At 41.0% G+C, this 72089-nt stretch overlaps 3 protein-coding genes and 1 long non-coding RNA gene across 5 annotated transcripts; 3 read left to right on the top strand and 1 right to left on the bottom strand.

Annotated features, from left to right (window-relative positions):
* Nucleotides 1–30962: 30962 nt before the first annotated feature.
* On the bottom strand, nt 30963–38818 carry LOC111843652 (uncharacterized). The gene is made up of 5 exons (XM_023811385.2): nt 38615–38818; nt 33188–33511; nt 31839–32000; nt 31633–31673; nt 30963–31526 (listed from the first exon to the last, which is right to left on the bottom strand). The coding sequence occupies exons 1-5, from the start codon at nt 38688–38690 to the stop codon at nt 31161–31163; spliced, it is 969 nt and encodes a 322-aa protein (XP_023667153.2). The 5' UTR covers nt 38691–38818; the 3' UTR covers nt 30963–31160.
* Nucleotides 38819–42174: 3356 nt separating this feature from the next.
* Nucleotides 42175–51311, top strand: LOC111843679 (uncharacterized). The gene is made up of 5 exons (XR_002838228.2): nt 42175–42342; nt 43209–43296; nt 47923–47972; nt 48221–48319; nt 49084–51311. It is a non-coding gene; the product is annotated as an uncharacterized lncRNA (long non-coding RNA).
* Nucleotides 51312–52155: 844 nt separating this feature from the next.
* On the top strand, nt 52156–63108 carry LOC111843683 (cystathionine beta-synthase-like protein). 2 transcript variants are annotated; one of them, XM_023811459.1, is made up of 15 exons: nt 52156–52308; nt 54410–54661; nt 54876–54982; nt 56916–57050; nt 58252–58331; nt 58805–59009; nt 59272–59363; nt 59627–59752; nt 60014–60098; nt 60353–60458; nt 60729–60806; nt 61047–61181; nt 61624–61732; nt 62239–62323; nt 62676–63108. In XM_023811459.1, the coding sequence occupies exons 1-15, from the start codon at nt 52298–52300 to the stop codon at nt 62804–62806; spliced, it is 1737 nt and encodes a 578-aa protein (XP_023667227.1). In that variant the 5' UTR covers nt 52156–52297; the 3' UTR covers nt 62807–63108. The 2 variants fall into 2 exon arrangements, with proteins under 2 accessions (XP_023667227.1, XP_023667226.1); XM_023811458.1 differs by having other exon boundaries at nt 62673–63108.
* Nucleotides 63109–63230: 122 nt separating this feature from the next.
* Nucleotides 63231–71660, top strand: LOC111843684 (alpha-crystallin A chain-like). Its single transcript, XM_072700460.1, has 3 exons — nt 63231–67087; nt 68377–68499; nt 70883–71660. Exons 1-3 carry the CDS (start codon nt 66902–66904, stop codon nt 71132–71134), a joined length of 561 nt encoding a protein of 186 aa, XP_072556561.1. The 5' UTR covers nt 63231–66901; the 3' UTR covers nt 71135–71660.
* The last annotated feature ends 429 nt before the right edge of the window (nt 71661–72089 follow it).

Below are 72089 nucleotides of genomic sequence, written 5' to 3'. Positions count from 1 at the left end.
ATGCCATAACAGCTTCACAGGTACATACCTCATACCATCTGCATTAATTGATTAAACAATTCATTGTTTTATCTATGTGACTCATTCACATCAGTATGGGATACAGGTGTTTTGGGTTGCACCTCAACAGATGTTACACTTTGTGCAGATATTACATCAAATATTCATAATACAAACAGCACATCTTATCCATAGATAGGCGTGGCCGTTAGTTTGTGGTAATAACAATATAAGTTGCACATCTGGAAACAACATATTTTGTTTGGTGTGGCTTATGCCAATTCATCTTCTCCAGAATGGATAAGATACACCTAAATTCAGTTCTTTTAACATAGCATGGTAGAAACAAAGAAACTTGGTAACCGTCCACCAAGATCAGATAAAGACCACAAAGCAATGTTGGAAGAGAAGGGGGGGTTTTTAACAAAGCAGACTCTGTAAAAGTTAGGACACATTGGTTACACTCACTTTCCAGATTCTTCTGATATACCATGAGAACATACATACAATGGTAGCTATACCTATCTTTATTTAAATTTATATGTGTTCAAGTACAAAGGGGTAAAATAGGTGATACTCTGTGAACATGGTTATAAGGGTGGCACACAAAACACTAAGATTGTCTAAGGACACATACAAACATAACGTATCTGTATATTGAGACTAGTAGTCGTGAGTAAAACAATATACAGGGTATACAAAAGCCAAACTTAACCTCTTGGGGCCTGAGGCCTTTTTTCCACTTTCGAGGTAGTCTGACATGCCTTGACATTTTAAAATATTTCACCTATCAAAAACATTTATCCCAAAGTGATACATTTGCTTTTATTGAGCACAAACTCAGCACCAATAATCTGAGACCTCTTAGAATGTTATTCTATTTTTTGTTAAAATCAACTTTAAACATATACTTTTCAAAAACCTATTTTCAGACATGCTGAGAAATTGTAAAAAATCACATTATAGACATTTCTAGGTAAGACTTTTGAGCTCTGAAGCTTATAGACACAGGGGTTGGCTACACATAGGTGAAAGTGACATTCTGAAATTTTATGTAGTTTGATTACTAAAGTGTTAGAACTTTGGAGTGACACTATTTTTCTCAAAGTCAGTGGTCTTCACAATGAATATTGATGAGATAGGTGTCCTCACACCTGTAGTAGTTTGCATACTGTCAATGGCCCATCAGTCTGGAATGTCAATGCACCCCACACCCATCACTTTGGAAAGGCAGTTTGAAACGCAAGAAAAGTAGCAACAATAAAATCCCTTTCAGTTTATTGATAGATGGAATGAAAAATGAAAAACTGAGACTATATAAATATAGAAAGCGATAAATATGATGCAGTGACTATTAGACGCTCTGGGGACGAGGGCATAATCGACCGCATATCTTGTGTATTTCAGTTTATATCTCGCTGAAATCATTATGTAGAATCATGAAAAAAACACTGACTAAATCCGTTATCTGTCTTCTTTTCAAAACTTCCATTGTCAGAAGTATTAACGTTTTTAAAATTAGGTTAAATAGGCAAAAAAGCAAATCGTGTCATCTTTCTTTGTTTTACTTGCGTCGGGAGCATGTAGGACCGCTCTCAGCGGAAGATCGCTATTCACGTTCTAAATACGCTGCGTTTGAATCGGCGACCACGTGATTGCAGGCACACAGGCTTAGCCCACTGAGCTATGAACACAGGTATGAGCTTCGCTGCTGAAAGTGGCAACACTGGCGCAAAGCTTCAGCAGCAGAGACGTATCCGTGTGCTATATTGTAGCCGATCAGTGTAAACACTACCCAGACATGTGCTCTTGTTTATTTCGGTCACAATGGGCGTATTCACATATTTCTTTACCTAATACAAACTGTCGGATTATCATGTTATCATGCGAATAGCGCGATTTGCAAGTGGGTGGGCGATCAGAGCCGCTTCGAGATGCAGACGCTTAAGTCAGTCACTCTTGTTCTTTCAATTCGTATCACGAAGCTGTAAAAATATATTTAGTTTCTACCTATATATATTTGAAAAGTAAACCGTCCAAGGTTTCTGAGAGTATTTTTAAAATGTGTATATGACAAAAACTCGCGGAGTTATTTAAACGGTTTTGCGAAATTTCTGTCAGATCCCGCCGGCGGGATCGCCGGTCCCAAGGGGTTAAATGAAACTTCCTTTAGGGTGTTAGTCTGTTGGGTGAATGATATCTAAGGCAGAATGTATGGGGAGGGGGTTGTGTGCCAAGTCGAGGGACCCCTGTCCGTGAAGTCCACTCTGCTTGTCTATAGGTCCCTAAATCTTTGGGCAATAAAAGTTGGAGTGCTGGCCTCCCTTGATATCTGTGTGTGTGTGTTTATGTGTGTAACCCCCCTTTGGTGCCTCTCATACCAGGCTCGGCCTTGTCTCAGGCCACCTGGAATTTAGGCCCTGTGATATGTGCATGTGTGATCCTACACAAGTTTAATATGTTGTTTGGTTTGGCATAACATATTTAGTTGGACTAGCAATAAATTTTACCTCTATGCATGACAGTTCTGGAGAAATAGGCAAGTTAGGCCAAGTTCTGGAGAAATAGGCAAGTTAGGCCAAGGCATGGCCAAGTTATAGCAGTCAGACCAAAACGGGCCAAATTTGGGCATTGTTTGGCCATGGCTAATGGCCGTATGATAGAGAAATTTCTATAACTATTGATCAGCTCATAGTTCTGATTCATTTGACACCTCATTTGTCTGATTTGGTAGGACAAGCTAGGACAGGAGATATCGACCAAAACGTGTTGTGGGGCGCTACAGCGTCCCCCTCTGGCAGAGTCAGACGCGTCGGACAAGCTGAGTAGTGGGTAGGAATTGCAATCATCGTACCGAGTTTGGTCTGCCTAGGACTTACGGTTTAGGCTGGGCATTAAGTTTTAGGGAAGAAAAATAATAATAAAGATAACTGCAAGCAAACGGGTCCAAAGCTAATGGACAGAAGCAATGGAGAGGAATGCAGTGAATGGCATAAAATTATAAGTTCACTAATTATCGGAAATGAAGTACAGACTGTAACTGATGGGCAACGCATTTAAATAGTCAGAAAATAGGAAATATTACTATGATATGATGAGACCTCGGGGTCTTGTTCTCGAGTGAGGGTAGGCGAGATCGGGAGCTGGATAGACGGATCGGAGCTGGATTTGGCTAAGAAAGAACTGAGCCAAAAAGCCAAGCTCTCGATCTATTGGTCCATCTTTGTCCCTACCCTCACCTATGGTCATGAGTTATGGGTAATGACCGAAAGAACGAGATCGCAAATACAAGCGGCCGAAATGAGGTTTCTCCGCAGGGTGTCTGGGCTCTCCCTTAGAGATAGGGTGAGAAGTTCGGATATCCGGGAGGGCCTCAGAGTAGAACCGCTGCTTCTTCACGTCGAAAGGAGCCAGTTCAGGTGGTTTGGACATCTGGTGCGGATGCCTCCTGGGCGGCTACCCGGAGAGGTTTTCCGTGCATGTCCTACAGGGAGGAGGCCCCGGGGCAGGCCCAGGACTCGCTGGAGGGATTATATCTCTCGGCTGGCCTGGGAACGCCTCGGTGTACCCCCCGAGGAGCTGGTGGGGTTAGCTGGGGAGAGGGAGGTCTGGGTGCCTCTACTGAAGCTGCTACCCCCGCGACCCGAACCCCGGACAAGCGGCAGATGATGGATGGATGGATGATGAGACCTGACATTTGGACATTACAGTAAAAATGTTCATCAAGGTAGGATAAAGGGAAAAGGGTAGATGAGAAACAGAAGGGAAATGTGGTGACTAGCTGTTGGAAGAAATTGCAATTGCTGCAGTGTACACAGCCTGAAGTATCACTGAAGTTTGTTACATTTCTAAAAGTCAAATGGCAGGAAAATGAAAGCAATTCAATAATATGGACTGAGATGAAGGGAAAGGTGATTAATCTTTTAATATTTGATGAGAAATAAGGTCATTTCAGTTGAATTAGCCAAGGTGGGTCTTAGACATATTTAGACAGTGGCCGTAGTGCCCCCATTTGACCAATCAGAACGAAAGGTCAGAACGAGGGTCTGTGGGCCAGTGATAAATCAGTAGGTCAAATTTTTAGAGGACTGGATGAAGCATGCCAGAGATATAACTGTTTGATTGAAATGGGCATGGAAATGGTGTGGCCAGCAGGTGGAGTCAGTGCTCCATTTTAGAAATGCTATTTAATACTTTCAGGCCTTCTCATGTGTAAATGAAGTCTGATAATTTTGTATGAGACAAATGGGTGGAAAATGAAAGGAAATTAAAAATATGGACTGAAGGGAAAGGTAAGAATTCTTTGAAGGTTTTATGAGAAAGAAGGATATTTCAGCTGAATTTGCTAAGGTGGGTCTTAGACATATATGGACAGTGGCTGTAGCGTCCCCATTTCACCGATCGGCACCAAATTTGGAGGTTCTGTTTGCGGTTCAGTGCTACATTAGAGGGTCAAATTTGGTGAGGATTGGATGAAGTATGCATCAGATTTAGCTGTTTGATTGAAATGAGCATGGAAATGGTGCAGGTTCGGTGTAGCTGGTGGCCATAGCATACAGGTAGGTCAAGTTATTTTTATGAATTATCCATAAGGGCAGTGTCCTGATTGATCTACTACCAGAATGACCTACTTGGGCTGGACATTGTAGTAGTTATAAGAACATAAGAACTATATAAACGAGAGGCCATTCGGCCCATCAAGCTCGCTTGGGGAGAACTTAACTAATAGCTCAGAGTTGTTAAAATCTTATCTAGCTTATCTTATCTTATCACGCTGTGTAAAAAAGTGCTTCCTTAAATCCAATTTGAAATGTTCTTCCGCTAATTTCCACCTATGGCCACGAGTTCTTGTATTTGAACTAATGCTGAAGTAACTATTTGGTTGAACAGCATCCAAACCTGTTAAAATCTTATAGACCTGGATCATGTCCCCCCTCAGTCTCCTTTGCTTGAGGCTGAACAGATTCAGCTCAACTAACCTTTCCTCGTATGACATTGCTCTAAGACCAGGAATCATTCTTGTGGCCCTACGCTGCACCTTTTCTAAGGCTGCAATGTCCTTTTTAAGATATGGTGACCAAACCTGCACACAATATTCTAGGTGAGGTCTCACAAAGGAATTGTATAATCTTAGCATTACCTCCCTTGACTTAAACTCCACACACCTGGAGATATACCCCAACATCCTATTGGTCTTCTTTATTGCTTCCCTGCACTGGCGAGAATGAGACATGGAAGCATCAACATACACACCAAGGTCTTTCTCATAATCAGTTACCTTTATTTCAGTAGGTCCCATAAAATACCTGTACTTTATATTTCTGCTCCCTACATGGAGTACCTTACATTTGTCTATGTTAAATTTCATCTGCCAGGTATCAGCCCAGTCACTAATTAAATCAAGATCCCGCTGTAGCTGCTGAGCCGCTAGTTCAGTATACACCACCCACATTTCACCAGTTTACTGTATATATTGTTGTCTATATCATTTATGTAAATTAGGAACAATAGTGGTCCTAAAATTGAACCCTGCGGTACCCCACTATGAACGCAGGCCCACTGAGACATTGTGCCTCTTATAACTACTCGCTGCTTCCTATCTGTTAACTAGCTATCAATCCAGGTCGCTACAGTTCCTAAAATACCTGTCGCTTTAAGTTTAAGTAAGAGCCTCTTGTGGGGGACAACATCAAAAGCCTTTTGGAAATCTAAGTAGATGACATCATAGGCCTTCTTATTAACTTCCTGAGTAGCTTCCTCAAAAAACTGCAACAGATTTGTTAAACAGCATCTACCTCTCCTAAATCCATACTGGCTACCCCTCAAATTGTTATTTGAGTCCAGGTAATCTACCATTTTCTCTTTGATTATAGCCTCCATAACTTTACCAGTTATACAAGTTAGACTGATTGGCCTATAGTTTGACAAATTACTTCTATCCCCTTTTTTGAAAATGGGCATTATGTTGGCATGCTTCCAATCAGAAGGTACCACACCTTCAGATAAGGATTTTTGAAACAGTAAAGTTAAGGGTCGACAAATAATATCCCTCATCTCTTTTAACACTATAGGTAAGATGCCATCAGGGCCCTGTGATTTATTTATTTTGAGCTTAGCTAGGCTTTGCAAAACATCAGCTTCAGTTATATATATATATTAGTTATAGACGATGCTGGATTAGTAATAAGAACTCGTAAGTTACTATAGTCCTCAACAGTGAATACCCGTGCAAAACTATCATTGAACTCATTTACTATATCAAATGTCGTTTTCAATTATAACACCCTTACTATCTTGCAGATTAGTAATTTCAGCTTTTACAGCTCTTTTAAAGTTAAAATACTGTAAGAAACTTTTAACGTCATCCTTAGCCTCCAATGCAATCTTCCTTTCGACACTTCTTTTAGCTCGTCTAATGTCATTTTTTAACTCAGCCTGTAGATTTAGATACTCTTGCTTTATTATGTCATCATCAGTTATTTTCCATTTCTGGAACAAATACCTTTTCCTCCTTACTTTATACTTTATTTCCCTAGTAAACCACCTAGGTTGAAATTTCCTAGATTTATTCTTGCTGGAAACAGGTATGAAGTCCTCTTGCACTTGCAATAATGTGCTTTTTATAGGAATATGTTATTTATTAAGTTTATGAACATCACAAGGGAATGCAAATGACTGTCATTGGGCATTACATATATCTTGATTTGGCATGACTCACAGAACTTGCAGTACAAAAGATTTTAACCAGTAATATGTCACTGGAACAGAAATGAGAAAAATGTAAGTTGAACTGATTTTCCAGGTTAATACAGACATGTTATATTGCTGTAGTGCCCCCATTTGACCGATCGGCACAAAATTTGGAGGGCCCTTCCCCAGTACTGTCCTACAGGATATATTGAAGTTTGGTGATGATTGGCTGAGGCAGGCCTGAGATATAGCTGTCTTATTAAAATGGGTGTGGCACCAGTATGGTTCGGGTGTGGCCGTACCTCATGAAAAGTTTAAGATTTTTAAAATAATTTTATATATGTACTGTCTTGATTTTAATGATAGCAGATTTATGTAGGTTTGGTGAAAATCCTAGGAGGTTAACGAAAAGTACTGTTACAAAAAGACTTACAAAAATTGAAAGAGGTACGATGAAGTGCTATATGGCATTGAATTTGACATGCGCCAGTACATTGGCTTTGTAACAAATCTCAATTTTATCATTAACTCTTTCATTGTCGCCGCCTAGTGGTTCGGACGCATACGTTCAAATTTTCAATAACAAAACAAAATGACGTTCAATAAAAGAAACAAATGTATCAAATCAACCAAAAACGGCTTGTTACACTACAAAAAACCTTTCAGATAATATCTGTAGAAAGTTGCGCAATTTTTGTGCCATGGTTTTTTTGTAACAAATAAAAATAAAATGACCATGGTAGCCATCTTTAAACGGGTCGAGTGTCCGGAAGTGAAATATAAGTGTTAATAAAATAAAAACTAAGCACTTCAAACTATTTCTTTCACGACCAATAATTCATAAACCGTCACAGTATCAAGACAAAACAGAAATTTTTCCATAAATATTACTGTCATGCTCTGAAATAGCTTGCTCACTCCTCGCGGAAAAATATCAGTCGGCATTCTGTACATTCGTGCAATGTTTTTTATCTTTTGAGTTTTAGAAGAAAACCAATGAATAAAATGACAAAGTCACCCTCATTTGAAAGCTTGATCTCTTATGTACATAAATCAATCACTGTAATCCTTCATTGTCAAGTATTTTTTCAAATATATGCTCTGCTTCCCTGCTAGCATATTATTTTTTACGCACTGAACCTTTGTCCATGGTTATGTTTCACCATAATAAACTTTTTGTATGAACATCAACTTACAGTGTCATCTGCTTCATCCAATAGAGGTGCGTCTAAGGTTTGCAAAATGGTATGGGGTGTGCTGATTGGGCATTGTTTTTCGCACTGGGGACATAAATGTGCAAATTATTCTCTGCCGGTGCAGTAGTTGTGGGAGTGTCTCGATTACGCATTGCGCAGACAATCTCCGTGACTTTACGCAGTAATTTTAGGACAACCACTTTTTTGACCGAAGGGAAAAATGGCTCGGAAGACGTTCACTGCTGAGGAGGCACAGAGTATGATTTTGGAGAGTGATTCGGGGGAAGAAAGTGAGGCATCCATCGCTGACTCCGTCGAATCGATGGAGGAGGACGCTTTTTTGCGAGGAGAGGATGTAATCCTCGACATGTAAGTACATTTATTTACATTTTACTATTGTATAGGTTTTTATAATTCCGTAATTCAAATTATAATTAACATTCCCTTTGGTAACAATTGTATTGTGGTACATCGGGAAAAGTTCCGCATCGCCTTTGTCAAGCTTTTCGCTGTTACTTGTCAGGCTTTGCACAAGGTTACGCGGGGCTTTCTTTGCGCAAAGTTATGCAGGGCACTTCTTCGGCTTTCTTATGTCCGGGGCACTTGTCGGCTTTGTTTGTTTGGGCAGAGTAGAGTTATGTCCGGGGCACATATTTTTGTTGCTTAGAATGTTACCCGGGGCTTTTTGGGCAGAGTTATGTCCGGGGCACTTGTCGGCTTTGTTTGGCAGAGTAGAGTTATGTCCGGGGCACATATTTTTGTTGCTTAGAATGTTACCCGGGGCTTTTTGGGCAGAGTTATGTCCGGGGCACTTGTCGGCTTTGTCTGCTTGGGCAGCGTTATGTCCGGGGCACTTGTCGGCTTTGTTTGGGCAGAGTAGAGTTATGTCCGGGGCACATATTTTTGTTGCTTAGAATGTTACCCGGGGCTTTTTGGGCAGAGTTATGTCCGGGGCACTTGTCGGCTTTGTCTGCTTGGGCAGAGTTATGTCCGGGGCACTTGTCGGCTTTGTCTGCTTGGGCAGCGTTATGTCCGGGGCACTTGTCGGCTTTGTTTGGGCAGAGTAGAGTTATGTCCGGGGCACATATTTTTGTTGCTTAGAATGTTACCCGGGGCTTTTTGGGCAGAGTTATGTCCGGGGCACTTGTCGGCTTTGTCTGCTTGGGCAGAGTTATGTCCGGGGCACTTGTCTGCTTTGTCTGCTTGGGCAGCGTTATGTCCGGGGCACTTGTCGGCTTTGTTTGGGCAGAGTAGAGTTATGTCCGGGGCACATATTTTTGTTGCTTAGAATGTTACCCGGGGCTTTTTGGGCAGAGTTATGTCCGGGGCACTTGTCGGCTTTGTCTGCTTGGGCAGCGTTATGTCCGGGGCACTTGTCGGCTTTGTTTGGGCAGAGTAGAGTTATGTCCGGGGCACATATTTTTGTTGCTTAGAATGTTACCCGGGGCTTTTTTGGGCAGCGTTATGTCCGGGGCACTTGTCGGCTTTGTCTGTTTGGGCAGAGTTATGTCCGGGGCACTTGTCGGCTTTGTCTGTTTGGGCAGAGTTATGTCCGGGGCACTTGTCGGCTTTGTTTGGGCAGAGTAGAGTTATGTCCGGGGCACATATTTTTGTTGCTTAGAATGTTACCCGGGGCTTTTTTGGGCAGCGTTATGTCCGGGGCACTTGTCGGCTTTGTCTGTTTGGGCAGAGTTATGTCCGGGGCACTTGTCGGCTTTGTCTGTTTGGGCAGAGTTATGTCCGGGGCACTTGTCGGCTTTGTCTGCTTGGGCAGCGTTATGTCCGGGGCACTTGTCGGCTTTGTTTGGGCAGAGTAGAGTTATGTCCGGGGCACATATTTTTGTTGCTTAGAATGTTACCCGGGGCTTTTTTGGGCAGCGTTATGTCCGGGGCACTTGTCGGCTTTGTCTGTTTGGGCAGAGTTATGTCCGGGGCACTTGTCGGCTTTGTTATGCATACAGCGATTGTACATATTTTTGTTGCTTGTATCCTAAATATTTTTCTTTTTTCTTTCTTTTAGCCCCCAGAGGCCAGCATCTCCACCGGCTTCTCCACCTGCACGTCAGACGCAGTCTACTCGTGCGAAGAGGAGAAAGGTTAGCCACCCCAGCTCTTCTGGCCCAGAAAGCGAGGGTGGATGGCGCAAGGTGGAGACTTATGATGAGGAGCATCAGCCATTCATGTTCTGCCCGAGGAGGTATCCTGAAGTTCAGCTGGACCTACATCAAGAATATAGCCCTCTTGATGTTTTCCGGCTGTTCTTCACGAAGGCTGTGCTGGCAACTCTGTGCCTGCATACTAACAAGTATGCAAGGCATAAGCACAGCCAGGGATCCAAGACGACTTGGAAGAACATTGACCCAGATGAATTGCTGAGGTATCTTGGTCTCAGCATTTACATGGGTTTGGTAAGGTTTGCGCACATCACGGACATGTGGAGGACTGATAATCTGCATCGCCACCCTTTCCCATCTTCTGTTATGTCTTGCAACAGGTTCAAGGCCATCTCTTCGTTCCTGCACATGAGTGATCCAGAAGCTGATGTCACCAACGACAGGCTGAAAGGTACTCCCGGCTACGACCCCCTGTTCAGACTGAAGCCCCTGCATGATGACATCATCATATGCTGCAAGGCATACTACCACCCACATCAGAACATCACCATTGATGAGCGCATGGTTGCTTCTAAAGGTAGGCACAGGATGAAGCAGTACATGAAGGATAAGCCAACAAAATGGGGCTTCAAGCTGTTTGTCCTGGCAGACAGCCTGACGGGGTACACATTCAACTTCAGTGTGTACCAGGGCAAACAGCTTGCACCTAGTGGGAAAGGGCTGAGTTTTGATTCTGTGGTCAACCTTCTTCCTGTGTCTTTTCTTGGAACTGGATATAGACTTTATGTGGATAATTTCTATACCAGCACTGCTCTCTTCACCCATCTGTATTCTCAAAACATTGCGGCCTGTGGCACAATCAGGCAAAATAGGATTGGCTTCCCTAAAACCAAGGTGAATGATCTGCCAAAGAAAGCTACACGAGGGGACATCAGGTGGATTAGGGAAGGTCCCCTCCTGTATGTGAAATGGAAGGACACAAGGGAAGTTACCATGTGTTCTTCCATCCACAAGGCTTTCACTGGAAATCAGGTTTCTCGCCGTGTGAAGGCAGCTGATGGGTGGAGACAGCAGCGTGTGCCAGTGCCTGATGTAGTGTTGGATTATAATAAATACATGGGGGGTGTGGACTTATCTGACGCCCTCATCAAGCACTACACTGTGGCCAAGAAGACCACGAAGTGGTATAAGAAGTTCTTCTACCACTTCGTGGATATTGCGGTTGTGAACTGTTTTATCATCCACACAGCAATCGCCAGGGAGAAGGAGCAGAGGCCTCTCACACAGAAACGCTTTCGAGAGATTCTGTGTGAGCAGTTGTCTGCCTGTGGACACACTGAGCAGGACGTGGCAGCAGAGGTGCCAGTGCCACAGCCACAGAAGCAGATGTGCGTTCCAGTGGCTATTACTGACACTTCTGCTGTCGACTCCAGGCTGAAGGCCACACAGGGCCGGAAGTACTGTGTGCACTGCCACTCCAAGAAGCTAAGTAATAAGACAATTTACAAATGCTTAGCATGTGATGTGCCACTCTGCATAGTTGCAGACCGCATCTGTTTTGCAGAGTGGCATTTGCAGAAAAACGCATAGATGGGCAGTGCACACAGGGGCACACTGTCTTGGTTAGGTTTGGCATAAGTTGTGTAGTAATGTGACTAAATGTTTCTTGTGTTTTGCGTGCAAATAAAATGCAGTTTTTTTCCAGCATGTGTGGTCATATTGTGTGAAATCATTTTTCTTGAGTTATTTTGGACATGTTTGGCACAATTTGCATGAATAAAATATAGTTTTCCTTCAACATGTGTGGTGGTGTGTGATAATGTTTCTTATGACTCATAAGTGGTAATGCATTTAGAGAGAGAGATGCTATCCCAAAAAACACTGCTAGTTACACTGTGGCCATTTGGATAGGTTTTGGATAGGTCTCGGACATGTTTGGCACAATTTGCATGAATAAAATATAGTTTTCCTTCAACATGTGTGGTGGTGTGTGATAATGTTTCTTATGACTCATAAGTGGTAATGCATTTAGAGAGAGAGATGCTATCCCAAAAAACACTGCTAGTTACACTGTGGCCATTTGGATAGGTTTTGGATAGGTCTCGGACATGTTTGGCACAATTTGCATGAATAAAATAGTTTTCCTTCCACATGTGTGGTGGTGATGTGTGATAATGTTTCTTATGACTCATAAGTGGTAATGCATTTAGAGAGAGAGATGCTATCCCAAAAAACACTGCTAGTTACACTGTGGCCATGTGGCCATTTGGATAGGTTTCAGATTTCATCAGGTTTTGGATAGAAAAGGCTCCCAGTTGCACCATTTGTTCTTTCCTCCGTAAAACCTGTTGGGCTGCATCAAATGATATGAAATTGGGCACACATGTAGAAAACAAGTTTGGGAACCAGATTTTTAAAATTGAACCTAATCCATCATGTAGTTTTTGAAATATTTACAAAAATCCAAGACACAAAGACAGGTTTTTGTATTTTTCCAGCTGTTTTTGTTATATTCGCATGTCCATAAATTATACACAGGTTATTCATTTCGTTATTGAACTTCCTACAATCAATTGTAAAGGGGTCAACTTTGATTTTAGGTATCAGGCATGTGTCTGTGACTTTTATATCTGAAGTTATAAGGTAATTATTCCAAAGAGGGAAGAAATGCCCCCCCATGCAAGGGGCCCCTGGTGCACTCCATACGGTTAAGAACACATCAGGGGGAAAGGACTTGACTTCATGTGTTTGACAGAAACCTGGCACCAGTCAGAGGTTTACTCTGCCCTAAATGAAGCCTGTCCACCTGGCTACAGTTACCTGGAGGCAGCTTGCAGCACTGGGCGTGGTGGTGGCCTAGCTATCATCCACCGTCAGGACCTGGGGTTGTCCCCTATCTCGATATCTGCAATATCTTCCTGCGAGTGCCTTGCATTTAAATGTAAGCCCCCTTGTCCCATAACTGTTATCTTTATCTACCGACCTCCAAAACCCAACTCTGCCTTCCTCCCGGAAATGTCTGATCTTCTCTCAACACTTTGTGCTACCTCTGCTAACATCATAATCCTAGGAGATATAAATATTCATGTTGACAATCCCAACACATTACAGGGGTCACACACTGACTTGGTCATTTCAAACTCTGCCCCTATCAGTAACCTACAGGTATATGATCTTGGTATTTCAGACCGCAAAGTAGTGTCGATGGAGCTGCCCTTTCTCTCCCCCCGTACCAAACCAACAAGACAGATCCATTTCAGAAATCTGAAGAACATCAATGCGGATTCCCTGGCCCTGGACCTTAAACTTCCCTCCTCTGACCATACCAGCTCCCTCTCTGTTGCTGACCTAGTGGATTTCTATAACCAGTCCCTGAGCAGTCTTCTGGACTTTCACGCCCCCTTAACATCCAGGTCTGTCTCATTCTCGTGCTCAGCACCTTGGTATACCTGCAAGCTGCGAAAAATGAAGGCGGCTGGGCATGTCCTTGAGAGGTAGCTCAAGGCTTCTGGGCTGACTGTCCACAAACAGGCTTACAGGAAGCACAAGAGGGCATATGCAGAAGCTCTGAAGGTTGCACGGTCCAGGTTCTATTACAACATCATCAGCAACAGTTCCAGGAACTACAAAAAACTTTTTTCAACTATAAATCACCTTCTAAAACCTCCTTCACCTGCCCACTTCGAGGCTACCAAGGAGAGGTGCGACATGTACATCAATTTCTTCAAACAAAAAGTTAACATCCGCTCACACCTCTCCACCATGGATATCCTGCCTCCTCCAACTATCGACCCACTGTCTCACTGTCCAGCCCCTTTGCTCCTTCTCTGCTACCACATGGGAAGAGGTGGAGGGACATCATCAGGAAAATGAAACCGTCAACCAGTTCCCAAGACCATTTCCCCTCAGCCCTGTTGAAGGCTAACATCTCTGCTGTCTCTCCACTCATCACCAGGATCATAAGCCACTCCCTCCTGGCTGGCCATATTCCTTCTGCATTAGAAACTGCTGTCATCAGACCTCTACTGAAAAAACCCACCGTAGATCTTTAAGTTCTCTCTAACTATAGGCCCATCTCCAATCTTACATTTCTCTTTAAAGTTCTGGAAACTGTTGCAGCACAACTTCATAATCACCTCACCTCACCTCACCTTTTGAGAAATCTGGCTAAAATAAAATCTATTCTCCCTAGGGATCTTTTTGAGACAGTAATTCACGCCTTTGTCACCAATCGAATTGATTATTGCAATGCACTCTATGTAGGGGTTAATGGTTCCTATATTGCTCAACTTCAGTGGGTACAAAATGCTGCAGCACGTCTGTTAACAGGCACTGGGAAGTTTGAGCACATTTCCCCAGTATTGGCCTCACTTCACTGGCTGCCTATATATTTGAGGATTCATTTTAAAATTCTTTTGTTTACTTTTAAAGCATTAAATGGTCTGGCCCCGACCTACCTGTCTGAGCTACTTCGTCCGTATTCGCCATCCCGTTCTCTTAGGTCAGCTGATCAGCTGTTCCTGTGTGTGCCGAAAACTAAGCGTAAGCTTAGAGGGGATCGGGCTTTTGCTGTTGCAGCCCCAACGATGTGGAATAAATTGCCTTTACACATTAGACAGGCTTCTTCTGTTGCTGTTTTTAAATCTCTTCTTAAAACCCATTATTTTTCTATGGCATTTGATGACTTGCAACTTGTTGGCAGATGATTATTTGACTATTTTGCGTCATTTGTTCATATTCTATAGTGCTTGTTCTAATTTTGTTTTATGTCTTTGTTTATTACTGTTATATGTGCTATTAGCTTTTTATTTGTTTCTTTTTTTTGGATTCTGTACAGCACTTTGGCCCAGACTGGGTTTGTAAAGAGCTCTATAAATAAAGTTGGTATGGTATGGTATGGTATGGTATGGTAAATAACCTGTTTGAAAAGTTTCAGTCTGGTTTTCGCCCTGGCCATAGCACTGAAACAGCCCTGGTCAGGGTCACCAATGACCTTCTGATGACAGCAAATACTGGTTCCCCTTCTCTACTCATCCTCCTTGACCTGACAGCTGCTTTTGACACAATAGACCACAACATCCTCCTTCACCGCCTGCAATACACCATTGGATTGTAAGGAAATGATCACAACTGGTTCATATCATACCTGACTGGCAGAACTGAGCATGTCGCCCTGGGCAATGTAAAATCTCACACCTACAACGTCACCTGTGGTGTCCCACAGGGCTCTGTGCTAGGCCCCATCCTTTTCACCATCTACATGCTCCCCCTTGGAAATGTCATTAGCAGACATGGTTTAACTTTTCATTGCTATACCGATGACATTCAGCTTTACCTCAGGACTACCCCCACCTCCTCTACTGCTCTTCTCCCAACATCCACACTGACTACCTGTCTGGAGGAGATAGAGGCGTGGATGAGACTCAACTTCCTTAAGCTGAACAGATCGAAAAAAGAAGCCATCTTAGTTGGCACACCACACCATCTCCACTCTTCTACCATCACCAGTATCACTTTCTCTGGCCAGAACATCCTCCTTTCCACATCTGTCACCAATTTTTGTGTTAAAATGGACCCTCAACTCACCTTTGACACCCACATCAAACACCTCTGTAAGTCATCATTCTACCACCTCAAGAACATCGCCAAACTCCGCCCAACACTCAGCCTGGCAGATGCAGAGAAGCTCGTCCATGCCTTTGTCTCCTCCAGGCTGGATTACTGTAATGCACTCCTCATTGGGATTACTGGCAAAAATATTCAGAGACTACAGTATATTCAGAACAGCGCTGCCAGGATCCTGATGAGGGTGCGAAAGCATGACCACATCACCCCAAGGTGATGGGACAAGGTCTCGCTCCTCACCCATCAATGCATCTATGGACATGCCCCCCTTCACTTACAAGAACTCCTCACCCCCCATACCTCCTCACGCACCTTCCGCTCTGTGCACACTAACACCCTCCAAGTCCCCAGAACCAAGCTCCGCAGCATGGGTGATAGGGCTTTTTCATCTGTGGCGCCGAGGCTGTGGAACGCCCTCCCTGACTACCTGACAGCCCCACAGTCGACTGATGCTTTAAAACAAAATCTTTTTATAAACACATTTTCTAAATATTTTTTATAGATTTTCCTGTTTTATTTCTTTATTTTTACTACGTAGCACTTTGAGATTGCTAAAATATAAAGTGCAACACAAATAAAATTTATTATTATTAGATATCATCCAGGTATCGAAGGTACAGACTAGGGAGGTGTTTACTTTTAGAGAACAACGTCTCCTCCCAATCAGCCATATAGATGTTCGCGTAGGCTGCGGCGAACATTTTCCCCATCGCTGTTCGCCGTATCTGGAGATATCTGTGGCCGTTAAATTTAAAATCATTCCGTGTCAAATTAAGTTCCAGTAATTACATAATCTGCTGATCTGGTCTTAATGGATCCGGATACCTAAGAAACGCTTTTTTAACTGCTACCAATCCTAAAGATGTATATACACTCACCTAAAGGATTATTAGGAACACCATACTAATACGGTGTTTGACCCCATTTCGCCTTCAGAACTGCCTTAATTCTACGTGGCATTGATTCAACAAGGTGCTGAAAGCATTCTTTAGAAATGTTGGCCCATATTGATAGGATAGCATCTTGCAGTTGATGGAGATTTGTGGGATGCACATCCAGGGCACGAAGCTCCCGTTCCACCACATCCCAAAGATGCTCAATTGGGTTGAGATCTGGGGCCTCATGTATAAACGGTGCTTACGCACAAAAATGTTGCGCACGCCCGTTTCCACGCTCACGTCGAGATGTATAAAAACTAAACTTGGCGTACCGCCATGCACATTCTCACGGCAACCCTAGACAAGGCGTACGCAAGTTTCTGCTCGATTTGGCAAAATGGAGGCACCTACTGGCAAAAGAGTGCTACTGCAGTTTCACTGTGTCACACTCGCATTCATGACGCGGTCTGCATGAAATACACCGAAATTAATTGGCCATCGGTCACCTGATCGTAATCAATCTGTGACAATAAAACGGTGCAGGGAAAGACAAAAAATATTCCAACCATGGCTGCTCTTGCATTGTTAGAGGACATAGCAAATGGAAGAGTCAGAAGAGAGCGCGTATTCAGGGATCACAGTGATTTCTTGGCTCATGATGACTGGTTAATAAGTCGATTCAGATTTCCAAGAGCTATCCTCTTGGAGCTGTGTGCTGAACTGGAGCCAGCTTTACGGAGGAAGACTGCAAGAAATTGCGCCTTACCGGTACCTGTACAAGTTCTCTCCAGCCTCGGATTTTTAGCCACAGGTGCTTTTTAGCGTGAACTTGCGGACCGATCAGGCATTTCTCAGTCATCACTGAGTCGTGCCATGCCAGCTGTATGGGATGGCATAATCCGCTTGTCATCGAGATATATAAATTTTCCCTACACTGGGTGAACAGGCAAACATTAAAGCGCAATTCGCAGCGATGTCCGGTTTTCCAAATGTAGTCGAATTATCGACTGCGCGCACATTGCTATAAAGTCACCTTCAGAGAACGAATTTGCTTATGCTTATGTAAATAGAAAGCACTCTCACTTTATTAATGTACTCTATTAATGCACTGGGGGCACCTCTTGTACTATTGTCTGTAAGAATAAACAAAGAGAATAAACTAAAGTAACACCGCATCTGCGCCCTACGTGTTATTCATAAACATGCAAGTAATTCAAACAAGTATGGTACGAGAAAAACTCACCTGCGCTGACATCGGCGTCCCCCTCACCCGATAAAAGTGTGTCCCCAATCATCGCAGCAACTAGTTGCTCAAAGGGTGTGATACCGGGAATTCCGCAACCTCCGCCTGTGCTTTTAAGACTTACAGTGAGCGGCCGCTCGTTTTTTCACGTCGATTTTAATGTCCGACCACTTCTTTTTAATTTTGGCCACCGTGCCATTTTCAGAACCAACACTTTTAACTGACTCTGCCACGCTGTGCCACTCCGTCAACTTTCGTTTATTGCTGATGCCACTTATACCACCAAATAATATCACTTTTCTTTTCTCGATTTCTGTTAACATGACCTCCACTTCGCACTCACTGAAATACTTCTTTTTCCCACGTGGTTTATTCATTGTTGTTTAAGAAAAACATAGAACAAAGCGGGCATTTATACAGATTTACATATGCAAATATTCATAATTATGGGCGGGTCGGGGGGGTGGCTGTGGGCTCGTTCACGTACGTTAAATTTCACGCTCATTGGGATTTATAAAGGGAATGTGCGTAGATCTGTGCTTACGCACAGTTTTATGCATCTGGATTTTTTCTTGCTTACGCACATTCCTAGTTTTGTCCGTACGCCTTGTTTTAGTGTGAATTCTACGCTCGTCGTTATACATGAGGCCCCTGGTGACTGTGGGGGCCATTTTAGTACAGTGAACTCATTGTCATGTTCAAGAAACCAATTTGAAATGATTCGAGCTTTGTGAAATGGTGCATTATCCTGCTGGAAGTAGCCATCAGAGGATGGGTACATGGTGGTCATAAAGGGATGGACATGGTCAGAAACAATGCTCAGGTAGGCCGTGGCATTTAAACGATGCCCAGTTGGCACTAAGGGGCCTAAAGTGTACCAAGAAAACATCCCCCACACCATTACACCACCACCACCAACCTGCACAGTGGTAACAAGGCATGATGGATCCATGTTCTCATTCTGTTTACGTCAAATTCTGACTCTACCATTTGTATGTCTCAACAGAAATCGAGACTCATCAGACCAGGCAACATTTTTCCAGTCTTCAACTGTCCAATTTTGGTGAGCTTGTGCAAATTGTAGCCTCTTTTTCCTATTTGTAGTGGAGATGAGTGGTACCCGGTGGGGTCTTCTGCTGTTGTAGCCCATCCGCCTCAAGGTTGTGCGTGTTGTGGCTTCACAAATGCCTTGCTGCATACCTCGGTTGTAACGAGTGGTTATTTCAGTCAAAGTTGCTCTTCTATCAGCTTGAATCAGTCGGCCCATTCTCCTCTGACCTCTAGCATCAACAAGGCATTTCCGGCCACAGGACTGCCGCATACTGGATGTTTTTCCCTTTGCACACCATTCTTTGTAAACCCTAGAAATGGTTGTGCGTGAAAATCCCAGTAACTGAGCAGATTGTGAGACCGGCCCGTCTGGCACCAACAACCATGCCACGCTCAAAATTGCTTAAATCACCTTTCTTTCCCATTCTGACATTCAGTTTGGAGTTCAGGAGATTGTCTTGACCAGGACCACACCCCTAAATGCATTGAAGCAACTGCCATGTGATTGGTTGATTAGATAATTGCATTAATGAGAAATTGAATAGGTGTTCCTAATAATCCTTTAGGTGAGTGTATATTAGTGTATAGGCTATTGATGTCAACTGTGAAGAGGAAGGCCCCTTCAGGTATTGTAACCTGTTGTAATTTATTAATAAAATCATGTGTCCTGCAAATAACTATTATGTCGTTGTGAAATTGGATTTAAAAAATAATCAATATATTGTGCAGTATGATAGGTATTACTACCACAATCAGAAACTATGGGTCTACCTTTAAGGATTTCATCTGGGACGGTCCATAGAGTCCGGTCCATATGAATTTTGGGCAACAGATAAAAACCCTGGGGCGGGGATTATCTGGACCCATCAGAAAGTGCTTTTGTTTTAAAGTAATGAAATGTTTGCAATATAAGTCATTTATGATGCTATTAACCAATTTAGCTGTCTCCTGATCTAATGAATTGGTCAATGAGATGTAATAGTTTTTATCATCTAATTGTCTTAATGCTTCCAATTTATATTGTTTTGCATCCATAATGACAATCCCGGATCATTTATCTGCTGGTTTAATTATGATGTCTTTATTATTGCGTAAGGTTTTAATGGCCTTCCTCTGTTGTGCTGTGACATTGAACTTTTGAATATATTGATGCATTAATGTTTTAAATCTAGTATTGTTAAGTTTAATTAATTGTTTTATACCTGTAGATACCTGCTGTATTTTAGGTTCCCATTTAGAAGGAGCTGTGAATGAAGTTTTATTGTACTGTTGTTTATAATTAAAGTAATTTAATATTTCTAATTTCCTGTTGTAATGATGAACGTCTCTAGCCAATTCTGCATTGTCTGTCTGTTTAGTAGTATGGATAAAGGTAAGTCCCTTCTCTAGGAGGTCCCTCTCATCCAAGGTAAGTATAAATGTTTTTGATAAATTAAAAATGCTGCTATGGTGTTGTGCTTTAGACTGGCACATCTCCACCCTTAATAATTTAACTGCTCATTCCAGAATTTGAAGATTTGGACCGCTGTGTCCCTAGTCCAGTGGACCGGATCCCTAGGGTCCACTTTGAAACATAGTCGATTTAACTTAAGTAATGGTAAGCCATTCAGAGTGGGCCAAGGCAATGGGAGTATACCCCTTCTGCTGCCCGCGCATCATTTTATCCCCCCTTGGGTGTATTTGATCCTCCAGAGTGTTACCTTCTGTGGTACAGGGACCTATAAAAGAAGAATCCTGGAGATGAGTACGAGGGATCAGGATATGGTTGGGGCTAATGGTCAGAGCTGCATTCACATTCTGCGGAATGTGGTGTATTTCGGCCTGAATTTTGATCCGTTTAGGGCGGCAACTGGGGCCTAATTAGTGGTGTGGCTTTAATTGTTCAGGTTCATTATCAATATTCTGTGGTTCTGCATAGTGAATCTGTGTGGAGGTGGGGGAAGAGGTAGCTTTCATAGGGCCAAGTCTATCACTATTGGTGACTCTGGGGGAGGATTTTTGTGTATCTAATTTAGTTCTGATAATTTGTTCGGTAAGCTTTAAGGTATCAGGCCTCAGTTTATTTTTATACCTATTTTTTGCCCATTTCAGGGCCACTTCCCATTCACTCTCTCTCCATCTATCCAATCTGGGCAATAAGGCTGCTCTGCCCTGTTTATAATGTTCCAGGAAGATATTCATATTAGTATCCATCCAAGAGATAATGTTTTCCATTAACCTATTGCAAGTGATCTATGTGGGCATGGCTGGTTTTATAAACTGAGCCAGTTTTGTTGCCTGTTTAAGCATTCCCGGTGGAAACACATTAGTTTTAAGTGTCTGTTACATAAGAAACATAAGAAATTTACAAACGAGAGGAGGCCATTCGGCCCATCAAGCTCGTTTGGGGAGAACTTAACTAATAGCTCAGAGTTGTTAAAATCTTATCTAGCTCTGATTTAAAGGAACCCAGGGTTTTAGCTTCCACTACACTAGCAGGAAGACTATTCCATACTCTAACTACATGCTGTGTAAAGAAGTGCTTCCTCAAATTTGTTTTCAAATGTTCTCCCGCTAATTTCCACTTATGGCCACGAGTTCTAGTATTTAGACTAATATTGAAATAGTAATTTGGCTGAACAGCATCCAGACCCGTTAGAATCTTATAGACCTGAATCATATCCCCCCTTAGTCTCCTTTGCTCAAGGCTAAACAGATTCAGTTCCGCTAACCTCTCCTCATAAGACATTCCTCTAAGACCAGGAATCATTCTCGTAGCTCTTCGTTGCACCTTTTCCAAGGCAGCAATGTCCTTCTTGAGGTATGGTGACCAAACCTGCACTCAGTATTCTAGGTGGGGTCTTACCAAGGAATTATATAAGTGTAACATCACCTCCCTTGACTTAAACTCCACACATCTAGAGATATAACCCAACATTCTGTTCGCCTTTTTTATTGCTTCCCCACACTGGCGGGAGGGGGACATGGAAGCATCAACATACATACCGAGATCTTTCTCGTAATCAGCTACCTTTATTTCAGTGGAACCCATAAAATATCTGTACTTTATATTTCTGCTCCCTGCATGGATTACCTTACATTTATCTGTGTTAAATTTCATCTGCCATGTATCAGCCCATTCGCTAATTAAATCCAGATCCCGTTGAAGCCTCTCTGCTGCTAGATTAGTATCTGCTACCCCGCCCACCTTTGTGTCGTCTGCAAATTTAACCAGTTTACTGTATGTATTTGTGTCAATATCATTAATGTAAATTAGGAACAATAGAGGTCCTAAAATTGAACCCTGCGGTACCCCACTATGAACGGAGGCCCACTGTGACATTGTGCCTCTAATAACTACTCGCTGCTTCCTGTCAGTTAGCCAGTTTTTGATCCAAGTTGCCACAGTTCCTAAAATCCCTGCAGCTTTAAGCTTTAGCAAGAGACGTTTGTGGGGGACAACATCAAAGGCCTTCTGGAAATCTAAGTAAATCACATCATAGGCCTTTTTGTGATCAATTTCACTTGTAGCTTCCTCAAAGAACTCAAGTAGATTCGTTAAGCAGGATCTACCTCTCCTAAATCCATGTTGGCTATCCTTTATGATGTTATTTGCATCTAGGTAATCTACCATTTTCACTTGAATTATAGCTTCCATTATTTTTCCAGTAATGCTAGTTAAACCGATTGGCCTATAGTTTGCTGGATTACTTCTATCCCCTTTTTTGAATATGGGTGTTATATTAGCATGCTTCCAATCTGATGGTACCACACCCGCAGATAACGATTTCTGGAATATTAAAGTTAAAGGTTGGCTAATAATATCCCTCATCTTTTTTAAGACTATTGGTAAGATGCCATCAGGCCCCTGCGATTTATTTATTTTGAGTTTAGCTAGGCTTAGTATCACATCAACCTCAGTTATACATATATTGGTCATAGACGATGCTGTATTCGTATTAATTGGTGGTAAGTTACTTGTGTTCTCTATTGTGAACACCCTTGAAAAATAATCATTAAACTCATTTACCATATCAATTTCATTATCAATTATAAGTCCCTTACTATCCTGCAAATTAGTGATTTCAGCTTTTAGTGCTCTCTTGGAGTTAAAATATTGGAAGAAACCTTTACTGTCATGCTTAGCCTCCAATGCAATTTTTCTTTCTACATCCCTCTTGGATAGCCTAATGTCATTTTTTAACTGTAGACTTAGATACTCCTGCTTAATTTTGAAATCATTAGTTATTTTCCATTTTTGGAACAGAGCCCTTTTCCTCCTGACTTTATTCTTAATTTCCTTAGTAAACCACCTTGTTTGTCGTTTCCTAGATTTAGTTTTGCTGGAAACAGGTATGAAGTCCTCTTGCACTTGCAACAATGTGCTTTTGAAAAATTCCCATGCCTCTTCTACTGTTTTGCTATTTAACTCTGTCCAGTTTACAGTTTCTAATTTCCGTCTCATACCATTAAAGTTAGCCTTCCTAACATTGTATACTTTTAATTTCGACTTTGCTCTTCGGACACTAAAATTAACCTAGAATTTAACCATGTTATGATCACTACCGTACAATGGGTCTAAAACCTCTAATTTTCCAATCCTATCCTGGTTATTACAGAAAACCAGATCAAGAAGGGCTTCTCCCCTGGTAGGAGTATTAACAAACTGAGTAAAAAAACAATCCTGTACTAATTCCACCATCTCAAGTTCATTTACAGAAGAGCCAGAGATTGTGTCCCACTGTATCCCAGGTAAATTAAAATCACCCATAACCACCACATCATTTTTATTACTCATAATCCTGATATCATCATATAATATTCTGCTTTCCTCTACAGCTACATTAGGTGCTCTATAACAAACCCCGACAATTAGGCCATTTGAATCTTTAGCATCAAGTTTTATCCATACAGCTTCTGAATTTTTATTTTTATCAGTGAGATCCCTTGCCTGCAAGTTTTCTTTTACGTATACTGCAACACCACCTCCCTTCTTGCCTATCCGGTCTCTACGGAACAACGTATAACCATCCATATTATATTCATCACCATCATTGTCACTCATCCATGTTTCAGTTATTCCTTTAATGTCATAATTGTCTGAAGAAATTAAAGCCTCTAAGTCAGTAATTTTGTTTCTAATACTCCTAGCATTCAAATACAGACCACTAATGGTAGGCCTTTTACAGTGTCTACTTTTAATATTTATTTGGGCATTCCGTCTCTCCCCACATAAATTCTTAGCTGACCTCCCTGCCCCCCCAGTCCCTAGTTTAAACATTCCTCAACTATTCTGCACATACGCCTCCCCAATACACTGGTTCCCCTATGGTTCAGGTGTAACCCGTCCGGCTTGAACAGGTCCCACCTGTTCCAGAAGGTCTGCCAGTGCCCCATAAACCTGAACCCCTCTTTCCTACACCACCATTTTAGCCACGCATTTAATCCCCTTATCTCAGCTAACTGTGCCTTACTTGCACGTGGCACGGGAAGTATTCCAGAGAATACCACCGTGGATGTTCTGCTTCTAAGCTTATCCGCGACTTCTATAAATTTATCTTGCAGAACAGCCCTTCTTCCCTTTCCTATGTCATTGGTGCCAACATGCACCACGACCACTGGATCCACCCCGGCTGGGGCCAAAAGCCTGTCCACTCGATCTGGAAGGTCCCCTACCTGGGCACCAGGCAGGCAAGACACCGTACGGGACCCTCTATCACGGGTGCACACATAACTATCTACACCTCTTATAATTGAATCCCCTACTACCACAACCTCCCTCCTACTGGGGTTAGGTGGCTCCTTGGTGCCCAAGGGCTCACCTGCCTCCACAGTCTCTTCCGGCTCTAAAGCTGGAAGCACCTGAAAGCGGTTAGACACCGCTACTTCAGGTGATGCCGCCTCTGTGAATTGTGTACGCCCTTTTCTACGTCTACGACCTACGTTCACCCAGCTCTCTCGACCTACCTGTTCATCATTCTCCCCCCTCCCCGCTTGTGACGTACACACAGTCTCCCTAGAAGGCGTATTAACTCTCTCGTTTAACTCATTGTTATGTTGGATGAGAGCCAGTCGCTCCTCTAGGTCACGAACCTGGACCATGAGTGAGTCAACTAACCTACATCGCTCGCAGACGAAATCCGACTGGACGCAAGCATCCAGAAGGGCAAACATCTTGCAAACACAACACTGAGCTGGCCCCATAATTACCTAACTCACTATGTCCCCGTCCTTTACTCCCAGCCCAGTATATTAATAGAGAATATTTAAACTTTTAGTTGATCTAATTAACGTATAGTTAAAACAAAGTGCCGCGTACACGAAAACACTAAATTAACACTTGCGTTAAATCGGAACTTTATTATAAATTATCCGGCAGCGTCAGCGATAACAACCTTTAAATTAAACTTTTAAAATAACCAAATTTACAATTACTTACCCGAGATTAACTTCCTGCTGAACCACGTTTAGCTAAACTAAAGCGAAGTTGCTCTAGGGAGGCCAAAAAACCACAAAAAACCCTCTCAAAGCAGGCTACTGCCGGAGCGGGAAAAAAAGTGGAAAATGTTCTCCCGGCCCCGACCGGCAACCGAGCAAAGCTCCGGAGCAACTGTCCTTTTAAAGTTAATGTTACCGATGTTCGATAATATTACCCGCGGGTGTTTGATGCGAAGGACGCAGACAGAAACGCCGCTCGCGCCCGCAGCTGTCGGTAACACTCACGCTGTCAATTAACAAGGACAGACAATTACACACGTAAAAATAAAAGTTAAAAATGAAACAACAACCACCCTCGTAACCGTGCTGGCACACAAACACTCAAATATACTTTACAGATAATTCAAATCAACCGCTTCAACAGGCGCACAACACAAGTGCACACAGCGACTACACCACTCCCGAACAGTACAGCAATCCCAGCAGCCCAATCAGGAAGGCTATTGTTCAACTACCGTAAGGTGATGGGTAATTTGTATAAGTTTAAAATAAGTTTTGGTAATGTTTTTGTCAAAATTGTATGCCTTAGATTTAGTGTTGTGTTGGTTTATACTGGGTTCCATAGTGTGGGCCTGATCAAGATCCGCCAGAACAGCAAACCTATTCTGAGCCGTACACATAATTAAACAATCAAGCCACTAGGGGGACCAAAAAGAAATCAAGATAATCTCACCGCTGCAATGTAATAGGTACCAGGGACGTACTCTTGTAGTCCTTAAAGCCGCATCCGGATGGATGAACAGGTCCCAGGGATGTTGTGTCCAGACGTAGAAGGCCTCAGGTGGAGGCCACCTTCCCTGGGCCCTGTAATCCCCTTTGTACCTGGAAGCAGGCTGGTGGATCTCTTGGTGAGTCTGTCCTTATTAGTCCATATGATGGTTTCTAACTGGCCCACTCCGATTGGTATTAAACCTTTATTAAAATAACAAAATAAAAGCCCTTCCAAAATATATAAAATCACAAAATAGATCTACTGTTCAGATGTTAGGTTTAAAGATCTTGAAAAAAGTGCTTTTTCAGAGGACAAACAAGGCCCGAATGGAACCGAGGCCTTATATGTAATGTGTGTTTCAATTAAAATCAACCATGTGACCGTGTCCCATGACCGGAAGATCCACCCACTTCCCGCCCCAACCTTCCCATCCCACCCCTTCCCCCTCCCTCCCTAACCTGTAATCTTATCCTAAGAAGAAAGATGCAGGTCAATGGCTCTGGCTGAGTTAGGTTAGGGCAAGAAAATATCATCAACTACATTATAAATGTTTATGGTGCACTGGCAACATTGTACTCCCCTGTATCTCTTTTCCTCCTGTGTCTCCCTTTGTTTACTCGTGTTCCCTTTTTCCATTCCGTTTGTCTTGTCCTCCCCTTTCTCTTTCCTTTCTGTCGGGCTTCAACCCTAGACTGGAGCTCGTAACAATGGTCAGACAGACTAATTTAGGATGCTAGTTTTTTATTTTCTTTGTGGATTAAAAAGAAGTCCCCCTTTCAGTGATCTAAGTGGATGATTTGGATTATAAGCATTAATTATAAGGTAGACACCTGGTTGACCTTTTAGTGCCTTTTTAAGTTAGCAAACATTTTTTTAAGTCAATTCTGTATAAGAGAGAGCCAGTGAAGGGAGCTAAGAACAATGGTTATATTTTCATATTTTATGCTAATAGTAACAATCGTAGCTGCACCTTTTGAATATGCTGCAAGGTGTTTAGTGTGCTTTACCTAAGTGCCTTCGCTTGCTAGTATTTTGTAACTGTAGAACGCAAACCTTTAATATTACATGAACATGTAATTTGAATGAGAGGCTTATGTCTAACATGATACTCAGATTATAGGCCAAATTGATCAAATTTGATCAAAATTTTGAGACCCTCTGGGGCAAGGGCTGAAATTATAGCAGTCGTATCTGTGCTCTTGTCTCAAAACAACAGCACTGCTGTTTTTAAATAGTGTTCATTGTGTATTTGAATGTTTAACCACCAAAAGAAATATACCTAAAGGCAGGCCAGTGATTAAAATTAGCTCAGTGTTGAATGAGACAAAAGGAGATGGTGTAGATTAACAGATTGTCTATGGTTAGTTCAAAGCAAATCCAGTACATCAGTGAGTGGTGTTAAGACCCATGAAAGATGCACTGGCAGTTGAGGACCTTGCAGAGTTTTATTTCATTCAACATTAAAGATAAAATCAATGTTGTAATTTGCTAATGAAAAAAAAACACATAACCTATTCTGATATATAGAGCAAAACAAAACCACGTGAGTCTGTGCATCAGTCATGCACTGTGGTTAGTGCTGGTGTAGCATTTTTTTTATGACATACTGGGCCTCTTGATAAAATTGTAGATATATCTGAACATCGCTGCCAGTCAGCTGCATGACCTTCATTGAAACAGTGTATAAATATGCTAACAGATTGTATCAGAAGCATAATACTCCATTACTCATTGATGAATAATTCCATGAACATAGCAATATATACATTACCTGACAGTAATATTGTAGGAATATATGCATGTAATTAGAAATATGTAAAATACTCACAACAATATTTTTAACTACTGTTACCCTCTCCAGGAAAAGCAGTAAGAAATCATGATGAATGGTGACATATTTTGACCTATATTTGCTAGTCATTACCCATCCTCCAATGACATCTCTATAGAAGATTTTCTCATTGAGAACTGATCTGCTCTGCGGATATCCTGTGTAATGTTCAGGTAAATTGCAACAAAGTGCTCCTTTAATGCATGCTCTGAAACTGGTGCACCTCACCTTTTGTCTCTTCTGGTTTTACTAGCAATACATTAACATTAGTGCACAATCCCAGGATTGTATACTGCAACTTTTTTAAAGTTACAGGACTTTTTCAAAGGTACAGGACTCTACAAAAGCAGATTATTAAAAATAACCAAAGCAACTTGTGACCAGAGTAGGTGCAAAGCCAAATTTTGAGGCCAAAATTTTAAATGCAAATAGCAGGACAATAAACAAAGCTTAATTAGTATCCATTCATGTGGTGTAGCTTACAGTATATGACTGATTCATCGAGTTGAAACTGAGCCCATTAAAAACTTAGTAACTTGGCAAACAAGGCCAAATTAAGATACTGAAAAGGTAGAATATCTATCATGCAGACTTTACATGAAAATCATGTTTGTGGTTAGTCGTGGTTAGCTTTTAATCCATGCTCAAAATGGATAAAATAAAAAAATGCAATGAGAAATTTAATGATCTTGAGAGTTTTTATGTAGAACTGAAGCATCAAAGCATAGATTGGTAACCCCATAGTGTCTAACAATCCTTGGCAGCTTTGAGCAATTTGGAATGTTTACATGAATCTAGTCACCTGCTTCATTACCACAAAATACCACAAAATCACTCATGAGATGAAATCAGGCTACCTGAGTCACATTAGCCCATTTGTCAACATAAAATAATAGGTACAGATGCAATCTACGACCTTCCACAGTAATAAAGGTGAAGTTAACGATTGAATAACAGAATTCAAGTGCATCCTGTAAAGTGGAATGTATGTGTGGGTCATTAAGTTGTTAATGTGTTGGAGATATATAAAAAAATTACAAAGCACAAAAGGTTGAGGGTAGGCAGGGATCATCAACCTGTCCTTACACAGACAAATGTGTCCGTGGCAAAGCTGTCTATGTCTTTGGTAAAAAGTTACGAAGGCAACATTTTTAAATACCATGTCTGTGGTAAAAAGTTTCACCAATTTTGATGAACTGGCTGGCGTGAGATTTTCAACTTGAGACTGCACACGCATTTTCATGTATGTAATAGTTCTATTACCTTGTAATCAGTCTGTAGGGTTTGCAAATTACCCCAAATGCTTTTGATACAGCTAATTTTAAAACTGAATAATATAAATTTGCAGTAAGATTTCTTTTGTGAGCGTGAGAGTCTGAAAGTGTGAGTGTTACACCAGATGTGTGAGAGAGGCAATCCTGTAAAAATTGCATTTTGATCACAATGTCCATTAGAGTTTGTTATGGTGTTGATCGCTGGTTGAGGAAATAACTTATTGAAAGCAGGTTTTAATAGGTACACTTTACATTTGACTTTGAGAAATGATGGAGATGTATTGCTAAATTCACATTTACTACTGAAATTGACCAGGCTTGTCTTCTGCAAATGTTAACTCCGACATAGGTATGCAGATATGTGAAAAGAGCACATGCTCCTATTTTCGAAATGTATATTGTACATTTTTTAATTTGTGATGATTCGACCGAAAAACATAATATAAGTGACATTATAAGGTCCAGCATTCTCATAAAAACCTAAAAGTCGCTTTGTAGCTGTGATAGTACTTTGACTGTGATTAATAACCAGGCCAGATGAATACATATCGGGCAATTGGAAGCTCGTAGGTGATGAGAATGTTACTCACCTGATCAGAAATTATGCCTCTACAACCTGCTATTCAAAACTTCCAAATAACCTACAGTAGGCATTGAGTAAACCTCTTTAGCCTGTATAATTAATTGGATTATTACGTATTTCTTAAATTAAGCATACCATTTAAATATACAATGTGCAATAATATTAGTAAAACATTCATAAACAATCAGGCAGTGGCTTGTAATGCCATCCAGCAAGCATGGTATGCTGCGATTTTAATTGTTTTACAGCAGTTTCTCTTTTTTCTGCACCTCAGCTGAACACTGTGCAATTGACCACAATTCTGCAAATTCAGAAAAAAAAACGTGTCAACCCACGTACCACTCTGCGCTGCCCTTGAAGCTGGATTTATGATAAACAATGCAGGGCTTGTAGGCACCTTCAGTTGACAAAATAGGACCCCACCCAACTCTCTTGCAACTCCACCTCTTCACATCTCACCTGAAACACTGCTCAGTAGTCAATGCATATTAAGACAGCTGCGTCGGCTGTGAGGATGTGTGTTTCTGACACACATACAAAAGCACCTGAAGAATACTTTGAGCTGCCAGGTAATGATCTGAATGACTTTTAAGGTACCAGATCCAGATTAATTAAGGCAGTGTATATCTGACATTTGCCATAAGGAACATCAACTGAAAATGAATTGGTAAGGTCTGGAAAAGCAGAAGAAGCCTCCACTGCCACACATCCAAATCACTATTTACATTCTATAAAAATGAAAAAGGACGTACCATGGCAGAACATAGTCTGGTAACACGCTTAGTTATTTACTTTACCTTTGCCTTTCTTTACCTCACCTCTGCCTTACTAACTGAGTTCTGTTTCTGTTTTCTCTCTCTCTGCTCCAGCATTCGCACTCAGACCTTGACACCTGAACTTGTTTTGATAAACCCCGGCACAATACCCAAACAAAGCCCCTATTTTTTCTTCCACTTCCTGTGTATTTTCACCATTCCCCAAGCCCAAATCTTACTTCCGAATTCGCCAGCTCAGTTCAGCATGTATTGCTGCACGTTCCTTGAATGAAAATCATCTCACGTTGATAGTAATAAGGGGAACATCATTTTCAGAGGTTTATCTCATCTTTCATGACTTGAGCCATGGGCCCACTTCAGACCTGCCTCCAGTAGTAATTACAGCCCTTTTGCCCCCATAACTGGAGCTGAAATCTGGATTAGATTAACTCATTTTAGCTGCCTATTTTACTACCTATTTTTCTTGGAGCACAGTACAGTATTTCAGAGAAGTGAAAATTGACAAGAAGTATATTGAAAATATATTGATTTACCGTCATTTTTCCTCAGTTTTTTTTCCTACGGTAAATACTTTAATATTAACATTAACATTTTTTCATCAGATGAACACCTTCAGTTATAGCAGACTTTGGATTCCTTGGAAGCAGCCCAGTAATGCTGACCAATCAGGAGCAAGAAGAACACTCCCACACATCCAGACCTATCCAGGGTTTAGTGGACACGAATGGGGGCATATTCACATGTCTCAAAAAGAGAGAGGGAGGTCCGCACAGGGTCAGGGTCCTGTTGGGCAGGCTGGTGATTGAGAGTGGCATAAACAACATGCGTCAAGTCTGTTGCTTTTCCGACACTCTCATTGTTACATAGTCCAACTGAGGCCTCGTCGGGCGTGCAGGTCCTGGCAGGTGGGAGTCGGACTGAGGCCTTAGTGTTCTTTTTCTGGGACATTCTCCTGTTAGTCGGGATGTCATAAACAGGGCCCTCTGAGGTGGGGGTGATATGTGTGCGCACACTGTTCATTCGGGGAGGGACTTCAGGCTGGGGCGCAACTTTACAGGATTCCCCTGACGTCTCATGCTGAAACCAGATTTAAAATGAATCAGACTCCATGCTGGTCACTGACATTTAAATATTCATGCTTTATTTAGTAATATTGAAGAATGCGAATTGGTTGTGGTTTTACCTGATACTGGGATATTAGGACTGCTGCTGACTGCTTTGATCCTGGGAAAAAAACAGACAGACATTACTTGCCAAAGCATCTGCTTTTACTCAAGTACTGCATAACAACCTTTGAGCAGCCATTATCCGATTCTCTAACCATAAGGATGATTAGCTCATCATCTACAGTCATTAAGGTCAAGAAGGAAAAAAAAACAAGATTCTGACCCTGACATCTTTGCACAATGAAACATGAAATTCCCATGACCACGAAGGTGAAGATCAGTATGCCGGCAGAGATGTAAACATAGAGGAGCCAGTCTTTGTTTCTGAGTATCATTGCTGAATTTTTGTTTTGTGGTCTTGTTGTTGAAACCTCTACAGGAGCATCTGGAAGATAAAAAAAAAAAAATGTATAATGAAATAAAACTTGCATTTATGATCATTCTTAAATTTTTCTGTGATGTGTTCATATTTACTGAGGTTTTATGCACTAATAAAATCACAAACAACCTTAATTTTAGTGTGATTATATAATTTTATATAGTCATTTTTGCCATAGCATCTATTCTGTATATTCTGAATTTCAGAACAGTCATTATAGAATTTAGTCTTGCTGATTTGCCTTTTAACCTGTTCAAGATAGGGCTGAACTAATATGTCATACTAGGCATTTTCCTGGTGGGCTGATGGGTACCCCCCCCCCTGGTCAGCAAAATGTATCATGGGGCACATTTAGCATTAGCAAGACTGATTTTTAATCGCAGTCCAGCCATGGGCCTAGGCCTGGGGTGGGAAATCTTATCCACAATAGGCTGGGGTATATGCACGTTTTCGCTTCAACTCCCTAATTAGGTCACTAATTAGAGGACTGATTGGCTGAAGAGTCCTCACACCTGGGTTTCAACAGCTGACCTAAAGGTTATCCCAAAAACCTGCATACACACCGGCCCTTTGCGGATAAGACTGCCCACCCCTGGCCTAGCTCATTCATTTCTGCAGAGGGGGGTCAATTCCGAGCTTGACTGTGTCAGCAATAGTCCTTTCTTAATAAATATTTTCATGACCCATGAAAGCTACAAAATTAGATTTTTTTTACCTTTTTTTTTTTTTTTTTTAAAAAAAGACAAGAATCAAGTAAACCAGTCAATTTTTCATGTTTAACCTATCTTTATTGTTAAAAAAAAAAAAAAGTTAGGTAGGAAATTATGGGCAAAACTATGTTAATCTTCATAGACTTAAGCTAAGAATATAATCTTTTTTATTTCAGTGTGGGCCAGCTTTTGCCCTGGCCTGCTGTAAACTGAATATACAAATTCAGGGGGATTATTTAGCCTTTTAACCTGTTGATTTAGCTATTAACTAATAATACGCATTTAACAAAGTTCAGAGAAAAATGTTGATGACATTCATCCAATGAGATAAACATAAAAGGAACATGGATGGAAAATATTGATTAAATATTATTAATAATAATAATAATAATAATAACAACAACAACAATAATGAAAAGAAGAAGAATCATCATCATCTTAGCATGCTGTAATTTCATTATAGAAGGCATATAAACTACTTACCTGTGACAATTACATTAATAGAATGGCTTATAGAGTCAAAATCGCCTGCGGTTTTACATCTGTAATTGCCAGAATCATTTACCAGTGTGCTGGTAACATGGAGGTATGACACCCATTCCTTTGCATTGCTGTAAGAGGCATTCCACTGGATACGATCTGGCTCATTTATGGTTATGCACATATTTGACAAGTCAAGTTTGCACCATATGACACTGATATTTTGCCTGCAGGCCCTGATATTGCAGTCAATTCTCAGACTTTCCCTTGTGATTGCCCTCAACACCATGTTGCGTGACACTCGGATGCCTGGACTGCATTCATCACCTGTGTGACAGACAAACGGCACCATCAGTAAAGCGCTATGCATGAGTCACACCACCATTTCAATTTTCCCTCCCATTTAGGTTGATTTCTCTCTAATTGTATACATTGGTTTTCTGAGCTGATGCAAGTATCACTTACATGTACACCCTTGTGCAAATTAATTGAAACAAGTATACAGTAGAGTCTCGCTTATCTGACCTTTGCTTATCTGACATTCTGTATTATCCGACGAACCACCGCAAAAAAAGCGAGACTCTACTGTATATACAGACTGACTGACCACAATATTTAATTAATTTTTTTTTTTAAATGTGTTCTGTCCGGCAGCTTTCGCAAGCAGAATAATGGTCTGAATGCACTGCTGTGTCAGACATATTTGCTTTACCATGAGGGGCTCTATAAACTCTGTATAGGCCCTTCATGTTGGTCAATTTCTTTTTATACGTATATTTATTGTATCTTATTTAATACATGTAAAATATTCCAGTTGCCGTGCTGCCTGGAAGGGAGTGATAGATTAGGAAAATGAGTGAAGAAAAGGGGTAGGGAGAGAGATTAAAGAGATACAAACAAAAAAGCATAAATACAAAGACACAACCAGAAATAAAGAAAATAAAACAGATATACAGACATACAAAATTGTAGCATGTGCTTGGAAGGGAGCATGTGTGTTCATCTGTTTGGGGGAGGTGTTTGAACACGTATGCGTGTGTTGGGTGCGTGTGAATTTCTCCATGGAATGCACTTGATAGCGAGGGTGGGGGGCTGCAACCACACCTCACAAGAACCAGAGGCCGGCGGAGACAGGCCCAGGAGACCCAAGGTGTCCGCAGCCCCCCAAGAGCACGGAAGAGCCAAGGCCCCACGTCCCCACGACAGCCGGGTCCCCACCCCAGCAGGAGGAGGAGGGAGGTCCCAGGCGCAGCCCCCGCAGCCAAAAGGGCACGAGCCCCAGAGAACCAGAGGCAACAGGCAGCCGACCCCGCGAGGGTGACCGACCACCATCGCGGGCAGGGAGCAGGGGTGTAGGAAGACCCGCCCACTCTCCTCCCCCACGCACCTGTGTGAGAGGTGAAGTGTTGGATGCATGTGTTGGTGATTGTGAGTGTATGTGGTGTAAGGGATGAGTATGACTGTTGAGAAACTTAAGATGGATTTTAAAATTGACGGGGGAAGCGAGGAGGAGCGCTGCTTGCAAACAGCTCTCCTCCCCATCACCCCCCCCCCCCCGCCAAGACCCTCAATGTATATGGTGTAAGTAAAATTGAGGGGCGGGCAGCAGTGAAGAGGTGAGTGAGACCACCTCAGCGGCCCCACCCACCAACCTCTGAGTAGTGCCCCCACCCCCCAAGGCCCTGTGTGTATACTGATATGTGATGACTAAAGTGCAATTAAAACATGGGGAGGCAGAGGGCCGTGCAGCACAGCGAGTAAGGCCATGTGGATGGCCCCCTCACCGCAGCGTGCGCGGCACATTCCCACCCCGAGATCCTACATGTGTGCGTGGCATGTTATGTGAGTGAGGGGGGAGAGGGGCTGACCACAATATTAATCCATGATTATCACCTTGGGTCCAGATTTAGGACCTGGTGGATTGATAAAAATTGTATGGGAATAACCCAGGACGGGGTGCCAATCCATTGCAGGGCACACACACCATTCATTGCTGTGAGGAATTTGGCAACTATAATTAACCTTAACATGTTTTTAGGTTGTTGGGGGAAAACAAGAGAACCTGGTGGAAACCCCACAACGACACGTGGATGTGCCTGAACCCCAGAGCATTCACCTGAAACATACATGGATGGCTGAAACACACCCAGCTCTAAACCCACCCAAGCAGGCCTGTCAGTCTGTGGGCACAGTCCCTTCTCTTTCCATCTACTCAATCATACCCAGCCCTAACCCCACCCAAGGAGGCCTGCCAGTATGTGGGCACATTGCTTCTCCTTTCCATCCATTCAGTCATACCACCTAGCTCTAACCCCACCCAGGCAGGCCTGCCAGTCTATGGGCACAGTGTCTGCTTTGCCCATCCACTCAGCGTACCCTGTACAGTTATTTATTTATCATGTGCTTTTGTCCAGTACAATGTACAAGTAAGGGAAATACTACATTACAAACATACAGTTCTCCAAAAGCCAAATAGACATGTGCAGCTAAGCTCAGCTTCCAGTGAATGCTCAGTAACAAGTGCATGCAGTATCAGACCAAGAGCTATATAATGAATTTCAGATTCATTTAGTAGAAAAGTCTCATCTTTAGTCAAATTGTTGTCCTGCAGCAGTTTCTGCACTTGTTAATAGCGTGGGTGAGCAGACTTAGGGGGAATCCAAGGAATAGGGCAGGAAGCACCTACAGCTCTTCTCAGGCTGACGTGGCCAACAGATTAAGGTCACTCGTGCTGGGTCTTCAATAGAGTTGACTTACCTATGTAAATATGTAATACGAGTCAGAAGTCTGGACACATCTGCCTTTAAAGCATTTGTCTCTATTATAGCTATGCTTTTCACCTTATAGCAAAATGCCTTGTGGTAATGCAGTAATACACATCAAACAATACAAAGACCAAGAAAAGTGTTCAGTATCTCAGAGCTTTCCCAAATTTTAAGCTCTTCAAAATTTTAGCCTCTTCAGTACAGACAGCATTGCAGACTCTCAGCATTCTTTCAAGATGTAGCCACCTGCAATGCTTTTCCATCAGTCCTAAAGGTGTTCAGTAGTTCTGTGCACAAGGTGGCTACCTTGCTCTTACTCCTCAATCCAACTCATCCCAAACCAGCTCTCTATAGTGTATGTCAGGGGATTGTGAGAGCCAGGTGGAAGCCATCCATCACAGTACTCCATCTCTTTCCTTTTTCACAAGACAATACAGTACTTACATAACCTTCATGTGTGCTGAGGGTCATTATCTTATTGAAAAACAAATGACTTTTCACTGGTACTGTAAGAATACTTTCACTGGTACTGTAAGAATACTATCATTTTTAACACATTCTGTGGCCCTCTACACGTATTCTTCCTCTACACGTTTTAGGAGCACAACAGTGCAGATTTCCATCAGCATAAGAAATACTGTATCTGTTTATTTTAGCTAATATAAATTAATTTAGGCACCAATTAAGGAAATCAGTCTTACATTAAAAGTTGAAACTGTATTTATACTCGTACTTGCAGGTAAAGTAAATGAAAGTAAACTTTGCTTACAGGTCACTTGAATTAAGTAAAGCCTAAAGTAAATTAATCTAAATTAACTGCAAAATGTGGGCAATTTATTTATTTTTACATTTATTACTGTATTTCTAATTTTAAAACGTGGTTTAAGTAAAGGCCATAAACCCATACAACTGCATGGAAATAATAATGGAGATTCAAAACACCTATCTGTGAATCTAGTACAGAACTTACAACGTGGAAATTGGAACTCAGAGAAGTGAAATTACAGTTATGATGGAACAAACATACATTTGCACAAGATACCAATTTGATAAGAAATAATGGCAGTTTAATGCACTTGTCTACCTCCACTTATAGTTATCTAAACCTCCAAAATAGAATTTGAATAAAATTATCCAAAAAAACTCCCAATTCTGTATCCATTTGTATATGTGACCAATAAATGTTATAATACAAAATAAAATTAATTTTGCCCAAATACTTTCAAATTAGTGCTGCATAAAAATATAATAGCAAAACGACTGATAGCTGATTCCTCATAGCAGAGGAAATACGTGGTTTATACATGTATGCAACACATTTACTTGTATCAGCTCTTTTGAAACACAAATGTATTTTCTGTCAACAGAAATTAACAAACTGCAAACAACAAATTAAATACTTAACCACAAATAAGTGCCCTATAGAGAAAGAAAATCTGATGGTCTTAATTAGTGCCTTTGTAGTAGATAAAATGTGATGCAGTGCCCTATACCGTGCTTTTACAATGGCCTAAATGGCCCCTTCCAGTGGAATAGGGTGCCCTTATAAAGTGCCCTCTACATCATCAAATGTCCCAAAGGGTGCCCTTTCCAGTAGATAAAACTGGATGCAGTTTACGGTATTCCTAAATGGTGAGAAAACTTCAAGAAGTGCTGAAATGGATGTCCCTCAAGTGAAAATGTGATTTAGTGCCATATAATGTGCCTTAACTTGAGGTGCCCAATGTTTGCCTTTCTGGTGGAAAAAGCCCATGAAGTGCCCTCTAGCATGCCCTTCCAAGAGAGAAAAAATGACGAAGTGCCCGTGGAGCGGAGAGAAAAATATCTCTGAAGAAATTGTGAAGAAAGTGTGATATGGTGGCCCACTATGAGACGCAGCTTCCTGTACATGTGAGAAAAGTAAATGAAATAACATACCCTAGGTGTCACTATGTGTAAGGAAATTTGATATCTAGATTGCCTCAAAACATTGGTTGAATAATCTTAAACAGGACTGAAGACTACTTCACCATAAAGAGGGTATCATTCTACTAGTAGGGGGGGACAGAGGGGCAAACATCACGCAAAAGGTGCCCTTTTTGATTTTTTGCCCCTGCCCTTCAAACAGCCTGAATCCACCGCTGCCTGTCACCCCTTATTCAATGCAACATACTGCATCACTGTTGTTTTCTGATTTAAGAGACTTTTTCTTCTCAGTGCTGTAAGAACCTGGGCCCACATTTCCGCTCTCCAGAAGAACACTCAAACTGCTTCCTTTTGAGGTTTTTGCAAAGGCAAACAAAGACAGACTTCAAGTAGCTTATGCGTGCAATTTCTGAATATGTCTTACCCTCAGCTATTGTTTATCAGTTTTATGATTCACCTTAAAATTTAAGTATTTTTAGATGTCACATAAAATAACTAGCTTGAAATATACTGGAATCCCTGATTTACAATCACAGGTATGTATGATCTGTGTCTCACTATTAAATGAAAACACGTAACTGTTTACAATAGCAATCCATGCTTTGTATAAATTAAATAAATGCACAAAATATGTGAACAACAAATGGCATAAAGACATCACAATCACCCCTTTCTGTATTCTTTTGACCTCTAACCAATTTACACCGATGAATACTTCCAAAATGGCCTGTCTTCATCTATTCTTCATTGTTTGACTCACCCAAGGCATCACTGAAGTGGTAATGGAGAACCACAATGGACAAAGCCAGGCTGATCCTGCAAGCCCAGAGTCCCATCCTCTCTGTAATAAGCTAGCTCATGTGCTCTGACATCCACGTTCCTTATGTCTGCGTTTAAGACTGCGTGTTTCTGACAGAGTGGCAGTACTGGGGAAGCGCCTTCTCCCTTATATATGGCAGGCCCCACATCCTCTGGGCTCAGAATGTGTAAATGTTATTCTTGTAGATTCACATCCTCTGTAAAGACTCCTCCTTTTTGGGGTAATGTGTTTTCTCCATTTTCATAGAACTTTTGCACAGTCCCTCCCCCACATAAATTCTGTGCACCATACATTGAAACAAGAAACATATTTGACAGACTGTGGTTAGAACCAAAGCCTTTTGAAAAACCTAGTTTTTAGTTGTTCTCAAAAGTCACATGCAGAGCCAATTATGGGAAAACTGTTTGCTGTACCTCATCCACTAGTGCGGGGGTATTCAACTAAAATTTAAAGAGGTCCAGTTAGAGAAAAATTCTTGAAGCAAAGGTCTGGAAGATCATAATGTCTAACCATTTAATAGTGTGATATATATTTAAGTAGCCTATTAGTTGCATCAACATTCTATGTAATCAGTACCTGACTGTCAAATCAAATTAATTAAGTACAATTCAAAAACGTTTTGACATTATTTATTGTCACGTGACATAGAACTTCGGCCAGCTGGCTGGAGTGAGATTTTCAATTAGAGATGTCTGCACACATGTAACAGTTCTTTACATTGTAAAGAAACCTTGTAAATAGTTTGCTTTTGTATTTAACCGTGTAAATACACTTTTGACGTAGCCAATTTTAGGTTTTATAATGGAATAATATAGATTTGCCGTAAGATTTCCAGCATGAGTCTGAAAGCGTGAGCGTCATGCCAGATGCTTGAGATTTGGCAACCGTGAAAACGTACATTTTTTGTTTCACATGAGTTTATTTATATAACAGATAACATTACTTTATACATAAGTTAAAATGCAGAAACTTCAACGAACATGAAATCAACAATAAACTACGTCTATTTATCCAACGTGTTATATAACACATATTGTATTTGAAAACTTTTCAGCTTTACGATTTCAGGAGAGCGCAGCCACTCTGTTAGGAACATTACGCTTTTTGTTTGTGGGTGTTAGCTTCGCTGCTGCTATTAACACGAAAGGCACATTAGCGCAGACAAAGGGTTGCATACGCCGAACTATACATCTTGCTTGGCGGTCAAAGGCGTTTGACGTTCATTGGCGTGGGAAACGGCGGTTCTACTGATAAACCATTACCGAAAAGACTACAAACGCTGTGCCAGTTAAAATAAAAACGCCCCGTCAGGTTTTAAATAATATGTAAATGTTTTGGCTGTCGGTCCGGGTCCGTATGGGACAGCTTCTGGGTCCGGACCCGGACCGCGGTCCGCCTGTTAGTGACCGCTGCACTAGTGCAACAGACTCTAAGTCTAATTTTATGATGGAACATGAGCACGAGTAATCTGTATCATGTATTTTATGCAACTTCTGCTGCTTTTGACTCTGATATTCTGGCTACCTCTGCATTATATTTTATTGGTGTTGTATTCTGTGAACAAGTCAGCTAAATTTACTTGCCTAATTGACAGAAAATCTCAAAAACGCAGCATTGCATTTTATTGTTCTGATGGACTCAACTACAGAAATTTTCATTGTAAATGAAGGTCTAACTGACTCTGCTCACTACAATAAACTGAAAATTGGTAATTTAAGCTTGAGAGTAGTGCTTAAACAACTCCCCCATCTCAGCTTAAAAAAATGTTTGTCTGCTATTTATGATGTGGGTGGCTTGGGAGAAAAAAAACTTTTTGATTATGGAAGTCAGCATTCTGAGGACATGTAGCTTAGTCCAGGGGTAAGAAATGCTTACAGCCTGAGGCTTGGGTCATGTGATATACTCTGTATTTGTTGCACAAGTGGTCAGTCCTTGCTGCAAGTCTTTCCCGCATCTTGTTCAGACAACTTTAGTGTGAATTCCCCTGCTTTACTGGGAGATTTGCACATCTGGTAAAATTGTGAGCCTCAAACATTGCAAAAAGGTTGTTCAACTTTTTTGGTATGATAAATGTTGTGATCTGACATATCTGTCGATTGCAGATTGACTTTATTGATCCAAATAGGGAAATTCTAGTGCGTATAACTGCAAGTATAAAGTGCACAAACATACATATAGCACCAAACAGACAAGGTGCAAAGAAAGTAAATAGTGCAAACAGATTTAAAATGTAGACAGTACACAAATAAAATATCCTGAAAAACAGTACATTGTGATATTAGAAATAAATAAATATTTAAATATGGTTTATAAGTCTTCCGCAGATTATTTCCATCCAGTTTCTACTACCTTTTTGCACATTTGATGGATTTATAACTTAGATACCACATAATTGTCAAAATCGGATACAATGTTTGCTGAAACTGGTTTCTCATAAGACTGAACGAGACACAGACACACTGCACCACAAACCGGACTGCCCAATGGTCCCCAAATCTGACTGACTGAATGGGAGAAAAGTTCTGGAAAAAGGTGTGGTGATGGACTCAAGTACAGATTGGTGGAGCTAGGGGAAACAAAAGCTGGGAAATGTCAGTAGAAGATAAAAATCAAATCACTGACATGAAGCCCATAGGAAGGATCAAAGACAAATGCAAATCAATGGACCACTGAACCAAGACTTAAAACATCACAGAAGCCCAAGCAAATATTTGCAGTAAGTAATCAAATCTGCTTCTTTTAATTAAAAAAATAACAATTTACATGATCTTTTAAACCTTTAGAAAATGATAATCTACATTAAGTAACAAGTTATTAATCAGATTTGTTTTCGTGAACCAGCAGCCGCGTTAGTTTCTATAAATTGTTTGCGTATACAGCGCTCCCTTGTGTTGAATTGTCTTAAAATCCATATTATATAAGCGGTGACGTGCGGATTCAGAACTCACTTAATATAATTCAAATTCCTAAATATATTTGCATTGTCAGAGAGTTTTATAAAACGACTGCATTTTAATTAAATGATTGTTGAGATGCCGAGCAGGTACATATAGGTATAACACAATAAATAAGCTCAGTTTCACTTCAGTTAGTGGATAGGACAAAAGTAGGGCTTTAAAAAAAACATAAAAAAATCATACCAATAATCCAAATCTAGCGGAGAATCTGCATTCACGAGGAACTGAAAATATTTTGTGTAAAGTCTTGGGATAGTCTTGACCAGAGCATTTATAATTTAGTGATTTTTTAAAAAAATATTATTATTTTGTATAAATAGAGGTTCCTGTCAAAGTCAAAAATCCTTGATGCAGTACACAAATTTATGTGGCGCTTTTATGCATTGTAAATTTACAAACGGGTCGGTGCCTACCCTATCACGATAGCAAGGTTAAATCTAGTCGAAATTCTAATCCTTGCACTCGCATTAGAACTTTAATTATGTATCCAGAAAAGTACGATATAAAAGCCCCCAAAGCACATTTGTATGTCATTTACACCACACTACAAGACGCACTGGAAACCACTCGTAAGGGAAGCGTATCCAAATGACGCAGCGCCCTAGTTTGCTGCACTAGTAGGCTAAGTTGAAGATGACGGAATACTTGGCGTCCATTTTCGGCGCAGAGAAAGACAAGTGAGATAAAATGCAGTACGTGTGCTTCGGAGCGGTGAGTTGGTTAAATATAGCAGCGCGGACCATGCGGCGCCGCGCCGGTACTCTGGGTAGCGCGGCTCGCTGCTCCTTAGCTCGACGCTAACTCCAGCCGCGGGCAAACTTATAGGGGCACCGCGCTCCGGTCACCTTTCTTAGACTCTCTGACCATAACACATTTTGGTAATGGACGCATTAAATTAAAAGAACTGTAATTTAAAGTGTTAACAAGCAATAAATCTTTTCTTTGCTATGCAAGTCACCTTTAAGCACCGAGTCACGCATGTGTTGAATCTGGTGCGGTTGAATGCCTCGCTATGTCTTAAAGGGCACCGAGACAGTAATAATTCAAAAGCGACCATGTGATGCCTTATAATGAGACGAAATAAAAGTTTTCAGTGCTTGCATTAGTGTATGTATGTATGTATGTATGTGTGTGTGTGTGTATATATATATATATCTCAATCGACACCACAACTTCCCCAATTTAAAATGTATGTTGTCATATTTAGAGTATAAGGTGGTATACTGTCATGTGGCATAGCCACAATGTCGTATTGTTTTATTTAAAATTGTTTTATGCTCTAAGTGTATGGGTAAAATCAGGACCTGGCGGAATACGCCTTTTAAGAAGTTAAGGGCTTATAATTCTTAGACCTAGTTATTCATTTTTTTTTAAATCCCTTTGTGTATTTCTAAAGAAAAACAAAACTTGTACTTTTTAGGAAATCCATCCATCGGCTTTAGATGAGTCAAAGCCATACTATTAGCTAGTCATTTAATTTGAAGTCTGGCCTTTTACGTCAGTTTCAATTAAATACCACTGTCTTCATCATTTTCTTGTAGCTTGTCAATAACTTTAATGCTTTTATCTTCCAACAGAGTTAATTGTTCTTTCTATTTTAAAATTGGGGCTTGTCGCCATGGGGACCGCTGTTCCAGGTTGCATAATAAGCCGACATTTAGCCAGGTAAGGGTCATGCACAACCCCCCTTGAAATATCAGTGTGCACCTTAGCCTACTAAGTTGCTTGCACCTATGCGCATTGATTGGAACTCAGCCATGTGCAGGTGCAATTATGCTACTGATGGACTTGTCTGTTATAGAATACGACTGAGGAACTGTTATATACGTGCTGATGAACCTTCACAGAAGAGCTATACCTGAGAGGGTATTAATGAAGCAGCTGATGCATAGGGATTTGAAATCTACATCCAGCCATGCAAGGAGGTCCTCCAACCTGCAGGCAAATTTGGGTGTTGGTGGCACTCCAGCTACCGGGAAAATCTCACACTGGTCCATTTGGAGTAGTGTGGTGCTGAGGTATCACCCACTGCACGGCTGCACTCAGGTTCTCATCCCTGAGGTGGTTCGTCATGTGGTGGGTGCAGCAATGCGCTGTCAGTGCAGACTCCTTACCTTTCTAGTTGAGCACTATGCAGTATACCGGTTATTCAGATTTACTTTACATTTGATTGAAAAAAATTAAGCAGTGTTATTAACAAATGTAGTATGAGACAAGTCAGATATTTGTCACATATCTGTGGCTATTTTACATTTGCTGTATGTTATTGCATAATACTGTAATGCAATTTTGGTGTATTAGTTGCAAAATTTTAGGTTATTTGTGGTAATGTCTCCTCACTTATGATGTGTAATATTGCACTAGTTCTTAGGGGCTTTCTCTTTCTTTCAAAGAGAACATGTTGTTCATCATTAAAAATCCTTTTTAGAGTGGATTGTAACTTGTATTTTTTGTAGGCATAGTGTTCTTTTGTGGCAGAGAGTATTATTTTCAGCTGGTTAAAACCGATTGTGTCATTACAAGTTCTAGCTCATTATCTCCACTTTGTTTTGCCCTGCAACATTAACTTTGAGCTGAGTGTGGCTCATTAATTGGGAGACTTGGCCTTGCTGTGTGGGATTCAGTTTTTGCACTATGCCTAAATAATACTGGAGGCAAGCCTGAAGGCTCCACAGCTATGTTGCTATGGTAGCAGTAGTTTTTTCTCCTCTTCATATATTTGGTTCATACATCTGCAGTGAGCACTGTCACGTCCAGCTCCGTCCGATCCTCGTGTGTGCCACGCCCACCTCATTACCTCCTGTTTCTGCCTGATTGTTCTCACCTGTTGCTCGTTACCCTCAGCTTGTCCAGTGTATTTAGTCCTCGTCTCTGTTAATTTCCCCCAGATTTGTCATTGATGTTTGTAGATGTGCTTCCCCCGGTCCTGTCTTCGGAATAAAACCCCGTTTCGTTGACTTCCTGGCTTGGCTTGCCTTTTTCCCCGTTCGCCTGCAGCACTTTACCTAACAAGCACTAGCTTTAACATCACTTGACATTAATCCTTACCACTAATTTTGAATAACTGAAAATGTTTATTAAGGTGGGTCTTAGACATACTGTATATTAAAATAAAGATTGTCACGTATCATCTAAATTAGCAAATGATTACATGGCAACACAAGGCAAATTGTCACAGCGCCTGTGTTGACAAATGGATATCTGTCTTACAGTCTTTTTAAATCTAAGGATATTAAACAAAAAGTAATTTATAACACATTACATGCTTAACATGGGACCAAATATAATAAACAATTTAAAGTGGAAAAAATACGTACACGCATACATTAGGGGAAGGGGGAACACATTCTCTGTTGTATTATCCAGCCAATATGGTGTCTATGTGAATGAATTCCGTTTTGTGTAAAAATGTGAGTTTTGTGCATGGTTAAAGAATTCTATTGTGATTGGAGTACTACTATGAAGGAATTCCAGATTTCTATAAAAAAAAGTGTATTTTTTGTGTATGATGTGGTTTGTTTTTCCAAGTAAAATTTATTCCAAAACAGAATTTTTCCATTGCTGGGTGCTTAAGTTTTTAGATTTCCAGTTGAATAGGACAGATTTCTTGGCAATAGTTAGAAATAAATTTAAAATGTTTATATTTCCTGGGGAGATGAGACTGTTCTCGCCAAGAAAGCATGGAGATGGAGATAATAGGATGCTACAACTTGGTATATGATAGTATCTGAGTTACTGCTGATCTGGAAGCATTAGCAATGGGGTTACTGTTTGCGATTATAATGGCCAGAGCTTTTGTGATGATTTGAAGTCGATTAGTGAATGAGGGCAATAACTGGAGGGGTTAGTGGGATCTTTGGGTTTTTGAATTGCATGAATACAGCAGGTATTTCTTTATCTGGGTATTAATGAAGTATTCTTGATCTCAGTTACTACTCTATTAAATAATGGTGAAAGAATTTCCCAAAAATGTTTATAGAACTCAGGTGAAAACCCATCCGGGCCAGATGATTTATTTGGCATTTGATGCAGAACTTTTTTAAGCTGGTCTGGAGATGATAGACAATTGATAGTATCAGATAAAATAGGTTTACCTTCATTATCTTGAATTATCTAAGAGATTCTATTTCTGATAGGGTTAAAAAGGGGTCTGTAGCTTAAATCTGTTAAATGTTTAGATTAAGCACTTGCTTGTCCTGCTGATTGGGTGCCACCATGTTAAATCTCATCTCTGTTTCCAGATCCCGCGAGATGCAGAGAACTGTCATTCTGCATAGATTTATCTTAAGTAGTGGTCCCTGTGGAGGCCTGGTTCTTTTAATCTCTAATCCTTCCTTGAACCCCAAATCTGTAAGAGCTGCCGATACAGTCATGCATAAATTCCAGTCACCACATAAGTAATTCATTTCAGTTCAGTTTATTTTTAAATAGCTCAGTGTTAAACAGAATTGCCCTTATAAACAGCTGTATAATAATACACACAAAAGTAATGAGAGTGAAGTCGTCCCCGTTCATTTTTTGGAATGTTGCTCACAACCGTCCAACACCTACCAAACATTTTAACCTAACGAGTCGTGTGAATGGTACCTGAATGGTGCGGCCTGCCTGGCAGAGCTGCCGCATTGCTGCTCACCACTGCACGGATAAGTGCCTACTGCGTATCCAATGAGCAATGCTTCTGGTTCTCTTACTGGACAGTAACTTGTTTTTTAAAGATTCTTATTAAATTCTGCAATGTAATTTTCTGCTTTGGAAATGAGGTGCTCAGAACGAATGCAGTGTAGCAGTTAGGGAGCTGTTAGACTCTTCAGAAGTTTTATTAGCAAAGTGTCATGAAGGCTACAGTATGGCATGAAATTGGAGCAACTTCCATATCTGAAGTGACGTGATGGAGATGCTGTTGGTTTTTCATAGCATTTTCCCATTCTGGGCTGGACTGATGTAAAATTAGCACTTTTGAGTCCATCATGGTAACAGCTCCCCAATGTTGCCATGCAGCAGACGTGTGGTTTTCTGTTAACTCCTTTCTTCCAGCAGAATTCACCTACCTGACCTCCCTGAGCAAAAAAAAAAAAAACCTGGTAAAGTGATCTTAACCTCTCTTCAAATTGCATATATTTTTATCACAAAAAAAATAATATTTTGTATTTCAGGCCATTGCCCTCTAGAATTTTTACTGTAACCCTCAAAACACTGCCCAGTCCGCTGACAGCTTAAGCTGTAAGTTTCTACTCGCTTGCAGGATCCTGCGGCATTGACTTATCTTTGAGTGTGTCTGCTTATTATTGTTGTCGTTAATGTGCGGTGTACAACCCATACTTCGCCAACAGGGCTCCTCAAGGCCTTTCCTGAAGACCTGCAGTTAAGCTGCTTCTTCATATCTTTGAATTAGTAACTGTCCCAAAAACCAATAGTGGACCTCTAGCAGGTTCAAGTAATAAGTAGACTTGTTTAGAAGCATTTGATCTCGGGCTTAGGGGGAGTTTGTTGTTAATGTAGTGCCACCTTAACTACTGTTTTGTCTGTGTGGAATGAGGGAGCAGCAGGGATACAGGTGATCTAAAATTTGCACATGAATTATTGTGTAAATGACAGTATACTATTATATTTTTAGTATAAAAAATGACAGTTCTTGTTTATGATTGGGAATTCTTTGGAAACTTGTTTGTGGATGAGGGCTCCTGTCTTTTATATAGCTAGTGCAGACTAAGTGTATTGGTGTAAATAAATACAGTGTATGTATTGTTACTCGTTACTGCACTATACCAGCGGTTCATACTTATTGTATCAAAATGTATCATAACTCCACATAATTCCTTGGCATAAAATGACAGTTGAAGAGGAGAGAATGAAGTGGGAAAGTTTGCACTTGCATATTATAATGAGGCTTATACAAGATTCTTCTGAAGATTTGAATAAAGATAAGCATGTTGGTGCAAATATAGAGTATACTAACAATTTTACACACACACACACACACGCAATATTAGTCAACCTCTTCAAATTGCATATCATCAAAATATATATTTTAAATGTGCATCCTTTAGCATAGAAAAACATGTACTGTCATACAGCTATGCCATATTAAGTCTTTGTACAAGTCCACTTTTTACAAAACCCAGATTCGGCTCAGCAAAAGGTTCTTGCAGTGTTTATTTATATAGCTCTTTATTGTGAGGATCTAGTCTTTCTTGGATTTTACCAAAATGAAATTGTACAAATCCTGCTACGGTGCCTTATTGTTTTTACTTGGAGGCGCTTAATGCTTTGATTGTTGCACTTCTGCTCTAGGTGCAGTCACCGATGTGGAGATGCAGGAACATTACAATGAATTCTTTGAGGTAAGCCCTGCTTGGAATGCAGTTTTTATCTGTAGAGGTGTAAGATGCCAGTCCATCAGATCTGCTGTGTGATCCTCAGTCAATAAATGCGTAACTGAATATGCAAGCTGCTGAATTATTAAAATGATACCCCTGAAACCCATTGCTCAATGTCAAACCTTTCATGAGGGTGTGGATGTCATGTCTTTGACAGTTGCTTGCTGGCTGTGGGAATGGCTTGCACAATGAAATCCTATCCTTATCCTTAGGAAGTCTTTACAAAGATGGTGGAGAAGTATGGTGAAGTGGAGGAGATGAATGTGCACGATAACCTGGGGGATCATTTAGTTGGCAACGTATATGTGAAGGTAAGTGTTAGAAAGGCCTTATAATTTAGTGCATGTGGATAAAAGTGCTCCATGAAAAGTTTGAAGTAGGACGTCAAAAACAAGTATCCAAAAATGTTATGTGATATGCAGTTCCGTTGTGAAGAGCATGCAGAGAAAGCAGTCATATATCTGAACAACCGCTGGTTTAACGGGCAACCTATCCATGCTGAGCTCTCCCCCGTCACAGACTTCAGGGAAGCCTGCTGTCGCCAGTATGAGATGGGGTTGGTCTCCTATTCCCCACTCTACCTTTTTCCTTTTTTAATTCCTTCAGATAAGATGGTCACATAGGCGGACTGGAGGTAATGGAATAGTTTTTTTTTTTTTTAAACCTCCTGTTGGAAGAGTGATAGGTGGCAAATTATAAAGCAGTATTTTCCAGTCCATGTTTTTGCTCCATCCCAACTTACTCCCTGTAAGGGGGTCCCTGAGGACCAGGTTGGGAAACACTGTTTTTAAGTTTGGTATAGAATACATTTCTGCTTTCCATAGAATAGATTGAATAAATAAAATTACACATGGGAAAAATATGACCTAAGTAACAATCCGATATTTGAAGCTTGTTTTGGATGGGGTCATTAACTTGTAATTCATAGAGCAATTAGATGTCTTTTTTTTAAATAGAGAAATTGTTTTTAGAGACATAAATGGCTGACTACATGTGTTATGCATCTCTCTGATAACATATAAACTATGTTGTCCAGATACCGATGTCTTGGATCATGGCTCTTTTTCCATTTCAGTGAATGCACATGAGACGGTTTCTGCAACTTCATGCATCTGAAGCCCATCTCCCGAGAGCTCCGTAGGGAGCTTTATGGTCGCCGTCGTAAAAGGTAGACAACTGTCGGCAAACTGAGTGCCGTAATGTAACATTTTATTCTGTTATTACTACACGCTTTTCAGTTCTTTACAAAAACATTCCTGTCTCCTGTAACAGTCACAGTGGTAAGTAATTCTTGTGAATGCTAATTCTGTTTGGCATAATAGCTAAGGGGGGCAGTGCGTGGCTCAGTGGGCTAAGCCTCTGTGGCTGTTATCAGAAGGTCACCATTTTGAACCCTGGTTCAGCAGGATGGCCACATTTCCATGGGCCCGTGACCAAGGCCTGTAACCCCCAGCTCCCTGGGTACCACAAGGTGGCCGCCCTCTTGCTGCCCCCCCCCCCCCCCAAGCTTGCTGTCACCTATATGGACAGCCACAGCTTGACAGCATGGCTGCATGTAGAGGGTTAGGGATACGTCGTGTTCTTTCTGCAATCTGATTCTCCCACACTTCACTTCCATATTAGATTCTTTTGTGTATGTCTGTCATAACCTCCCATTGTTCAGGATCCACTTAAAATGTTTAAACATAATATGCATTGATTGAGTTTTGGGTAAAAAAAAATATTACTGATTTCCATCTTATTTTGTAAAGCTTCAATTTTAGGAACTGTGGCAGCTTGGATCAAAAACTGGCTAACTGATAGGAAGCAGCGAGTAGTTATTAGAGGCACTATGTCACAGTGGGCCTCCGTTTATAGTGGGGTACCGCAGGGTTCAATTTTAGGACCACTATTGTTCCTAATTTACATTAATGATATTGACACGAATACATACAGTAAACTGGTTAAATTTGCAGACGACACTAAGGTGGGCGGGGTAGCAGATACTAATCTAGCAGCAGAGAGGCTTCAACGGGATCTGGATTTAATTAGCGAATGGGCTGATACTTGGCAGATGAAATTTAACACAGATAAATGTAAGGTAATCCATGCAGGGAGCAGAAATATACAGTACAGATATTTTATGGGTTCCACTGAAATAAAGGTAGCTGATTACGAGAAAGATCTCGGTATGTATGTTGATGCTTCCATGTCCCACTCTCGCCAATGTGGGGAAGCAATAAAAAAGGCGAACAGAATGTTGGGTTATATCTCTAGATGTGTGGAGTTTAAGTCAAGGGAGGTGATGTTACACTTATATAATTCCTTGGTAAGACCCCACCTAGAATACTGTGTGCAGGTTTGGTCACCATACCTCAAGAAGGACATTGCTGCCTTAGAAAAGGTGCAACGAAGAGCTACGAGAATGATTCCTGGTCTTAGAGGAATGTCTTACGAGGAGAGGTTAGCGGAACTGAATCTGTTCAGCCTTGAGCAAAGGAGACTAAGGGGGGATATGATTCAGGTCTATAAGATTCTAACGGGTCTGGATGCTGTTTCACCAAATGACTATTTCAATATTAGTCTAAATACTAGAACTCGTGGCCATAAGTGGAAATTAGCGGGAGAACATTTTAAAACAAATTTGAGGAAGCACTTCTTTACACAGCGTGTAGTCAGAGTATGGAATAGTCTTCCTGCTATTGTAGTGGAAGCTAAAACCATGGGTTCATTTAAATCAGAGCTAGATAAGATTTTAACAACTCTGAGCTATTAGCTAAGTTCTCCCCAAACGAGCTTGATGGGCCGAATGGCCTCCTCTCGTTTGTAAATTTCTTATGTTCTTATGTTCTTATGTTCCTTCATCAAAATACAGACTTTTTAAAATGAGTTCATATAAATTGGATTAATTTGAACTGGTTTGGTATGGTCCTACCCACAAGCACCGTTCTCGCTCCCGTTCCCATGATCGCTGCTCCCGTTCTCGGGACAGAGGCCGAGGGGGGCGGGGTCATGAGAGGCGGAGTTCAAGAGGCCGTGAAAGATCAGGACGGTTCTGAGTTCAACTGCAAACCTCTCCTGTGTTTCTCCTGCATAAAGCGCTGCCACCCAAAAAATGTGTGAAATATTTGGGGGTTTTTTTTGTATATAAAGTTTCGTTTCTCAATAAAATGAAAAATCTTAGTGATTCTCTCTTTTCTCACCAAGCATAATATGACCTAAACAAGGTAAAGCTAATTATGCTATCCCCATTTACATTCCCAGCTAAAGCTAATGTCTATTTGTCTAGGATGTATCATGCCCCAAATGTGTTTGTCTGAAATAATTTGCCCCAAGTTTTCTGTTGTACTTGTTCCCAGGTGCAAGTTAAATAAGCAAGTTGTTATTCAGTAGTTAATGTTCAAATACTAATAATTGTAAAGCTTCAAGTTATGCTTTTGAAAAGTGGCTTGAATTTGGAGTTCAGTTTGCTCCTTTGATAGAATGTTATGCAGTAGACTTTACAAAAGACAGCTGAGGCTCTTGGTTTTAAGCAGAAATGGAAATTGTGCATAATTTACACAAATTCAAAGAGATTTTGTGGAAATTGTGGAGATTTTGTAAAGAAAATTTGGTAAATTGTTACATTGTTTTAAAACCAATCCTGTGCTTTTGGGGAAAGGGTTTTTTAACATATGGTTGATACATGCCTCATGTACAGAGGTCAGATTGTCCCATTTTAAAAATAACTACATATAGTTGCCTTGATGTGTCAGAGGCAGGGTATGGAAAACATGGTTTTGTTCAAAATGTTTTACAGATACTTCATAAATTGGTACTGGTTTTGGATTTGTGAATTCGTTTTCTATATACCAAGAACGTTTCAAATATATATTGGAAAATGATCATAAGTTGGCATGTTATCTGGTTATTCTCGACGTGACAGATCTGTACGATAAAGATAACTCAAAATGGGATTAAAAGTTTATATGACCCTAGTTTGGGTTACTTAAAGACATACAGGCTTTCATACACTGGGAAAGCCGGCGAAGCGTGTAAGTTTCTAGATACCATAATCATATAACATAAACCGATGTTAAAACATTAGAGTTACGGTAAAAAAAAATATGCAAAAGTTAGGGAACTCTGATTGGATAATGACCGCAAGCACGCCCACACGGGAACCAATCAAATCCTCTCCGCCCATTAGTCGCGTCCGATGGTTGGATAATGTTTCCTTTCTTTAATGTCTGAGAACCAAGGCTGTCTCCTTATTTTGTATCAGACGAGAACTTAACACAGGCTTTGAAGCCGATTTGCTACAATTCCGTATGAGTCGCAGGTAAGGGGAGAATCATATCAATCATGAGTGGTCGAAATCGGTATTTTAGATACTCGGTGTGTTTCAGGTATCGCAGTCCATAACAGTACTGTAGCTTTAAATAACTATCCCAGAGTACAAATTATTGTACTCAAACATCGCAAAAGCCGACATAAATATTAATATCAGTAATGTTGATAAATTAAGGAAACGGGTGGTTTGTTACCCCTTCAGTTAAGTTGCCGCCGCCTGCTACACAGCATCTGAATGAGCCACGTGGTCGTTTAATAAAAGTAAATACAGGTTTCTTGAAATGGGCCGCAGCTTTGTGCTATGATTTAAACGCCGAACTTAGTATATTAAATAGTTGCTCGTGTTAAAGTACCTCAGTATGTTTTTGTCTTTTACCCGAAAAATTCCTGATTCTTAATTTAGACGAAAGTACAATAGTGGACTTGAATACAACTTTACCTTGTGTTCCGTACCAGTTGCAAATACGGTGATTCATTACACCGATGCAACACACAAATACAGTGATTCATTACACCTTTAATTAAATTAATTTTAATATCTTACACAACCAGCAAGTGTGATTGCTACTAGCAATAGTAAAGCGTTCGTTTCATGATTTACATTTTGATTTTATTTTATTAAATTATACGGTTCTTGTACATTAAGTTCTCCTACACCACGATATATTTATAAAAGCACTACAACTCACTGCTTCAGGTCATCAGAAAGATCTTGATACCAGTATTTTATATACATACAATCTGTGAAGTATCAATGAGATTATTAAGTGAAATATGACTCTGTAAATCATATAAAGATTTTTTTTTTTTTACCCCAGTTACTTATTGTGTTTTATACTGGTTGCGTAATTTCTAAAATACTGCATGCTGAATAAACGAGATTTATTTTTATCAAATTAATAAAAATAGCTAATTCATACTGAGGTTCATCATTCATCATGACAAAATGTGGTGGCTGGCGTCTACGTCGTTTCTCAGTAGTATCTTAGAGACTACTGATGCTGTTTTAAATTTACAAGCAGTGGAAAAGATACTGCCAACAGACCGTGTCTGGCCGCTGACAAATCTAGTGTCAAGCTGATTGAATCTGTGCGTTTGGGACGGTGGGACGTAGCCAAAAGTAGGTGTAGATCAAAACTACAATGTGAGACGATTGCCAAGCCGTTCTGCTTTTCCCATGGCCAGCAGGTGAATTGTTAACTTTGAGAACTTGCTACCAGAAGAGATTGCAACATGATCTATTACGATTTATACGGTGTCTGCACAGATAAGGAATTTTGTTTTCATTACATAAGAGCAGCAAATGAATTTAGATAATCCCAAAACAGTAACTAACAGGCTGGTATGTGTTAAGTGCTCCCTCTGTGGACCGATACCTTTTCCTTATCTTCAGGTGTCCGTGTAATAAGTGACCTATGGTTATTACTGTGGTCCTGGGCGTTTTTTTCTTAATTCCTGATGGCCAGAAGTATTAATGTAAAAAAAAAAAAAACGGTGTCAAAGGAAAATGGTAGTTACTGTTTAACGGCAGTCAGTAACACACTCGTTATTGCATTTTCCGTCAAATAAGACTCGGCAATAGTAATTCAGTTAGCTGAATTACAGAAAAGAAATATTGTGGGCTATAGATATGAAACCTAATTGACTTGTTTAATTTATTTTTACAGTCTACCAGTATGATTTTAGTACCTATATCCTCCTGAGACCCAAGGAAAAAAATGTCCTTCAATTGTAGGTTATTTGTCTTTGGAGGAAATAAGACATCTTACAATTTAGATTTTTAAAAATTTATTCTTATTTTAATTTTACATCATGTCCTCTTTAGTGCACAACAAGAATAAATACATTTCCCAACATCAGTGAAAAAATAAATGCAAAAATACAATGTCTACTACAATGGACATAAATGAATAGGTCGGGTCTCAGTAGGATATTAGGCATTTATCTAGATGCTTGATTGAAGAAATAAATAATTGGGAAAGTTAAATATTTGGTTTAGAGAGTTCGATATCCAAAGGCTGTGGTGTGCACTGCATTCTTTAGTTATGTGTATTTCTGTTATCACCTTTATTCTAATGATTATTTCACAGGACAGCAATGCCTTCTGTTCCCTCCAACAAAGAAAGTGGCAGTCTTGCCCCCAACTGCCCTCTTGTGGTCAAGAGTAGTGCCAGTCAGATCCAAGTTAATGAAGATGAAAACAATATGTGGTCATCATCTGTCAGCGCCAACAGAGAGGATAACGCAACAGAAAGGAAGTGGATCCGCCCTGACCTTCCCAGCAAATGCACTTGGAGATTGGGCAGCTTAGCCTCTGAGTCCCCTCATTTCTTTCCTGAAAGGTTTACATCAATATTCTTCTTTCTTTTCTCCCTCCTGTTTCCTAGCAAATGTCACATCACTTTTCACTGTTTGTAAAGACACCGGGTAAATAAAATGCACTGTTTCAATCAATAGCGATCTTCGTAGAATGCAACAAGTATATTTCTTTCATCTGCACCTCTGTCTGCATACATATGTCATGTAACCGTGTACTCCCCCCCCCACCACTTTCAGGGTAAAAGCTCCCACCATCCTGCCCAATATTCTGTGGAAAATTGGGGACACCCCCCTGGTCCGCATCAACAAGATCTCTAAGGCTTTTGGACTCAAGTGTGAACTTTGTAAGTGATTTCTGTCTGTCATGGATCAAGCAGAAAAATAGAATTTAACTATAATGTAAGATTCATAATGCTCATTCTTGAGCCATTCTTTAGTCTTAACCACTAGATGTTCCTTGAAATACCAATGTCATGAACTCAGGAGAATAGCTCATATATTCTCAATAGGATGTCTGTTTGACAAGCAAGCAGCAGCATATTTCTAAAAACTGACTTGTAGGTGCATAAGGTAAGTTATTTATCTATTTGAAATAGTTTTAACTGAGGACATAAAAAATGAAAATATATAAAATATGAACACATTTTTGCTGACTCTGCAAAAACAAAAGCCCTGACACTGTCCCTTAGGCCAGTTTTTCTCAATCCAGTTCTTTGCTGCTCACAGACAGTCCATGTTTTTGCTCCTACCCAGAGCTGGGAGGAAGTAAAAATCTGGCCTGTTTTGGAGAACCTGAGGACCAGGTTGAGAAACATTTCTTTATTCTGTAGTTACTTGAAAGGAATAGTATGCATAGCAAACTTCTACATCACCTTGTATTTAAAACGTTTTTGGCTCTAAATACTGGTTATTGATCATCATTACAAATATGCTGTCAATGAAGCTTGTGCACCAAGCCAGAGAAATAATGTGTAGCAGAAGGTTGAAGTACATAAGTAACTGATTAATTAATGTTGAAGCAACAAGAAGTTCTATTGGTTCTGTTATGGAATCAGATTTAGGTCACATGTTTTGGAAGAAGTTCCCAGACATAATGTGACTGTATTATGTTTCCAGTTGTTTGGGAAACAGTGATTGGTAACAGGTGAAGGTTAAAGGTGGGGATTAACCTGAAATTTAAGGTGTGGGATTGTTGTATGTCCTCCTACCCACACAGAACACAGAATGTCAACCTGTCTATATTTGCCTTAAGATGCCACACATGCTGTTTTTAAGAGACCCTCCCATTGCTGAGCAATTAATGTTTTACAACTTTACTGTCAAATCAGATCTTGTTTCTGTGAAGCAATTGAGTCACTGGAATGTGGGTTAGAGATGCTCTTGAACTGGTTTACACTTGAGTCTAAGAAATAATTTATATAGGCCTATAATTTGCCAATTGTGTAATAAGCTACCTTTTATCTTAGGTGTTGAATATGGATTGCTTGATCATTACTGGTGCTTTTCCACTGCCACCAAGAACCAAGCCATACCTGAGCCGTATTGCAAACTGACAGTTTTTCATTGTAAATTATCCGGGCCAGAAAGTGTGACCAAATGAAGCTGGTCACATTACCACCATCTGATTGGTCGAAATGCACAGAGATACCGGTGATTTGAATCAATATACATGGATTATCTGAAGAAAATCAGGTATATTCTACAAATTCATTATTAGTACTATCGCAGTATTGATGCATTCCCAATAACTCGGAACATGAAAATACAGAACCGCGACAATAAGACGCCGATTCTCACAGACAAATCAGCACATAGTACATCATGATGTACATGTGTGAACAGTAAATAAGCATCTCTTCGGTTTTATGTTGCCGTCGCTCTCCAAACCTGCCAACGTCTTTACCAAGCCGACCCTACTGCATTGGAAAACTGAAGCGAACCTTTGTGGTTACAGCTTGGGTATGGCTCAGTTCCTGTATACCAGCGGAGACGCACCTTACCTGCAAGAGCATATCGAACCCCTTAAGGTCAATTGTGTCAAGTGAACAAACTCAAAACACTTGCCCATGACTAGTTAACTGGCCCAAACATTCCACAATGCACCTGTCATTTAAGAAAAAAAAGATTAACATTTTTAATTGGTTTTATGAAAATATGAAATCAAGTGCAGCAGAAAGCTAAGCTCAATGACTAAAGGGTGCAAGAATGTTTTTCTTTGCCTATGCTGCTGTGGTTCCTGTGTAACCCGTGAATATGTTTGTGTGGCTGCCTCCATAGTGGCAAAGTGCGAATTCTTCAATGCGGGCGGCAGTGTGAAGGACAGGATCAGTCTGCGCATGGTGGAGGATGCTGAGAGGGAAGGGATCCTCAAACCTGGGGACACCATCATTGAGCCCACATCTGGGAACACTGGTATGGCAGAAGAGCATCCTCAACAGATGACAGAATTATCTGAAATGATAGTGATGACCTCGCTCAATATAGAAAAGGAAGTTGCATTAGCATGGGTGGAGAACTGAATGTATTTACTCAAAGGCAGATGGCGGTGGGTTTGCATGCTGTAATTGTGATTCAAATCCTAGAGTCAGCAGAATGATTTTATTGTTAAGCAAGCACCTGAACAGGGTCCTTTACTTCCTATTGTTCAGGAGACTGGCTGACACTGCCTTCTCAATTGTGCTTTGCTTTGAGTAAAAGCCTCTAATAAAAAAAATGTCAATAAATGCTTAATACCTGCATACATATTGTTGTGCCAGGCAGACCGTGGCATTGCGATAGCAGTGAAGGATGAGGAGACTTGCTTGCCAGGGCAGAACACGCCCTTTGTCATAGTCATTATCAGGACTGTAACAGGCACCCAATGAGCACCGAACCTAAACCCAATGGGGAAACACAAGGAAGTCAGACACAAGACGGTCAAGCTCACACTAAAGACATGCAAGGATCGTACTGGGTTCATGCAAGCCATGAGCAAACACATGCGCGATAATAGGGAAATACAATTATAACCATAACTACAACAACATGGGGCTATTTACAACTACAAGCAGGGCATGCTGGGATATTCAGACTCCACTAGTTCTACAATATTGTAATGTCTGGCACACTGAGGCATTGCAGTGGTGACAAAAGACGAGGAGGCTTCTTTTTTAATAGAATAATACACCCATTTATTAAGCCATTAAAAGTACTAACACATGCATTAACAACCAACGAACTCACATAATGGGAAAAAGGAAGGTGGTAGGATGGCGACCAGTAAGGCACACAGATGGTGGGTAGTTTTCATAATGATTCGAAACACACAAGGGTTGGACAGGGTTTGTGCAAGACACAGGCAAGGGAACACGACAAGTATTGACGTTAACACAAGCAAGGGTTATTTACAGACATTACTGGGCTCTGCCATGCGGTGCCATCTTGCTGGCTCTACAATTTGTTGGGTAAAGTCAGGATTTTGTATAGGAATTAACAGGTTTGTAGTCTAGTGATTGAAAGTTCAAATCATTTTATTTTTCAGGGAAGCAACTTGAACTTTAATACTGGAGGAGCTGGTATACGAAGCTGCTTTTCTTTCCTGTTTTATGGATGGTCACCCTTCTCTTTGCTCTAGGTATTGGCTTGGCCCTCGCAGCTGCTGTCAAAGGCTACCGCTGCATCATCGTCATGCCTGAGAAAATGAGCCTGGAGAAGGTGTGGGAGTTTTGTCCATAAAATCAATTGGCCACCCCAGTGGCTATTACCAAGGCTTTGTGCTTACGTCAGTAGGGACAAGCTAATCTCTAATTAAGTTAATTGCAATAAATTTTATGGCACACTGCTGTTGTATGTGCTGTTTGATGGTGCTCTGTGATGCATACATCATAGGCGATTTTAGACCCTATACGGGGGGCTTAACCCCCCCCCCCCCCCCAATTTTTTGTCTCAGCCCCCCTGAAAAATACATCTTTCTTAAATCATTTAGCGATTTTCCCAGGATTTTTGTTCGGATTTGGTACCTCCAATTTGGCAAACTATGGAGTGGGGATCGCCCTCCTCGCATCAAATTTAATCATGGGTGGTGTCCCATATTTTTTCAATGGACTGAGTTACCCTATGGGTCAAATCCTAGAATTGCTTATGATGTACGCCCTATCCTAAAGTAAGATTAATGTCTACATTTTTAGGTGGATGTTCTGCGAGCCCTGGGCGCAGAGATTGTGCGGACACCCACCAGTGCTCGCTTTGACTCCCCCGAGTCCCACGTGGGTGTTGCCTGGAGGCTGAAGAATGAGATCCCCAATGCTCACATACTGGACCAGTACCGAAATCCCAGCAACCCCCTGGCTCACTACAGCACCACAGCTGAGGAGATCCTGGAGCAGTGTGACGGTGGTTCTCATCCTCTTCCTTCTTCTCAGAGATGTCTGGTCTTACCATGTTAACCTTGTCAGTCTTTCTGTGGTTTACATAGTTTTGAGCTCTACCACTGGGCAGGTGAATTTAGAGAAATCTGACTTGACACTGGAAAAATTTGGGTACCGTTCTTTTGGCACAAAAAATAATTGTACCACCTTGCATTTAACAGCCTGCCTATGCCTAAGCCTAAAACTGGTGAAACTTACTGTGCACATGCTGTTTTGTTCTTCTGCAGCAAAGGTGGACATGGTGGTGACAGGAGCTGGCACCGGAGGCACCGTCACTGGCATTGCCCGCAAGCTCAAAGAGAAGTGCCCAAATGTCAAGGTTGGGGCGGCTGCCATGTAATCTGTTTGTCACATTTTATTGGTCTGTTTCAATCTCCCTTAGATGGAAAATACACAGATTATTAAATATTAAATAGTGCCCATATTAATCTCTGATCAAGGTGCAAAAAGTCACCTTTGGTATGGTAGTAATTATGTATTGTTTGGATCAGGGTTAAAAATACTGTAACAGGTAGGGTTGCACGCTGATCTTTCAGGCATGTGGTACTTTAACACATTTTCCTGTTTGGGAATATTTTACAGATTATTGGAGTCGACCCTGAGGGTTCAATTCTGGCAGAACCAGAGGAACTGAACAAGACTGATAAGACCCAGTATGAAGTGGAGGGTATTGGCTATGACTTCATTCCTACTGTTCTGGACAGATCTGTAAGTTCTTCGACAGAAAATATCATGAACAAGCCTTTCCTTGCTGGTAATGTTAAAATACTTGAATGGAAATAATTATGGAACCAGCACTCCAGACACGGTGCATGATGTTCTTGTGCATTTAGCTTAAGATAAGATATACTTTATTGATCCCAGTGAACAGCTGCATACAGCAGTAAGGTACATTTGCATGTGTTGATAACATGAGCAGAAGATAACAATCTGATTCTTACTTTGAGATGAACAATGTAACTCTGTCAGGTGGTGGATGGCTGGATCAAATCCAATGATGAGGAGTCCTTTGCCATGTCTCGTATGCTCATCAGAGAGGAGGGCCTTTTGTGTGGTATGTTCTCCAACTGCTGCTCATCATTGTACTGAGGAACCTCAGCTGAATTTGGGCCTGGAAGAATGAAGGTTAATTGGCAGCTGTGGTGTGGTGGAACAGTAGGATAATGAATTAATCATTTTAGAGTTCATAGGTATAAGGTATAAGTTTTGGCTTTGAAGGCTTCTGTTGTAGTAAAGGGATTTTATTTTCAGGACAGTGGTAATGGTTCTTGTATTGAGGTTTTCTCATGTCTATCTACATCCCAACAGGGGGCAGCTCTGGATCTGCCATGGTAGCAGCGGTAAAGGCTGCGAAGGAGCTGAAGGAGGGACAGCGCTGTGTGGTCATCCTGCCCGACTCTATCCGCAATTACATGTAAGGAGCAGTGGATTATGGGAAAACCTAGTGATAGGCACTGTGTTTGTTTACGACTGCCTGATGTATCTACAGCCACTGCCACAATGTCATTATGATTCAGCCCAACACTGAATCCAGCTTTGTAATGTATTATGGGCCTTAATGTTTTAACCTTTTAGGCTTATGCACGGTTTTCTCGTCTATATGCACAGTAGAGGCCTGTTCAGGATGTTCAGTGAAGTTTGCTATTGCTGGAATGCTGAGTCTTGAGTTTCCTGTCTTTTCCAGGTCCAAATTCCTTAGTGACAAATGGATGTTCCAGAAGGGTTTCCTGAGGGAGGAAAATATCATGGTGTCCAAGCCCTGGTAAGATCTTGCCTTGATAATTTACACATGATGGAAGGATGAAGTTCTTAGATGCAGCACTGATCTTTTTCTATAATCCATGGATATACACTCCAATGAAGTTGTGATTTTGAGTTGAATTTGGTATTGAGCTACCATGTTAGTTCATTTTTTTAATGCTTTGTGTGAAGTGACCTCTCCACTTCTGAATATATGGAGCAGAACTCAAAACCTGCTGGTGCTAATATGTCATCCTCATAGGTGGTGGAATCTGAAGCTGCAGAACCTGAACCTGTCTGCCCCCTTAACTGTATTGCCCACCGTTACCTGCCAGAAGACAATCAAGATCCTGAAGGAGAAGGCCTTTGACCAGGCACCTGTGGTTGATGAATCTGGGTGAGTCTGGCAAGCATAGACGTGGAGAGCATGGCTGTCTCTCAGATGGTCACCCTGGACAGATCTGTTTTTTTGATGTCTTTGTGCACTGGCCTGTTACATGCCACATGTCATTAAGTATTCTGCCAAGGACAAGCTACAGTTGTCAGGTTGCAAGGGCATCTGAGTATTTGCTCGAATGGTCATATTAAACAGCTCTGAAAGAGCTTAGACAGCTACTTTAGGGGTGTTCTGTGGTTCAGCAGGTTAGGACACTGTGCTTGTGATTAGAAGGTATCTGCAGAGTGATTTCACCACTGGGCCCTTGACCAAGGCCCTTAACCCCCAATTGCTCCAGGAACTATCTCACCCTGCTTTCTCAAAAAACGTGTTGCTTTAGATAAAACCATTTGTTAAATAAATGAAATGTAAAACATACTAAATCCTCCAATTCTTCCCCTAGTCTGATACTAGGCATGGTGACTCTTGGGAACATGCTCTCCTCTGTGCTGGCCGGGAAGGTGAAACCTTCAGACCCTGTCAGCAAGGTCCTCTACAAGCAGTTCAAACAAGTGAGTATATGGGGTCTTGTCTATGGCCCAATATCTTCCAGCAGCAGAGGGCAGTATAGACAAGAAAAAAAAATTCAAGTGTTGAACAATTTGAAACGGAAGGCAGGTTTACACAGTTGTGTTCATGGACTGGAAATCCAAGCCCTAATAGACATGTATGTACATAGTTGAACTCACAAGCCCATACTACCATTAATTACATACTAACCTAGTAAACAGATGCTGGGAAAACTTGGTATACATGTACAAAACACTTTGCAAGACTTTTTTCAAGCATTATGCACATAGTCATGTTTGAGAGCAGTTCAGTTTATTTTCAAGGCTTTATAAAAAGCAATTTTATGAAATTTTTTGAAAATTGGTGAAATTTATGCCCAAATTTGTTTCCTTGTTGACTGGTAAGCTGACATCGCTGTAACTGTTTAGCAGGTGTTGAGAGGCAGGGGGAGTGTATATTTGGTTTTATTTGCAGCATATAATCATACTTGTTTGCCTTCCTTCTGTAGATTAAGCTCACTGACAACCTGGGGAAACTGTGTCGGATTCTGGAGACAGATCACTTTGCTTTGGTGGTCCATGAGCAGATCCAATGTGAGTTGGATCTCCGGAATTCGATTAGACCAAGTACTAGACCTACAACTAACCTCTGTATTTTAAATCCCTAATATATCTTCAGGTAAAAAGGTTAAATGAAACTGTTTGACCTTCATATATTTGGAGGAGTGCTGTTTGGAACCATTGATTTAATGGATTTGATAAGCCGTGAACATGTACTTTGACAGCTATCCCATTGCTTGCTGGATAATTGTATTTCATTGCCATTTGGCACAGTGGGAATGGTACAAAACTAGCAGTAAATAGATAGAAATGGAAGGAGGACAGTATGGTGTTTTCTCTTGCACATCTGTCTTTCTTGCTCTGTCCCTACCCTCTCATCCAGCAGACATGGCAGACGGGTCCTCAAGCCTTAAACAGATGGTATTTGGAGTTGTGACCGCCATTGACCTGCTCAATTTTGTCACCGCCCGGGAGAAGAGGGAGAGGTCTCAGTCCGAGTGCACTGATGATTCGTAGCACTTAGGCCAGGAGCAGAGCTGGGGCGCCGCAGTCTGGTTACTCGCTCAGGACTGTCCATAATTCCAGTCCACCCACTATTACATTAATAGTATTAATTTGCGAGGAGATACCTTGTGTTTTATGGATATATTTTTGATACAAGTGATTGAATCAAACTGGATGGATTTTGGTTTTATTAATGCCAATCTACCCCCCCTTTCAAGAAGGCTTGTGATTTACAAACTTTTCTCTGCCAGCCATCACTCTGCCTGTGCCTCATTTGAATGCTCTATACATTGAATAAATTTTTTTGCATTTAACCAGTAGTTACTTTCACTTAATTCCCCTAACAACAGAGCTCTGTAGCCCTCTCAGGTTTGGCATATATAAACACTCATTACATTTTTAAGTTCTTGTTTTTATTAAGAAAAAGTAGAAGCTGTAGCCACATAAAAAAATATTTCAATGTTATACTTGGGTCCCTAACAGCTCACCCAGTTGCAGGTCTCATGACTTTGCTTGAACATGTCAGTAATGGAAGCAAAACAGGGACATTCTTAGGAACCATGTGAAACGAGTCTGCTGGAAGATTATTACTTGTTTATCCAATATTTATCCAAAAGGTGGTGCTACAACCACATAATTTCTTCTTCCTAAACTAGAATATAATAGAATGTACCAGTAGCAAGTAGATGGACATATGCAGATTTCTAACCCACAGAGCCACACACTGCAAAAAAACGTAAGCTTTAGTACATACTCATGCTTTAAATATGTCTGTTTAATTCCTGTATATCATAAAGATTGGAGACTTTTTGCTGCAGTTGGGTGGTTTGTGCAGTTGCATGGTGGCTCAGTGGGTAGCCTTTTTCTCTTGCACCTCTGCAGTTATGGGTCTGACTCCCTTCCTGTTTGTGGAGTTTACCTGTTCTCATGGGTTTTCACTGGCTGTTCTGGTTTCCTCTTGTAGTCCAAAGACATGCAGTCAGTCTAATTGTTGTATCTAAGTTTAATGCATGTGTACTGTCTACCAATCATGGGGAACAGACTCACAGTGACCCTCACCAGGATACGTGCTTAGAAGATGCATGGTCAACAATTAATGAAGAATATGTACATCTTATGCTAAGTATTAAAAATGATTTAATAGCATGATAAATAGCTCTTGCTGGCAGAAAGACAGCATGAGCCTGCTTTGTTATAAGCAGTGATATGATCAGTGTTCTGTTACCTTAACAAAGTTTCTCTTTATGTCGATTTTGTCTGCTCTTAGCTCTACTGGTTTTGCTGAGTACATTGCAAAGACCTAATGACAGCTGCATTGACAATTAGAGAAAATAATAGGCACAGTTTTGGCGAGATGACACACCCTGCCACCCCCAAGGCCTGGACTCTAATGTTTTGTGGCCACTGGCTTAGGCTTTGCATCATATGTTTTAAAATGAGCAGAGTTTTGCGTCGATGTGACTTCATGCATGGTTTAAAATGAGCTCCCAGGAAGACACAGTGGATGGCAGCCCATCAATAAAATCACGGCCAGGCGTCTGTGCCCCCAAACCCAATGACTGTGCAGAAGTTTAGTCTGGGCTTATCCCCTGTTACATTTGCCCCCGATTAGCACCAATCCCCCTGGTGCATTCTGTACTTTGGCTGGGCCTGTTTGCAATGCCACCGGGGTCTCTGGACTGGAAAAAAGGCCACACTGTTGGGTTTTTCCATAAGCCTCTTTGCAGAGCTTGGCAAACACCCTTGGGGATTACATCAATACAGCTGCCATCAGACCAGCATGCAAGGCACCAGGTCCTCAGTCGTGCAAGTCAGAGGAGCTCTGTATATATGATGTGAGGAGAATTGTAAAAATCTCATTTCCCAAACCCGATAAACTCATGTGTATAACAGAACTTTTTCTCTATTGCTGTGCATTCACATGAAAGAGGAAACACACCTTTGTTATGAGTATCTGCTCCAATGTGTGTGTGTGTTTTGAGGGGCATCATATTACACATTAAACACATTTGGATGGACTGCGCTGAATGGCCACATCCCACATGTGTGTATAGGTTTGAGGTTGCTGGCTAGTTGGATTCAGTTACCAATCGATAGAGTGTATAGCACTATGTGACATGCATATCATGCTCCTGTGCTAGCTAAAGAGCAGGTGGAACAGAGGGGAGCAGTAACATGCAGGCGGCCATAGCCTCAAGCTTCAGGAAGGCCCCAAATGTAGGGCAGAGTCTCTCTGCCCATAGCAGCAACTGTCTCTGTGACGCCACATTATTTATGACCTCCTAGGTCTCAGCACACATGGGCGTAAAGACCATGAATCAACAGAGGAAACTGTCACACCATTTTCACATTCTACTTTTTAAAATGGTTGTTTAAATTGTACAATAGTATCCTGTTTTGACTGACAAGCGGCTAACATTCTGACAGAACAATTATTATTATTATTATTATTGTTGTTGTTGTTGTTCTTTTTCTTAATGTTGTTTGAACCAGAGTCATGCATAATATAATCAATGAAGTTTAACCATACATAATGGAATTAAATAGAATATAAAATTGGAATTTGTCATGTCATTTGATGAAGGACCTTCCACTTTTGACTTGGCTCAGGGCCACTAGAAATTCCCTCGCTTCTGATGCCTGCGTTCATTGCTCCATGGATATGTAAAGCTGTTGGTTCATGAGGATGAATTATGGTTCCTGGTTTAAGCTGTTTTCGCCTGTATTTCTGTGGCCTATACTTTACCAGATGGTGAGATTTTCCACCCCTAACGTGGAGCAGGCCGGCATGAACATTTGTGACTGTGTCCTCTTTGCTGCCTCTCTCTTCACCCCTCACTGTTTACTCCCCGTAATCTTCTCTTCTTTTCCAATAGTTTTGAAATGATTTATTGCTACCTTAATAAGTCGATGCACTTTAATCATTCCACACCCATCCTGTTTCCCATGTCTGTTATCATGACGATAAAGAGGACTGTGGTGGTTATGCTGATGTGACATTTAACACACTTGTGGCAAAGGGAAAGAGTTTGGCGTCTACCAGGAGCCAGCCGTCCACTGATGTAGCTGGATCCGGAATCCATATTGAGGGATTGATGACTATGATGAAAGGAAAAACAGAGCATGAGGCCAGTTCCACTGCAGGGTCATTTCCAGTTTCTCAGCAACCACTTTTCCTTTTCAACAAGGCCTACGCTTGTGTGATCCCACAATGAGATCCCAGTCCTGTGGTCAAACAGGTGAAAAACACATAAAAAGTAGCAGTATTTCAGTTGTGCAAAATAAGAATTAAATTTCCCTTCATTTCAACTTAGGAAGAAGTAATTCAGCTGTAACATGCAATGTTACTGTTTGAGTAAAATACAAAAAAATTGACTTATTAACACAGTTTGGGGCAAGGGGGAACATTTACCCCCTAATGTTTAATTTGATTTAATAGCTGTGCTGGCCCTCAATATCAAACTCTCTCCTATACCCTTGAATACAGTTGATGAAAATGAAAGTAATTATTTATGTTTTACTAAAGTAATGTCTTTTGCTAAGTGTAAATATGCTGTTTTCTGAATTTTTCCATTTACTACATTGAAATTTGACCTGCCACACTCAGCTCAATTAAAAGCATTTTCCAGCTGGACAGTCAGTCTGTAGCATGTGCACATGCACGCTTGTGCATTGGAGTTCTCCCCTGTTTCCCTAGGCCCTACTTCACAAATTCACATTAACTCCATGACTTGAAAGTGGTAGCAACCACACTCACCACTGGCCACTGTCAGTATCCCTGTCGCCCTGCTTGTTTTGGCAGATGCTTTTTCTGGCACTGGGTCCTACTTCTACCAGGCCAACTGTAGCTGGCAGGTCATGGCACTGCCTTGCCTGTTCTGCTGACAGGATGGTCTTGCCATGAGATGATGCCATTGCAGAGAAATCCAGGCTAATTCCGCTTATTCTGTGGGGCAGGTATATATAGAGCAGCCAGCAGGAGTAGTGGGACACTGTGACAAGGTTTTGTTCCCTCCGCCCTGTTCTCCTGTGCTCTGAACCTCGATTTACTTTGTCATTTCTGCTCCAGAAACACTAGCGTGCAGAGCCAAGCTAAAGCCGAACACCATGGAAATCGCAATCCAGAGCCCCTGGTTCCACCGTGCCCTGAGCCCCTTCTATCTTTTTGACCAATTCTTCAGAGAGGGCCTCTTTGATTATGACCTCTTCCCGTTCTCCTCCTCCACCATCAGCCCATACTATAGACATACATTCTTCCAGAATCTGGAGTCCTTCAATTCTGGAATCTCTGAGGTACGAAAGCAGATTTCTATTCATATCAGCAGGAAATTGGGTTATTTAGCCCAGTGTTTCCCAACCTAGTCCTCGGGGACCCCCAGTTTTTGCTCCCTCCCTGCTCCCAAAAATGTAGTCTGTCTTGCACAGAGCTGCGAAGGAGCAAAAACTTGGACTGTCTCGGGGTCCCCAAGGACCGGGTTGGGAAACACTGATTTAGCATATAGCGCAACAATAGTTATTCTTTGTATTGCTGTTGTTTCATTTAGTTTTTAATTAATCGGTTTTCTTAATATTCATGAAGTTCATCATCCTTAAATAATTTTCCCTCATGTCACTATGGGATTTAGTGTTATTGAAAATCTTATCATAATGAGTTTAGTACATGAAGGACCACTTTATGAGAGAGCTCCATTGAACTACAGTATGAAGCGGGTGGAGGCATGTTTTCCATAGCCTGTGTTTGTCATTGCTAAGTTAAGTGAAATGGCACAATTATGCATTGTTTATTTGTTGGTGCTTTTCGGTATTTATGTATCATGTTTCAGTTTAGGCAGTGATATTGTTGGCTTATGGGGGGAAAATTATATTAGTAAAACTTAACTGTAGGTAAAAGTAAACAAACAAAAAAAAAATTCTATAGCCAGAAGACACCTGATGGTGTAATGAATGAGAATGGCATCATTGTTTTAGCCCAGCGGTGGCCAATCTTATTCGCAAAGGGCTGGTGTGTGTGCTGGTTTTTGGGGTAACCTTTAGGTCAGCTGTTCAAACCCAGGTGTGAGGACTCCTCAGCCAACCAGTCCTCTAATTAGTAATATAATTAGGGTGAAAACCCGCATACACAGCGGCCCTTTGCGGATCAGATTGGCCACCCCTGTCTTAGCCCCTTGATATCATCTTATCCAATTGCTGCATCTAGATTTTTAGATTAGATTATGTAAGATTAGGTTCATCTTTATTGTTATTGTGCTGAGTACAGGTACAGAGCCAATGAAATGCAGTTTACATCTAACCAGGTGCACATAAAATATATACAAATACAATAAATTCTAAGAAATTATAAATAAATAATCAATATGTAATGTTGATATGTAATGTAAATTATGGTTATGTGGAAAAAATGCATTAGGTAGTCCATAGCATAAGGTACAGACAGAAAGAAGAAATTGATGGATCAGATTAGGTCAAATATGTATAAAAATTCTATAAAGTATTTGTATATTCACCATAATTACCGATGTTTTAAATAATTGTTCAGATTTCAAATAAAAAAAACATGCATGGACCATTTCTTCTCTGTACAGGTGAGGTCTGACGGGGACAAGTTCACAGTCTGCCTGGACGTGAAGCATTTCTCCCCCGAGGAGCTGAGTGTCAGGGTGGAGGATGGCTGTTTGGAGGTAAAGGGCAAGCACGCTGAGCGGCGGGTAAGAAGCCAACTCGTCACGACCCCTGGGGAGGATGAGTGTTGCGGTTTCTCACCCGTTTATGAAATTAAGGCCTTCTGACATTCTCAGAGATTTAAAATGATCTTCACATATGAGGCATCCGGGAAATGGCTGTTTGTCCCTGGACTTAGGTCTGAGTCATGCCTGCAGTGAGCAGGACGTTCTTACATTCGGCACTTCAGGCAAAATGTTGCCCTGCCGATGGACGTTTATGCAGGACCAGAGCGGTTTGGAATAGGGTTTATTTTGTCGGCTGAATTTCCAAAAGGACCACATTCAGATACAGTATGTTCTGTTTTCTCCAGGATATCTTTGAAGTCTTCCATATGTACTCTGACCTTGATTTCTTAAGAGTGTACAGTGTGTGTGTGCATGTGTGTTACAGACCATCTCATGGGGGAGTCTGTAGAAGGGTAAATATTTCACGGGAAGTATTGTCGTCATGGCCGTGACCTCTGGACCAGCATGCTAGGGCTGTGCCTGGAAGCAAATAAAACCTGACATAGGAACTCCCAAAGACGCAAATTACCAACCACGCGAATGACTCCTCCGCAGGCGGGAATCGAGCACAATGAAAGCTCTGTCACTAGTAACTGGATTTTGTACCGTACAAGGTAATCAGTGACGCCAGCTGTAAAATCTCAGGTAATGTCTTTCACTTCAATTTTAATTTTTTTTGCTTCATAATCATGATGACTTAAAACACACAGGCAACAATTGTTTCTGCTAATCCTTCATATTGGACAGTGGGTTTTATTCATAACAGTAAGTTGGAGGCCTGGTATATCATGACTAACCTTTCAGCATAGGATAATATGTCCAGCATAGCCGCATGCTGAACCCTGTGCGGACAGCCATTATTAAGTCCATCAGCCAGCTTTTCCCTTTTTATTTTAAAGTTAAAATACAACAAAAAGACACCAGTCTGTATATTTAGGTGCCATTTAACACTAGTGTTTCCCAATCCAGGCCTCAGTCAGTCCATGTTTTTGCTCCCTCCTAGCTTCCTGCCGGACAGTCCACATTTTTTGCTCCCCCCCAGCTCCCGATAGGAGCAAAAACATGGACTGGCAATTGGTCCTTGAGGACCACACTGGGAAACACTGCTCTAGTCTATTGTGAAGGCAGCAAGAAAGACTGAAGTATGGAGTAGTTTGGAAGTGATAATCGTGCGCAGTATTAATGAGAAGCCTGAGAACTTTCTCCTGCCACAGTGGCCCAGTGGACACAGCCTCATCGCTTCCTCGGCTAGCGGCATAAAGCCTACCTCTGCTTTGTGCATGTTGAACTGGCACATTCCCTCCATGGATTCTCTCTGGATACTTAGATTTCACCCTTGCAGTCCAAAATTAGTTGGCATCTCTGTATTTCTCATAGTATTTTTGTATATGTGTCCTGTGATGAAATGGTGTCCTGTTTGGGGGGGAGGAGGGGGTTTGGGTTAGGATTAGGGTTAGGGTTAACCCTAACCCTAACCCTAAACCTAACACAAACCTACAGCCTGGGCTAGTGTGCGCCATCCCCTATGACGATGCCTAGGACAAGCTTCTAGAAGATGGATGAGTGTTTTCCATTCTTCATAAAAAATCAAGTTCACATTTCCAATAAAGACATGGACACCCTGCAGATATTTACTGTATGCAGACCTGGACTCTAAACCCCTTATAAACTATGTAGTAAAATTTGTCATTAATTGTTTAATTGCTTTTAGGAAAGAATCCCCATTTCTACCCTCTCAGTGCTATATAGCTGGATACTGGTGAAGATATATCATTGCTTCTCTAGACAATGGATAATATTTAGGAGCTCACATTAAATATAATTATGTTCAATCCAGCAGTACTTTTCTCACAATAAATCCTTAGGGGTGCAGTCAAACTGCAATTTTGACTGCAACTTTCTCTCATTTGTGTGCAAACTGTAGACTGCAGAGGGTGTGATATTTAGAATTTCCATCTCAGACAGCAGGTTTACTTTGGTGAATTAATGGTGTACTGAATTGAAGTCAATTGAAAACCTCAATGTGCAGTTTAAAAAGTGGGTCATGGGTACATTAGAAATGAACATTAATATTATAGGGCATTCTGGATGTTGAATGCTTGCTTATTTCTTACTGCTTTAATGAAAAACTGTAATTTAAGGCCTAAAAAAAAATGCAGACAACAATTACAGCATTTACCTATTTATGATGTATCAAGTCTCATACAGCCACTGGCTAGGGTTGAGAAGTCAATGGCAAATTGTGCATCTGTGTTTTTAATTCCCAGATTGTCCTTTGTCACATTACATTGTTATCTATTTTTCACTTATTCTACTGCTCTTTTTTTCCTGTCTTTGGTTTAACCATAACTTCCTGACCAAGGATGACCATGGGTTCATCTGCCGGGAGTTCCATCGCTGCTACCACCTGCCCCTCAATGTGGAGCAGTCAGCCATCTCTTGGACACTGTCTTACAATGGACACCTGACAGTCTGTGCACCCAAGGTCTTCATGGCAGCAGAGTCCCACCGCAACATCCCTGTCACCCATGGGGACAAGCCAAATTCTGCTGTCTCCTCAGGTGGAGAGGGCCAGGAGCTAAGGGGGGTGAGGGGCACCAGTGGGTGCTTTTGAAGGTCTTGGTTTCAGAAAGACAAACAAGGAAGCTAGACTATGCCTGAGAGGCAGGGTATGTCTCCAATTGCTCATCTTCATTAGTTTACCTTTTCTCTTCCTTCACATCCCATTCACCTCCTCCTGATGTCAGGCTCTGTCATGGATATCACAGATACGACCTGCTTCTTATGTTCTCTTTATAGTGACATGATTACCATTAATGAGAGCAGTGGGAATGGGTGGAGACGGATGCTCTTTGAGATCAAAGAAAAGTAATAGAGAATGACATCACCTAGTCCAGGCATCGTTTCACAAGGTTATCATAACTTTGGTCTTTGGGCAGCTACTATTCTGCCTGAAGTGAAGTCAGAATAAAATGCTTGAAAAAGGAGACTTATAGATGCCTTTTTGATAGCGGAAAATGGGAATGGAGAGTCTGAGGTAGGGAAAGCATGATAAATCTCTCCTGTTTTGTAGTTAATGCTTTGTAATCTGGTATCCTTTCATCAAAGTCTACTAAACATTAAATAAAGCTGCTAAAGTAACAAAAACTTTTTGCTCCTTTCTTCTAGGTTCAGCATTGTACATACAGTAATACAGTGACACTGCTTGATTTGTCCTCATGTGGCCTTTTATTAAATAAAGTCCTATTGATTCCTGGTATGTGTTAGATGAGGACCCTAGAACGACGAACGTTAGGTAAAATACGGTTCACTCAGTTTGGTTTTGTTAAAGTTTAACAGAATGCACTCACAGAATATCCTGCACTTAACTCTCCCAAGGGGTGTAATCAGTGACGCCAACACATTCTGAACATTACTCATCCAGGGTGTCTCCTCTTACCCTCATGCCTTTTCTCTGCTTTTCAGATTCCAAGTCCTTATTCTAGACTATTGCTGTGACCTTAAATGCCCGATAAAACATTGATTACCTATATCAGTTGTCTGCTAGATCTATCTGTACCAAAAAAATA

The sequence above is a fragment of the Paramormyrops kingsleyae genome, chromosome 16 (assembly GCF_048594095.1).
Source record: "Paramormyrops kingsleyae isolate MSU_618 chromosome 16, PKINGS_0.4, whole genome shotgun sequence".
NCBI classification, from domain to species: domain Eukaryota; kingdom Metazoa; phylum Chordata; class Actinopteri; order Osteoglossiformes; family Mormyridae; genus Paramormyrops; species Paramormyrops kingsleyae.
The sequence above is the reverse complement of the archived record's forward strand: the minus strand, read 5'-3'. Positions and strand labels throughout refer to the sequence as shown.

What these genes read in the sequence shown, in the direction of transcription:
- LOC111843652 (XM_023811385.2), bottom strand. Translation starts at nt 38,690, where the DNA reads ATGGGACTCTGGGCTTGCAGGATCAGCCTGGCTTTGTCCATTGTGGTT. An exon ending in CATTGTGCAAAGATGTCAGG is followed by an intron (nt 31,674 to 31,838) that starts GTCAGAATCTTG and finishes TTTTTTTCCCAG; the next exon opens with GATCAAAGCAGTCAGCAGCA. An exon ending in TCCTAATATCCCAGTATCAG is followed by an intron (nt 31,527 to 31,632) that starts GTAAAACCACAA and finishes ATCTGGTTTCAG; the next exon opens with CATGAGACGTCAGGGGAATC.
- LOC111843683 (XM_023811458.1), top strand. An exon ending in GATCCTGGAGCAGTGTGACG is followed by an intron (nt 59,010 to 59,271) that starts GTGGTTCTCATC and finishes GTTCTTCTGCAG; the next exon opens with CAAAGGTGGACATGGTGGTG. An exon ending in AGAGGAGGGCCTTTTGTGTG is followed by an intron (nt 60,099 to 60,352) that starts GTATGTTCTCCA and finishes ACATCCCAACAG; the next exon opens with GGGGCAGCTCTGGATCTGCC.
- LOC111843684 (XM_072700460.1), top strand. Translation starts at nt 66,902, where the DNA reads ATGGAAATCGCAATCCAGAGCCCCTGGTTCCACCGTGCCCTGAGCCCC. An exon ending in TCAATTCTGGAATCTCTGAG is followed by an intron (nt 67,088 to 68,376) that starts GTACGAAAGCAG and finishes TTCTCTGTACAG; the next exon opens with GTGAGGTCTGACGGGGACAA. An exon ending in GCAAGCACGCTGAGCGGCGG is followed by an intron (nt 68,500 to 70,882) that starts GTAAGAAGCCAA and finishes TTCCTGACCAAG; the next exon opens with GATGACCATGGGTTCATCTG.